Here is a 72,089-nt window from a genome sequence, read left to right on the forward strand (position 1 = left end):
GCCTGAACAAAACACAGTTATGAAAAACAACAAAAACGGCTGTTGTCATATAAAACTGAGACTAAAATAATCTACGTCTCAATAGCAAACACATGAAGGCTATTCCACGGAGAGGCATGTGTGCAATACATCACATGCATTTCTTCTATAGCAAGAAGACTGTTATGACTAATGGATAATGTATGCAGTCTTTTAAGGCCAAGAGATATGTATTGAGTCTATAAGGTAGATTTATAATTCTTTTTCAGAGCATATAACTAGATATATTTGAAAAATATATCCCAAAATATCTCTGGATTGCTAACTGGATGAGATGGAAAGGATGTTTCAATTCAGAGGATCTTTCTGTTATTTATTTTAAATCCATATCCTTAGCTAGAACTGTGGACGTTTTTTTTCAGTGAAGAAACCTTCAATACATTAATAGCATTTCATAAATCATCAGAGGAATGAAATAGTTCATCTTCTGGGAAATACAGATGTCTCCCACTAAGGAAAAAAAATCAACTGCCTGTAATTAAAAAAAATAATAATTCTCTGTGGAGATAAGAATGCGAAATAAATATATGACTTTAGGGCTGATGTATAAGTGAGCTGCTAAAGCATAGCCATGAACTTTGTTGAGGAGTCGCAAGTGTGCTTAAGTAATTTTTAAAGCTGAATTGTAGTACTTTGCCTATGGCATCCAAATGCTTCTGCATTTCATCCTACATTAATATTATCAGCATTTTTATTTGTGTTTGCCCATGAGTCCCTAGCAAGTTGGTGCTCCCTTATGCCGGGAGCTTTGCTGTTTTAGAGTAAGAAGCAGGTGTAAGTCTGAGTCTACGGCCTCCAGATTCCCTTTGGCAAAGGTGGGCATAAATAACCTTGAGCTTCGGAGCGGTTTCCTTGCAATTGCCTGTGTGCAAAGCATGAGTGTTTATAGGAGTAACTCCTATGTGGTGTATAGTAGCTCTAGAATCTGTATATAGTAACTCTAGAACTGAGGAGGGAAACGGGCATTCTTGAAAACCAAAAATTACATTCCAGGACAAGATACAGAAAAGCCAAAACTGACTTTAAAAATTTTGTTTTCTGAGCCCCATTCCTCGTTAATATACATAGTTAGGAAGCCTTTTTCATCATGGTGATTGTGAATGAGAGCAGCACAAGTTGTCAATAAAGGACTTTTTTTTTTTTTTTTTTTTTTTTTTTTTTTTTTTTAGTAGACTGAATGTAATTTCAAAGTTGTCAGCTTAACTGCATTCCCCTCTGCCACAAATACTTCAGAGTACATTGGCTTCTGATCGCTTCCCTCATCTAGAGGCAAACAAAGCTCCCTTTGCTGCCAGAGCCGTTTAAGGAAGTCTGTAGTGCGGCGGGGCAGTAATTACCGCACACTAATTGTATTTCTGAAAGCTTTAACCAGCAGGGATGGCAGCGGCCACACGGGTTTTGGTGTGTGCAGAAGGAAGGCGCTTGAGCCCCGAGCCGCGCCATGGCTTCCCTCGCGCGCCGTGGCTTCCCTCACCCCGTCACCGCGCTGGGCCGCGCCAAGCCTGTCCCACCGTGGGGCAGCTCCTGAGCATGGCGCCACGGGACGGACACGCTCGTGCTCCTTCCCATTCCCATGTTGGATGAACGGCCGCGGGGCCTGCTCTGCACTGCCGCCCAGCACGCGGCAACGCGCCATGGCCCCGCGCGGCAACGCGCCATGGCCCCGCGCGGCCTGCTCAGCCCTCTTGTCAGCGCGTTGGGGTTAGCGGCCTTGTTGTGCGCTGGTGCCTTGTCCAGTTTGGGCATAACCAATGCCGTTAATGAAATCCTTCCTAGCGTGTCTGAAATCGTCTGTGGGTCTTTTATCTGCAGATATATCTCAGGTTGCTGTATTTAATGGAATCCCAGAGATTTCAGAAAGGCTCAGGCTGCTTTTATTTTTCAGTTGTGTGTATGTGTTTTCTTTAAACTGCATTTGTGCTATCTTCTTCATTCAATGATTTTTTCAGCAATAAAATGTTGTGTTACCATAGCAATAATGAACTAAGAGCAGCAAAAAATATCTTGTTAAGTCCCTCTATAAGATTGTTATTCCTGTAGTTCTAGCATCACCGTCTTGCTCAGTGAATTTTCCTGGTTCTTTCTAGCTATTAAATGAATATGATATCATATGGTAATCATCTGTGGAAGCAAAAGGGTTGCTGTTATCCTTGTGGCATTGGGCCCACTATCTTCACAAGGAGAATATGCATCAGTAAGGTACACTTCACATGAGCAGGAACCCTGAGACTGAGTGTGAAAATGAAATAAAAACCTCATTCCCTGCTCCAGGCAAGATACAGATCTTGACCATTTTCTAATGCCACTAACTCAAGAATCAATCTGTTAAGACCAAATTAGTTATGCAAGTATTAACCTAGAGTAAAAGAAAGGAGTGTATTGGCAAAATGTTATAATCCCTGCATGCCAGCTGTCAGTATATTTTATACACATGAAATTCTTGCATATTAATTAAAATCCAAGAAAAATGAATGTTCCCATAGTCTGGCAAGTAGGAAACTCTGGACAAAATAATTCAAACATTCATCCATTAATATTAAATAACGAGTTTTGTCATGCTACAAGTAGAGTATGTGCGCATATGTCATGACTTCAAACAGTGATGAGATGGTGATTTCCTTGTGCTGCTATTCTACAAAATGTTATATGACTTGTTTTCATAAATCAATCCCTTGTCTTGTACTCTGAAGTTGAACTTGACATTTGAAACCTGCAGAGCAAAGATTGAATTGGAAGATGCTTGCAGGACTGTAAGATCCCATTCAATGAATGAGTATTCTCAAATTTGAAAAAAAATCCTTTTTAAATTTTTTTTCCTCCAAATTTAATTGAAATTGTCCATCAAATTCAAAGGTTATACAGGGGAAGAGAATAATAATTTAAGAGCAGTGGAGAGAGGGGCAGCCTGATCTTCCTTAGGAGCCCGAGGCTAAACTGCTCATCAGGGAGAATTTTGCCTGCGCCTTCGCAGCTCCTGATGCATCTCAAGAGCAGCAAAAAGATCGGCATTTCCTCTGCGGTCTTGCTGAGGCTTAGTCAGAGCTTCCCAGTAGCTTTCTAATGTCTGTGGAACTCTCCGAGAAGTGAGATTTGAGGCTGCCTGTTCTTTCTCTTTTCCCCTGCAAGCTGCTCGCCCTTTTCTATAACCAAAGAACTGTAAATATTCTTTTATTTAACATCTAGTCTAAAGGAAAATATGAACTCCCTCAGATCTCTTCTGAGCAGGAACTTTCCCGCAGTAGAGCTAATCTGAATTTAAATCCCATTCCTTTCTATCTTGGAGTGGTTTATGAAGGTCAGTCCCTCTTCGTATTTCTTCAGGTGCTGAATAACCCAACTGTGAAAGCAACGTTGTGGTTTCGTTCTTAACACAGGTCTCGGCTATTTTGATCTCTTTCTCTGGACAGCGTTAAGGATAAAAGATGTTGAGTTCTGTGACAAGCCTTGGCATGTATTACAAACCCATTCCATTTAATCTTCAGGTGTTTACTTTGGAAGGCAGATAGCCATCTATTCTTTTGAAGTTTCCCATATTTTGATATTCCCGTCTGTTTCATTTCTGTTTGTTGTTTTTTCTGTGTTCCATACATAAAAATCAATATTGAGAAGGCAGCAGCTTCTTGTGTTCCTCTCTGTGGATTTGCAAAGGTTTTAAAAATACAGCCGATTAAATAAAGTCTGAAGGCTATACTAAACACTTCCCAAACGCTCTGCTTTTTTTTTTCTTTAATATATGCAGTTACACTGCTGTTTAATACTTCCGAGAGAGAGAGAGATTTGTAGAATTTCTAAAAACTGTTTATTGTATTAACTTTTTTTAAAATGACCATTATAATGGTATATCTTTGCTTAAAAGAACTTCACTAAATTGCATATATCACAGTTCCTTGCACTGTGGCTATGTGCAAGGTGCTTTAAATCTCTGCTGCAGCACCATATTTTAAACAGTGGCTCATCTGAGAGTAGCCATATGGAAATAAATATTGAGTCCTGGGATAATATTTTAGTAGGAATTATGCAGCTACAGTGACATACCACGCTGCTAAAGCCCAGCAGCATCTTAGGAGTGAGCATTTATAATCCAGGGAAGATATCTTAATATCTTAGATACCAGAGTGTCTATCACATCAGTCGATTGTCAAATGCCTACATTCCAATCGCGTTATTCCACTGAGGAGTAATGATATCCCTTGCAAACACAAGCCAGCTTCCTGTTTGGCACAGGTGCACCATCATGATGGTAAATTTAGGCTTATCTTTAGCAGAGTTACTGAAAGAAGGCAATTTATTATTCATGTAATTACATCAAGAACATCTTTCCAATTCACATGCATTTTGTATAAAAAAGGAGATTTTTATATAAATGTTGAACATTATCATTAATTGCAACTCAGGTACTGTTGTATCTCCCTTTAATTCTTTTCTTTCTTGCAAACTGTTCGCATCAGTGTTAGAACTTTACAAAGGTTTCTATTGATAGTTTGCATTTAAATAAATTAATTAATTTAAAAATAAATAAATAAATTTAAATAAATTAATTTAAAAAAAAACAGAAAAATCAATGACTTGTACACTTTCTTTTCCTATATGATTTGTCACACACAAGAAAAGGCAAAAAATAAATGATTTTAATAAATAGCTAATAACACATCAATTTGGAATTGTCTTGTAAAATTAATTAAATTTTAGGTATTCTGTTATACCAATGAATCAGTAGTTATCTTTATACTAAAAGCTGATAAATAACGAAAGGAGTGAATTCATGGCATTTTCATTAATCTGGAGATGTATGTGTTCATTCTTTATGTTTAGAAGCAGGAAAAATGCATTGGAATATGGACATGTCTCCATTGCTTTCCTTGGCCCCGTCTCGTGAAGGTCTCCAGCCTTCCCTGTGCCTTATCGGGTATCTGAGTACCAGCTTGAGAACTTATGTGTTAATATATGTTTAAAGTGATCTAGTATTTGTTTTTGAATCTTATATTGATTAAATCTGCGGAGTTATTCCCTTTGCATGTACAGCATTGGCTATGAATTTTTCAAGAGGACCTTTATTCAACTGCTTTTACATAATATATAAAATATAATTTATTTACAAGAGAAGATAGGAGGTCCAGAATTATAACAGCAACAGACACTGAATAACTGTGGTGCTTCAGGGATCCTTCATTACCACTTTTTCTATTCACTTAATTTCAGGAGAAAAAAAAAAATTAATAACTTCATGCAGAAGATATTTGATTTTCTGCTACATGCATATCCCGTATGGGTAGAAAAGCTGCAGATTTCCCTCTGGAAAGACTTCCTGCCCGTGCGAGGAGCCGCGCTAGGAAAGTAGGTTGGAAGGAGGTTGCTAGGGAACGGCTCCTAGCAACGGCCGCTGATCCCGCGCTCCCTTCCGGCGGCACCGTCGGCTTCGTGCGCGTCACCTCTGCGAAATGGCATTTCTTATTTCGAGCTGTGCCCTTACGAAGGGAGAGGCGTTTCTGTCCCTGCAGTAACGTGCTTGGTGTTCGCTTTGGGCCGCCATCTCAACCTGCTCTTGCCGGCTGTTCTCACCTGCGCCCGGGCTCACCTGCTAGGAAGAGATATTGTGTCCAGTTCTGGGCCCCACAGGACAAGAGGGATGTGGAGCTGCTGGAGAGAGTCCAGCGCAGGGCTACGAGGATGATCAGGGGCCTGGAACATCTGCCCTATGAGGAGAGGCTGAGGGAGCTGGGCCTGTTCAGCTGGAGAAGAGAAGGCTGAGAGGGGACCTGAGCAGTGTCTAGAAGTACCTCAAGGGAGGCAGTGAGGAGGATGGGGCCGGCCTCTTTTCACTGGTGGCCACCGACAGAACTAGAGGTGATGGCCACAAACTGAAGCACCAAAAGTTCCACAGGAACTTAAGGAAAAATTTCTTCCCAGTGAGGGTGCCAGAGCCCTGGAACAGGCTGCCCAGAGAGGTTGTGGAGTCTCCTTCTCTAGAGATCTTCAAACCCGCTTGGACGCAGTCCTGTGCCACGTGCTCTAGGTGACCCTGCGTGTGCAGGGGTTGGACTAGATGATCTCTAGAGGTCCCTGCCAACCTACAGCATTCTATGATTCTGTGATTCTAAGATGCTCGTTACCTTGTGGCCTTGGGCAAGCAGTGCTTTAGTGCAGAGTGTTTGCTGAGCTGTTATTGGTAGCAGCAAAGGTGTTCAGAGAGCGTCTGCGGCAATGAAGTGTGCAACGGTGATCCCAAGGTCTTCCTAAAGCAGTAAAAAATAAAAAGGGAGGTTTTCCTGGCCATGCAGCCCTCCCTTCTTCTGACCATGCTTTCATTTCCCTCCTGGTCTTTCCTCCTCCTCATCTCAGATGCTGTCATTTGTAGCCATGTTGCCTCTCATTAATGCCCCCTCTGCCCCTTTTTTCCCCCCTCTTCCACTTGTCATCTTACTCCACGATCCTTCCTTTTTCCTTCCTTTTTATTTCACCAAAGTTTGCCTCCTCTCAACATTTTTTTTCCTGTTACTCTCTCATCCTTTCTGGTCCACACAGTCATATTTATCCCCCACCCGCAATGAACCATTGCAAAAGAAGGTTAATTGCCACACATGGCACTTTGTGATTCATGTCAGCAGTGCTGACTGCCTTCCAAGCACACGAGCTTGCTAAGCGAAAGCAGCAGAATGCTTTAAAAAATAAAATCCTTTTGATTTGCAGTGAGAGCCAATAGTACTCAGAACACCTGACCCACGTCCATGGGATCTCTCTATTAAAAATGTATGTGTGTATAAACAGACAGTAATATGTATGTGTTTACAGGTTGCACATGGTGCCAAATACGTGTATATGTTTTAATGAGTGTGTGTGCAAGGATGTCTTAGTTCTCTAAGTGCAGAGGTAAATACTGATTTAGGAGTAACATAAAACTTGGCACGAGTTTGCAGCTCGTGTTGTCTTTATGATGTCCCGGGTGAGTAGAGCAGCGGCAGCGACTCCGGCGCGTGCAGCGGGGCAGGGGAAAGTATCTACCCCTGTATTGGGGGTCATAGGTATACATGGGTATACACCTATGTAAATGTTGTCCAGGAGTGGCTTCTGAGACACTGCGATTTTAGAAGTTGGGGTTTCTTGGAGGAGAAATGAGTGAGGAAATGGGGAATCTGCAGATGGATGCTGATTTGTTAAAACAGTAGAAAATAGATGTAGAAATTACAATGCTTTCAGTCACACCAATGGAATATCGTGTATGCCAAATGAGCTGCTAATATCCTGTAGCATCCTGCCAGCAACCTGCCACTGCCTTATGTATTGGTTATGTACAGTCAATCAGGTTTAGAAACTAATATCTCTGTCTTGAGAGATATTAATGTTACTTCAGTTTTAATCAATAGTAGGGTAAAAGCTGGGCTCTTTTCAACATACTTTTTTTTTTTTTTTGCTTTGTTTCATTAACTTGGGAGCAATTTCTGGACTAGAGATTTTTGTGTGTATTACTTAATATTCTTGCAGAAATTTCTGCTTTGATGAGATCAAATTTGTGTCCTTTATAATGCAAGTGTAAGAGTGTCGCCATGGATGCAGGTTAGCTATGAGAAAGGGTTGTGTGGGAGGATATTTGAATGATGTGGTTGCAAGTAAAACAGCAGAGGAAAATATGGATAACAGATGAAATGTATGAGGCTCTTCCTGGCAGGCATAACATGTTGGACATTTCCATCACGTGGATTTTTTTCTTAAACTTTGTAATCTTCTAAAACTTTCTAACTTAGGATCAGGATTAATTTGTTAAAGAATTACGACTTCTACCATTTCCAGATTAGCGAGCAGGCAAAAATGGTGGAGTGAAAACAAGTATTAACTACTTGTGCATGCTTGTATAGCCTAAGGATTGGTATTAAGGAGTTACGTATATACTTACAAAGGTACATGTGTGGCAAAATAAGATTTCCTATTCTGTAAATCTCAGACATTAATGTGGATCTCTGGCTCCAAGTTTTGTATTTGTGCAAGCTCTGTATTATCATAGTCAAGCTATTTTTTCTATTTGTTAAAAAAAAAAAAAAGTACATAATTATGTGCAACTAAAAAAGTACTTATAATTTCAAAGCTGTAAAGAGGCATGCACTTTTTAAAAAAAAAATCCAAGTATTTTACATGTTTTTTTTATCTGCTAAGAAGCTTAAAAATACCAGTAGGCTTATAGGCATCCAAGCACCACAGCAATCTGAAAATGTGTGTCCCTTATGTGACGTTATGTGGGTGAAAGCAACGCTTGGCCTCAAGTGCAAGACTAGTAAATGGCATTGCATTGCACTGGAGTTGTTTCAGCCGGGTCATTCTCAAATGTTAATGCATGGAGGAAATCCGTGTGCGTGGTGAACCTCACCTTAACCTAAACCCAGGAGCTGAGCTTTTCTGAGGGAAGGTATCTACCCCTGGATTTGGGATCATGCCGTAGGCTGCTGTAGCCCCCTAAGTGAGTGTGCCCCTTTACGAATGGGTTGCCTTTTCATGCTATTTTTGTAACACATTGAAACAAGAATGTATCCACATTCAATCTGCTTTTTAAATTTTATTTTTAATCTTTCTCTCAACTTTCCCTTCTATGTCAGCACAGCTGATGCAAACCTCAACCACAAGGTCTACAAACCTGCCCTGAACGTGTGCCAGCTCAGTCAGATGCCAACCTGGAGCGCTCTTGCAGAATGGAGATTTTCCATGGAATCCCTTAACTGAGGTAAGCCGTGCCCAGAAAGAATTATGTATAATAACCTGGTAGGTTAAGAAAGAGGCATTGGCCCTTAAAGGGAACAACGATTTGTTGGAATAAGGAATAGTGTAGTTCGTTAAACCCAGATAAAGCCTCAAGAGGCTAAGAAAAATCAGCACTGTGTCAGAATTCTTGATTAATAAATAACTAAGCTCACATGCTGCTGGATATGGCTGTCTAGGTTGGTGTAATCGGTTCTCAGGGGTGTGAGCTGGTCTCCCATTGCAATGTCAAAGAAAATCCGCGTTGCAGGAATTAGTTTTGAATTCTTCCTTATGTCCACAGAGGCTTTACTGCACATCAGCCACCAACTTCGTGGTTTGTCAGAAGCTGCTAAAAGTGACATACGAGAAAAAGGGGCTATAGATCAGGATGGAAGTGAAACAGCTCTGTGGAATAAGGTCCCTGCATAGACTAAGCTTCAACTATGACATCCTGGTTATCCTCTGCTTCAGTAGCCATAAGTACTGCTCACATATTAGCATTCTCCTTTGATATATTCTCATGCAAGTGTTTGAGAAGAGGGGGGATGCAGGAAGGCAGGTGAGTAAATGGGGAATGCAGGATGAAGTTGAAATGATTTGTCCATTTTCCGCTACATTTATTTCCACATCTTGTTATTTTCTACAGTATCAGCATTCAGCTTATTTTTTTTTCCAGAATAAGTGTCTTGCCTTTCCCAGTCTCAAAGGTATACCATTTAGGGAGCTTGACAGAAAATTGACGGTCATAAATAATTGTTCTGTGAAAGCTAGATAGCATCTCCTAAGTGTCAAAGCACAGCAGACAACATATTTGATGCAACCTTAACGGATGCAGAAATGTGATTTACACGAACAAACTTTCATGATTTGAATTAAGGGTTGTTCTCAGTCCAAAATGCCAAATTAACTACAGCAAAAACAACTCTGATGGCTCCGGTACTCTAAGCAGGATTAAAGAAAATGTGTGTTAAAGCTGACAGTCATCATTGATCAAAACCTCAGGTTTTTTAGCCTTAAGGTAACTGAGTCAGATTTCATCAGCATAATCCTTTTCAGTATAAAACAGAAATTGAACTTATGCGGTGATGCAAGCTGGCTATGAAATTAGGAGGCCTTGAATCACAAAATATGAAAAGTTGGCAAACTCAATGGAAATGATGTTCAAAGTAGTTTACAGTAGGAATGAGAAAAGCAGATTGTGCTGCTTGGGAAGAATAAACAGCAGTTCTCTTTTTACAGCACTCATATTCCACACATTAAGAAACACTAGTGGGAAAAAGAAATATGTGCTAAAATAGGAATAAAAATAGCGAAGTTTGAAGTTTCTGAATGTTTAAAAAATACATATTATGAAAATTGTGTGTGTAAAAAAGATTCTTTTCTGTGGAAAAAAAAGAATAAGTAGGATATACAATCTTATGCCACTTTTGTCTTAGATCTTTTCCTGCAAAGATTACTAGCTACATGAAAAGTGTATTTTCATCCAGAAAAAAAATTTCACAAATAAACCTCTGTGTTTTGTCTGTTACTCTTTAGGTAAGTAAATAAATGAGAGTATGATTTCTTATCATACCCTAAGGGGATGCATGGAGGAGGCAGGGGACAGCTTGGACACGGTGACGAAGCGATGACCGTCATTGAACATTGTGGCTCCAGGTTCTGAACCCAGATGATCCGTGCATGCCTAGTATCCAATATCCCTATTGCCAGGCAAACTTACTCCCTGCTACCTATTTTGTAAAACAGTTTCTTGAAATAAACTGAGTAAATTTCCAGTACTGGAAATTTTGTGCTCATTTCTGGGCATTTCTGTCTAGAGAAAAATAGCAGCATGGAAGTAAGAGAACAGATCTCTCGAGCACATTTTTCCCTCTATAAATATATATATATATGCAATATTTATTTACATGCAAACACATGCAGACCCACCGAGGAAATTTAGGAGATGGCCCAGGAAAGAAACAAAACTGCAATAATAAGCAAATGTAGTTTGTATGAATAGGATTTGTACGGAATATGGCAATCTGCAAGTGAGATATGTAATCGTGACAGAGGAAAAGAGCTTGTGCCACCCATTTATGCTGATTCTAAAGAGTGGTATTAAGAACATCAAAATACATCTGAGAAGTGGAAAGGAGTGAAATGGAGGCCTATACAGCAGTGCGGTGATTTCTCAAAGGTGGTGACGGGAGCCCTATCACTGAAGCGACCGCACTGGAAAAAAAAAGGCGCTATACTTTGACAGAAGATAGACAGAAGTAGCATTATTCCCACTGGTTTCATTTCTGAGGAACAAAAACTATCAAGAAAATATGCATCTTCCTGGATGGTGCGAATACAACGCTTTCAGGGACAAACGTGTGGGAAGAGAATGTTACTGATTAGCATCCCTGTAGTTTTATTGATAGTCTTAGCTGATGAACATTTTATTTCTCTTAAGGAGTACAGTTTGTTTTTGCCAATCCGGCTATTGCTATTACCGGCTAGGTCTGTCCTGTTGTGGTTTGTTATATAATTGGTTAAATGTCATGATTGGCTGAATGTAATGATAATTATCTGGTGCTAATTTTAACTGTTTTAATGTCAAAACTGCCAGTGCAGATAGTTGGTCAATCCCCATTAATTCACTGCAGTATTGCTTGTTCTGTTTTCGCACCCTTGTGTCAGCTGGCCGTGTAGAAGTGCCAGAAGAGAAGGCGTTTCCCGTGTTGGTGGAAGGGGAGATTTACAGCAATAAGCTTCACTTGACCAGGCTGCCTCCTCGCTTCTCCCCAGGGATTGTGGGGAAATCCCAGGGATGGCTTTAGCCTTACTTTGGAAGGGAGGGGGGAATCTCGTTTTGCAGGAGAGGAAAAGGAGAGGACAGACTAAACGCTGGTATTTGTCGGCGTCCTTGGGTCCTGGTGGGAGCTGCAGGTTCCTTCCTGCTCCCGTTTGAGGATCCGTTTAGAGACAGTAAAGCCAAGGTGACACCAGTGACACTGGGGCCATGCAGGGCTTGGAGCAGGAGGGCTCTGTGCCCGGGAGCCCTGCGAGGCGACGGGAGCAGCACGATGAGGCGGGGATGGAGCGGGAAGCTCCTTTGGGAGCAGAGGGAACGTTAGTGGATAATGAATTATTGTCATTGTGGAACTGGTACCTATGGATATTCACACTGGTGTCTGGGAAGAGAGCTCCACTGCCACGGGTGTCAGAAGGGTCAACAAGTCTTGTATGCTTTGGCTGCCTGTATATAGATGTGTGCACGTGTGTGTGCTGCTCTATGTCCATTTTATTCACATTCTCGTTTTTTTAAAAAAGGAGTTATATTCCCTTTTTGATTCCCTGGTTTGTAGATTTTCTCAGAGAGTTTGCATGTGAAAGCCATTGAAAGAAGTTGCACTAGATTTTCTACATTTTAGGTGGACTTCAGATGAGTCTGTCTATTTTTTGAGAGGAGCCCTTCAGTCTTGTGTCCAGCCTTTCTTTGCTGCCGTCAGCCACCTGGCAAAGGGATTGCAAAGGGTTCAGCTGAAGTTGAAGCAGTACAAGCAATATACACAGGAGTTAATTAAGTTGGCCAGAGTACTTTTGGCTGCAGCTTCAGGATTTTTAGGGAAAGGCCTTTTTAATTTTTTCCAATTTACTTTCAATGATCTGAAAATAATTACCACTATCCCACTTCCTAAAAAAATATTTCATCAGAAAATTTCAAATTGACCTCTTTAAGTTACTACCAGATTATATATCTATGAAAAGAAAACAAGGGGATCTATTTTCAGATAGATTCCGATTGCTGTAATACCAAAAGTCTGTTAAAAGAGTTCATAATGGATCATTTTTAACGTCATATTCAGTTTTACTGGACTTTTAAAAATTATGAGAGTGTACTTTTAAAAATAATTAAAAGGCCCAATCACAGGGCCCACAGTTGCCCTGTGTTTCTGTGGAATATTAAGATACCCTATAGCAGATATTTAGAGGGTATAAAGTACAGCAATGTCACAAAAATATAGGTAAAAAATATTCAATTATCAAAAAAAAGATGAACCCTCTAGAGAAGGGTTCTTATCTCCCTTCATGGATCTGTCTGTTTCCTCTTGCCTGTTTGTTTTCAAACAGCAGGGTTATCCCTTTACATTGCTCATCCTTGTTAGCATTTTGGTTCTCAGCTCAAGAATTATTGGGGATTGGATGCTTATGTGAAGAAATGGCTCTTCTGAGAAACCCAGGGCAATTATTATGTTATGTTAAGTAGGATTAATTTTAAAATGGAAGGGACTGGAACTCAAGTGCACATATATACAGATGTCTCTACATGGGTTTCTTCCTTCAGGATATTCTAGTGCTCTGTTTCCCCCTCTCCCACCCTATAGAGTGTTCATCTTTCCCATAATTTCATATGTGAAAATAAGCACTGTTTGATTTGATTTGATTTTTCCTAAGAACTCAATCCAGCAAAACCATATAAATTAGTTTGGGAAATCTCTCAGTTTCTGTCATTGTGTTTAGGCTGATGAATTTGGTGGTCCGAAGTCTGGCCTTTCAGTGTTGTTCTGCTAGGACCTTGCTGCAGTAACTCTCTCTTCCTTGATGAATAACTGAAGGAATTCCCATCCTGTACGCGGTCTTTAAGGGAAAATGCTTAAGTTTGCAGTCAGATCTAATTAAATCTATGCAAAATGTGCTTGCTTGTTTTTCTGGTAAGAATGTACTTCTGACATTGTTCAGAAGATCCCCAGCCTGTTCCTGCTTCATATATCAATACTGAGTTTGAATATTCCCTTTCTAAATTTCCTTAAAATATAAAGCTTTGCATTGCCAATGGAGGTGCATGACTGATTGTGTTGGTTTTGGAAAAGATTTTATTGACAATACTACTAAGAATAACTTTTGCTCTCTTGAACGTTATCCTCTGCCTTTACCCTGTTTTTTAGCAGAAAAATGTTGTCATAGACTATTTTAAAAGGATAATAGAATCAAGAAGATAGAAAAAAAATAAAAATACTCGCAGATGAAAATACTAAATACAAAAGGATATCAATGTTGAATTCAGATAGTGGCAAATGGACTTGCCAAACCCTGCATTACCCTGGGCTCTCACACAACATTTTGGAATCCTGCTCACATGTTGCTAATGCCCAGACATACTACATTTACTGCTGTCCTCTTGTCTGCTAGGTGAGCTACTCTGTGAGAAAAATGGAAGTCTGGTTTTTAGGCATAATTCTTCTGGGCAGTGTTCATGTCAACTTGATTGTTATTTCATGCTTGCTTATGAATTGATTGCTTTTTCTGTAGTATCTTTCTAGGAGCTGATATCAGATGGTAAGCTCATAACTTCCTAGGTGAAAATTCCTTTTCATTCTATTTTTAATCTGGAAAAGACCGTAATTTGAAATATGGAGTCCACATTTCAAGTCTGTGATGTGCCTGAATCAGAAACAGACTTGTTAATTCCGTGAACCACCAATCATTATCTACCATATCCACCACCCTCATTATCTAGGTTTTTAGCTCGTCTTTGCTTTTGTCCTTACGTTTGTCTTTTGACAAATAGTTACATATATATATATATACACTTGTGTGTGTGTGTATATATATATATTTGTCTCACAGTGAGCATGCTTGCACAGAAAGGCTGTATTTTGAAGAATCACAATTTCCTGATGTTTCACCAAAAATTCCAGACAAGTTCTAACCTTTTCCCAGTCCCGCCCATTTTCTGCTGATTATAACTTGCCTAAAGTACTTCACAAGCATGTGGAAGAGGGCAGCCCGCCCTGGCAAGCGCAGACAGGTCTGATCAACCTCTGCTTGTGCGGGTCCCAGAGCGGCAGGGAAGTCCTGCGTGGAGAACCCATGTTGGCCAACAACGTCTAGGCTGCCTTGGTGCCCTCTGCAAGCCTGGTTGACCATCCCAGACCTTTAGCTGGGGACCTGCCGGTCTAGTTGGGGACTTTCCAGTGTGCTCCAGCACCCGAGTGTCCCCAGGCCCACGTGCTGGTTGTTTCTTGGCGGTGCCCCGGGACGCGGCGCGTCGCGGACGCTCACGTTGGCACAACCCCTCTGAGCGCTGGGGATGCAGCCAGCCAGCACCAGGCCTGCTGAAAGTCACCAAAGCCCTTTTCCTACCTTAATGAAAATAAATGTATTTGTTTTATTCCAAAGTCTCTTTTGATCTTACGAAAAGGAGTTATTTTCCTTTCCCTACTGCATTACTCTTCCTAGGAAAATGAGAGAATTTTTCTGTGTATTGATCTTTGAAGGAGACAAAGGTATTGCTTTTAAAAGCCAGTTCTGAAGTTCTGCTCTTGATATCCAAAAGAAAAGACCTGGTGGGATCCAGGGTTGCAGAAACAGCTGTAGCTAACCACAAGGATCAAAGTGGTCACAATGCTGTATATAACACACTTGTTTCAGTGCCTTGGAATCACTTACACAAACAATACAACATGGAAGTGTTTTAGAAAATAAACTGAAAATTTCCCTTTCCTCAGTTTCCAACTGCTTCATAAACTTCCTGCTCACTCTGTAGTATAATTTAATTTCCACTACATAAAACACAATAGTACCTAGATGCAATAGTCATATTCTATGTTTCTCCAGTATTGCCTGTTTGCAAAATGCACAATACTTTCATCTGCCAATGAAACGGTACCTTCACTAACTCTTTTTTTTTTTAGTGTCTATTCAGAATGGTCACTAAATTGCGGCACTCTTTTTAACTCTTTTATCTGCTTGATCTATGTATAGAACACTGAACTGTTTTCATTATTGGTAATTTTGTTTAAATTAATTCCACCTTGACTGATTTTAGCTTATAGGTAAAGAAGGGCCTGGTGCTCTACAAACCTGCTGTACAAAACTTTGCAGAAAACCCGTCCCCCAAAAGCCTCAGACTGTGCACAGAGCAGCCTGAGATGGAAACGTGCAGGTACCGGCCATGAATTCCAGACATCAGGCACCTTGGCTGGAGCTCACGTAACAGAAATCCCAGACAACTGCACAGCACTTCGCTGTGTTAATAAGAGGATAAAATTTCCTACTTCCCCCATATAAATTCATGACCAACTAATGTGAAAGCAATGAAACTAATAAGTGGCACGTAGAGTCACAGCATGAAGGCAGCCCCATTTCCTATGGATTGGTGGCTTGTGGTTGGTTGACCTTGGTGGTTATGAAAGTACAAAACGATGAAGGCTTTCCCTATTTATAAGCATTTATAAGTGCTGGCCTGCAAGTTCTCAGGTATCATAAAAGATGCAAACTCCTTCTGCAGCCTTTTCCTCAGCCAGGAACACATATGGTCTCAACCCTCAGTTTGCACATCTATTTCTGCAAAACTTATGGAAATATAATAATCTTCAAGATCAATGTTCTTTTGTTTAATTTCATTTGGGATCAGACATTGACTTCGGAAGGTTTCTTTTTAAAAAAACACACACTTGTATATATATTGAATGTGAGCAGGTAACTTTTGACTGCATTGCAAACTATGGTAGAATCACTGTATTTTTCATAAGTGTATTTAGGGAGAAGATAGAGTATATTTTCCATAATTCTAAATGTCTCCATCAGGAAAACTGTTGCCACTTAAAAAATCCTATTTTGAAAAGTTCAAACTAAATTTTGGGTTGTGCCTGAGGAAACAATGCCAAATTAACTCAGCTGCCTCGAAACTCCCAAGACACAGAAGTGGGATGATGGACAATGAAACAAGAGATTACAAGTTTATGGACTTGTGAAATTTACATTGATTTAAAAATTGCACTGAAGTTAGTGAAGACACTATCCCATAGGATCATAAGAAATGTACCACGTTTTTCTTTCAAGAAAAATAGACTTAGTATTTTATCATTTTTGTGACTTTCAATCTTACAATGGAAATCCAAGTGCCTTGGTTAATTTTCTGAAGATCAAAGCAGTACCTGTTTACTAAAAAGAATAAATAATTCTGGCTGTATTTATAACACTGACTTAGTATGGATATTGAAGAAAACTTGTTCTTTTTTTTCCTTTTTTCCTTTTTTTTCTTTTTTATCTGAGATAATTTATATGCACCACAGAAACATATTATGGTTGTAATACATAGTTTACTAGAGGTTTAGTACCAGTAAAATATTATTCTTGGCAGGAGCCAGTTTCAATGAAACTCGAACCAGAGTTTACACAAGTTCCTTAAGAAATTCGTGCATTCAGCCATGGAAGACTAGAAATTAGACCCGCGCTCGGGTTTAGCGAGGGGTTTGCTGAGGAGGACGGGGTTGGCAGCGTGGCCAGGCAAATGATCCCACGGAATCATCCTTGTGCTCGTACCGTTGTAACGTGTGCTTGTAATGACGGCGGATCCGCACACGTGCACGTGTCGACTTACACGTGTGCGTACGCACAGCGGAACGGCAGCTTTGAAACTGAGCCCTAGCAGGGAGAGGTTGTGTTTTAAGCTGTAAGGTAAAAACTCTAGGTAAAGCTTCTGCATTTCTGAAGGAAATAATTGTTTTGATGGCTGAAACCAATTGAGATGCTTTCAATACATCTACCTGGCTCCCGTAGTCTAAAACAGAGTAATGGTAGCTCCTCAAGGGAGGAAGGGGATACATGCTCTGGCTGCCAGCATCTATAGAGAAGAACGGGTATTTAAGGAAAGAAAGCAGTGTTCATGATTGTGTAGGGTTTTTTTTTTCTTTATTTTTAACATTGTCTACTGTGTCCAATTTAATTTCTGACATCCTAACCGTTTTCATTTGATATCAAGACTCAGTGGGGCTATATTGAAAGGCTTACAATCTACTCATTATTAGAATTCAAGAGTAAAAGGGATGTATTAAAGAAATATTCATAATCAGGAACCAGTGAGTGCCAGATTTGAAAGCCATATCTGTCCTAACTTCATCTGCTAGCAATGAGGATTATTATATCTTGTGATTTTTATGAACAGTAAAAAAATGCTGAGGGGAAATTAATTTGCTATGCCTTCTAAAATAGGGTACTTTTAATAAGTTGCATAGGTCTGCACATTCTCTGATGCAGCCACAAACACTATCAGTAACTTTGGTTTCCTACTCAGACAAACCTGCTTGAATTTTGAGAAGGCATTATTGGAATATTAAAAAATATTTGCTGTGAGCATATAACTAGACTTTTTGATAATCAAACATACTGTTCTCTGTCAGTCTATGACAAAGTACAGAAGAACCCTTTGACATTCTTCAAATATTTCCAGATAAAAGTTACAAGACCTATAAAATATAGATCTCTTAAAATCACATAATCACAGAGCAGTTGAGTTTGGAAGGGACCTCTGGTGATGGTGAAGCCCAAGTCCCCCCCACATCTGTACATTGTAGCCTTATGGTTGTGATTCGGCTGTGACAAGGTACATCCAGCTCTGGTTCTGGTTCTCCTGCCTGGTTCTGCTGTTGTGCTGTTTTGCTTTGTCTGTATGGGGCTGTCAGAAGTACAATACATCCTCCGAGCTTGCTCAAGTTCCTGCTACATTCACCCGACCTTCTACTCAACATGCAGGTTATTAGTGTGAATAGTATTTTCTCAAACACCTTACATTGTCTAAGATTGTTTTACTTAGATTGTCAAGCCCTCTAAACACAGTTAAAATGCCTTGAATTTCCTAAAAGTATATGTGGAAAGACTTGAATAAGCAAGAAATAATAGGGATAGATAAGCCTGCATATCTTGAACATTGACAATGCATTTAATTTGTCAAAAAATAGCATCCAGTTTATATTGAGAAACTATTATGAAACACCTACCCAAGTCGAGTGCTAGAGAGGTAATTACACTGTTAGGTAAAGTCTCAAAATTAGTATAGTTCAGATGCATCTCTTTTAATACAATCCTTTGTTGTGAATAGGTATTTCATTAATCAACGTCTGATATTCAGCCTGGATAAGAACTTGCAAAGTAGAGTTCTCATATCAACTATATCTTGCAGTGTGCTCATGTTTGAAAACATGGAGTTTTTCTACTGCTAAATAGACCCTATGATTATGTATCTATTTTCCATGATAATTTTTGTTTCAGTCATTTTGTCTACTCTTAAATGAATTACTTTGGCCAGACAGCGGTGTTTTCCATGAGTCTTAATTTAGCAAACCTTGAATATTCCATGCTTTGTGGAATAAAGCCTTTTAGATACTTTCCATCTTATTGGAAAATTGCAAAATATATTTGGAATCAAGTGGTACACCTTGCAAATATTTTGAGTATAAACAAAATACCCTTTGGAATTATCCCTTCTCGAATATCTGATTGTTTTCTAAATTTAAAAAAAAAAAAGTTCAGAAACAGTTATTTAAAAATCAGAATCAGTTTTTTTTTCACGTTCATCTAACTTTAGTTGTTCGTCAGATTCAACCCAAAGTAAGTCGTGGTTCCCAACTGCCTCTATTTTTTTCCTATCCATAGTGAGTGTGGAAGATTGTTAGCTCTCATTGACATATTTAGAAATTATCTTGGAGCCTGCTAATTAGAGGATGAAGAATTTCCATCCATTAATTTAATGAAAAAAAATGGAATGAGTGGTAATGTTAGACAATACTTTTATTTTGAAGGAATGTGAAAGGTTTGATAGAGTTCAATTATTGTGGCTTGTCAAGTCTAATCAAATGAACTACTATCAAAAAGAGAAGACACATAATTGCAAAATCTAAATTATATTAGTAATGCTAAAAATACATTCAAATGAAAAAGAATGCTCCGTATCTCTAATTAAGAAATGAAGTGGTTATATTTGAGGAGCAAATTCCCAGCACATTTGAAAAATGTTGTAAAATTAGATTAAGAACAATTGATACCAGATCCAACAATGAGATTCAAAATTATGTTGGGTTTTAGTAGCATATCTGACAATGCCGTATGATTTATAATTGTATTATTCTTGTCAGATATTGTTAACAGGAGGGGCTTTGCACAAAAGACACTAATGATGGTTGGAGGACTGTAATTCACAACCAGTTTAATTCAGCCAGACTCTCCCTCCAAGGGCTGGTCTTCTGCTCTGGCAGCTATGTAGGATTTCAGCTCACTAATTCAACTAAAATGAAGAAATTTCATGGGACGCTCAGCCCAGATGTGAAAGAAAGCACCATCCGCCTTTTCATCTGCAGCATTAAGTTGGGTGAAGCCAGCAGTGTCATCATACCCTAACAATTTTATTTAGGAGCTCAGAAATTCTCAGGAAAATTCCAGCAAATAACAGAACATCAGGTTTATAAACAATATAGTCTTTGCAGAGTGAAGGTGGGTTTCAAATTCTTCAGAGACAGGATATTTATACACATATGACAATCAATGGAAACCCTGGCAACTGATGAATAGTAGAAGTGTTCCAAATATTTTATTTTGAAATTTCAACATAAATTGTCAAGATGCCAAATGAAAATCAAAATCCACAATGAAAACAACTTCTAATCGGTTCTTTTCAAGAAGAAACATTAATAACATTAAAATACTTTGGGGACTCAATGTAATTGCTAGTGGAAGTACATTTTAGCTTAGAGATTCGAAAAAAAATGGAGTTTGAATTTATCTTTGTCCTATTTGCCCAGTTACCAGAGCTTGTGAAAACAGAGAAACTTCAACGACTCTGACTTGGGGCTGAAGGATTAAGGTCTAGAGACTGGAGAAATACTTGCATGGAAGCACCATATGTACTTGTTTGTTCTTATGCTCTTCCATGGACTTCCACTTCTCTTCACCATCAGAAAGAGAGTATTGAGCTGTTGTGCTCGTACAAGTATTTTCTGACTATTTTGGGAACCAAGAGTTGTTTCCTATTACACTGTTTAAGACTAAAAGTTCATTAGTGGAGGAACTTTCCATGTTTTCAGAATAGAATAGTGGAGCACTGGCCTTTGTTAACTCTTGGGTGATTCCCTGTGCCTATAAGAGAAATGTGATTAATAATATATATTGTAAGATTTCCCACCTCCAAAGTAAAACTGGAGAGATTTAATTGATCAATTTAGGAGGATAAGAAAGAACTTTGATAAAGCAATGGGAGTGAATTAGAGTGAAAGCATGCAGACTGAACTGTGTTCAAATGAGTATTTGAACATTTGGAAGTTTACTGACTCTCAAATAAACTAGGATATTTGGGGGTCCACAGTATATGTAATCCATCTATATATGTGTTTTAACAGTTATTTTAGTAAGACCAGATCTCACAATCAAGTTATGATGTGTTGGTTTCCTCTATCTAATCAGGTCTTCAAATAATGTTTTTTTTTGTTTTGCTTTGGTTTTATTTTTTATTTTCTAAATAGCTTGTAAATAAATATTACTAAGTCAGCTGAGATGCTTCCTTCAGTAGCTTAGTTGTGAATTTGGCCTTAAGTCTGAAAATGTTTCCATAACTATATTCTATACGGAGTAGTCTTTATGGATGAAAAATCTGTGAAGAGGTAATAAGCAGAATAAGCAAAAAGGCACTTGTTCAGGAAAACTTCTGAGCAGTTAGGAGGACATGCCAACAAAGTGTTTCCACATATTCACACTGTTCACATGCATCAGCCACTGGTTAGAAATAGCACACAGAATATACGGGCGTTTGGTGTGACTCAGAGCAACTGTTCTTATACTCTTAGGTAGCACTGCGTGCTCCATAAGAAATTTCCACACTTTCCGCTGGTGATTTCATCAACAAAAGCAAGGTTTTGGATGACATGGATCCTTGAAATTTCTGATGTATTATTACATTATTTAAATAATTCAGTATTACTGGCATGAGATAAAATGAGTTATCTTATAGATCTGTAGAGAGGTGATTTTAATGTTTCTCGTAATGAAGTAGAAATGAATCACCATTTTACTTCTTCATCTTGACCATACTAGATTATAGTGTGTTCTTTTAGTGCCCTAATTCTTCATCAACCCATATTCTCACATTAAAAATTATCCCTTTAAAGGAAATATCTAAGGTGCAGGCTGGCCCGAGCTGTCAGGTCACAGCACCGTGCAGGGCTGGGGCTGGAGGATTTCACAGACACCTGAACTCTCGGGTGCCTGAAGGAAAACGGGAGGATGCTGCTCTCATCCTGCAGTACCAGTGGAGGTTAGTAACACTGTAATACATCACATCAAATATTACCTGTTTTAAAAACGCAGTGTAAATCTGCCTCAATGGAGACTGAATTTACACAGAGGTCTAGCACCAGCATACAGAAATCAAGTGTAATATTTCAAACCAAAAGTGTGATTTTGTTACCCAGGTTTGCTTTAGTCCTTGCCTAATTAAATCAATGTCATCAGCTGACTAATCATTTTTGCTGTGGGTGGTTAATACCACAGTTCATGTGCAAGTTGTGGACAAAACAAATGCACCTAAAAACAGTACCTGGCTTTTAGAGAACACGCATCCCAAAGTATGTTAGGATTATTAATGGAATCATATTCCTGAAGTTTGCCTGACAGAGTGAGTAAATGAATCTTAATTGAAAAGTGTAGTACTCAATCTTTCAGCAGGTATTGATCAGCTAAATCAAGGCCTGCAGGATGATGGAGTGGTGCCCTTTTCAGGGACAGGTTTATGGATAAGATTATGTGATATATGGGAAAGATGCATCACACCAGAAAGTTGAGAAGAGGCGTGTTTATATAACGTGATGCGGAGGAAGGGTTTGTAACGTGGCAGTGAGGGAGCGCTGGGCAGCGCGTTGCATCGGGCAGATGAACAGCGTGTGGAGGGATGAGTTTCCATTAAAGAGGGAGGTCAGGTATTGCTATGTTGTTTCTAAAGGGACCGTTTCTTTATAATACTACAGATTCTGACTTTTGGAGAGATAAGGCAATAAATGTCAGGAGATTGTTGGTATTTATGAAGAAAAGAATGGCATGCTCACGTTGCTAATCACAAAGCTCTGTTCCCAGCCTGTCCTGTGATTTCACAACATCAGCAGCTCAAGGAGCTCACTGGTGTCATTTCTTATTGCTTTCCAATGTCTTTGTTGTACTTTGGTGACCATCTGGCAAAGAGGAGTTTTAATATTTGCTATGTTCATAGCCTTACCACAGTAGGAGAGAAACATATGTTCAAGTAGCTTGTCCAGTTTTTCTTCAGGCTGAATGGGTATAAATTAAGAACAACTCTACTGGTATTTGTTAGATATTCCTGATTTACACTGAGTTAAATGAGAACAAGATTTGGCACATTGCTTTTTAATATTTTGTTATTGTAATATTCATGCTGAACAAAAAGTATTTATGTATGTTGCAGAACTTATAGATGGATTTAAAAAAAAAAGAGAATTTGAAGTTCCATAAGGGAAAGGATGATTTCCCCCAAAATATTTGCTTTCTGGAAAACTTTGTTTCAGACTGCAGTCCTGAATGCTAGAGAAAATGCACAAAATTTATTTTTCCCCACAGTCTGATAGTACCAAAACCTACTTTTGCTCTTCTCTTTGAGGCCAGAAGCTTGTGTTCCAGCATTCCTTGAAACACAACACAGGGAAAAACATCCTGCTCCAAAGAACTGTAGGCAGCGCCAGCGTTTCACGCAAGCAGAGTTAGCTGTTGGCAGGGGATCGAGCCCAGGCATGGCCCAGCCCTTGGAAGTGACAAGGATCCCTCAGCACACTAAGAACATGGGGCTTTTCCCACCCGGCATTCCTGCCAGGCTTTGCATGCCCTGGACAAGCACGGTATCCTCCGAAGCAAAACAGTCTAGAGACATCAGTTCAAAGTCCTGCCTCCAGTGATAGGTGAGGCCAAATCCCCAGTGGAGGCCGCGTTTCACCAAGTTCATCCAAGCGCCCAAGACGGGTCTTGATGTTTTCAGGACCCCACTATGTGAAGGGCAGCTCTAAAAGTTCCTTTGACAACAGTTTCCCATCCACTGGCACGAGCTGGTAGTGGGTTATGGAACTAACGTGAGCAGCTGGCACCAACCAGGGCTGCAGCCCAGAATAGGGCTGTGAGCATGTGTAAGAGCATCATTCTACATCTCCTAGCCCCAGCTTTCATAAAACACTCCTCGGATTATCCAGAGGATCTGGACAGTTTCTTTTAAAAACCACTTAAGCGTTTTAAAAGAACTTCTCCAATATGCTATGTGTTAGATAAAGAATTCTCAAAAGTGTGGGATGATATAAAGTTTTTATTATTTATATTACTCACTGCTGGCAAAACCACCAGTGAGCCATGGTCATCCTAGACGCTTGCCGAGGAATTCTTCCTGCTCCGATGCACCAGTGGGGCCAGGAGGTCCCCAGTGCAGCCCATGCTGTATGCAGCTCCTATGTTCAACAGACCAGCACATAGCTCTAGCCTGTGGCATGTAGCTCTAGCTCATTATATCTGTTGATTTCTGGGCCCTGTGTGGGTCGGGATGTATATGAAATATACGATATGTTTTGAAACATACTGGCATGTCACGGTGAAGAAGATGCTTTTGCTCGTATGGAATAAAGATGAGAATTTGATTTGAGTCCAATCAGCAAGTAAATAAGACAGGCTTAGCAATTTTTGAGTGTACAAACAAAGGAAAAAAATAAGATACGTAATTTGAATGCCCTATTGGTATGCTTATGTATCAGTCATAACCCTGCATCAAAGCCTCAACACACGCATGGTGCTTTCAAAAATACCCGTTTTTATTAGAGTAGTTAGTGGCTTGAGTGTTTTTACCTTTTGTCTTTAGTGACTCACTGCAGTGCTGCACAGTCATCCTCCCCAGTACATGTGGATGTTCTCATTTGAGTCAGGGTGTGTTTTTTTCCACACAATCTCATGCAGGATTGATCATGCAGGATTGATTCCTTCTGAGTCTTCCAGTTTTCTCCCAAGCAGCATAGCTGCTAAGGGTGAAATGAGTTGACATTTCATTCAAAATTCATTCATCTGAAGGGAAAATAAAAAGTGAAATGTATTATATTAGCCTATTGTTTAGCCATTAGGCCATGCTATTATTCCTGTGATAAATGCTCATCTATTAATTTCTGTGAATTATATTGCTTGTGATTTTCTCTTGGTCTTGCCCCTTTGTTGCATTTTCTCACCTTTATAGTCCTTCCTATTTCACATGCAGAAATTGTTCTAATTGGGGGATTCTGTAATGATGACAATGACAGTATTTTGCTTTCTATAGGTGGTTCATCCAGTACACTTGATTTCACAGAAGTGCAATGTGTGTCTGAAATGCAGACACTTCTGGAAACAAGGACAGAAAGTCAATATAATGATAAAAAATGCTAGACAGAGGCAAAGGGCAAACAGTTATTGTTACTGAAGAAGCCACTGGCTTGTTGATGTTCATGCAAACCATATACCATGCAGTTTCTTTTTGCCTCCTTTACCTTTTCCATTTCATTTCCTTTTCCCTTCTTCTCCTTCCCTTTCCTTTTTTTGGAAGATCTGTTCACAGCTGCGTTCATGACATCCAGTTTATTCGCTTTGACTGGTGAATATTTGAAGTGCCTGAATCAGCCATAACATTTGAGCCTGTGGTGCCAGACAGTCTAAGCAGCTGCATTAAGATATCTCTTTGGTTTTTCTTTTTCCCTTTTTTTTTTTTTTAACTCAGTGTCTCCTTTATTTCCACTTAGAATTTCCTTTCTTTTGTGCCAGGATGTTTGGCAGCCTCTGGGATGATTTTTATGGGTAAAGTGGTTGTGTATTTACTTAGATGAATTTGCCACCTTTCGTTAAATTCCAGTGAAATGATTGATCTGCCTGGTGTTATTTCCCCTTTGGTTTCTCCGGTGAGTCTCAGAACGAGGACTGGCAGGCTGATTCGTATGTTGTGGTGAAAGTTTTCTCAAGTCTGCTAGTATTGGGTGTTTGTTTTGCTCTTGTTATAAAAACGGTTTTGTTCTATGAAGAGAATGGCAGAAGAACTCAGATCAGGATAGCCAAAAAGAACTTTACAAGCTCTATAATTGCACGGTGTAGAGAAGTCAAACAAAAGTTACCATATGATTAAATCTTATTATATGTTTATAACATTTATAGATAACTCAGTTTTCGGATTGTATCCATTCAGTATAAACTCAAACACCTAGTGAGTAGAAGTTAACCAGATGGGCCTTAGCAGTTTGGGGCTTAATTCACATAACTTGGAACCTCAGCTGTGTGTGCAACTGCATTTGAATGAATCACATTATTCTTAGAGTCATAGGAGAGAGGGGGGCACTTTTAGGGTGTGAGTTATCTCACCTATTTTAGATATCTGCTTTCAGCATCTTTGGGAGGAGAAAAGCCATGGTGCACATTGCTGAGCGTGAGCTCGCTGCAGCCTCGCAGAACAGCCGGGTCTCTGCAGATCATAGGGGCAATTCCCTCTCGTGCAGGTTTTGGTGGATGAAGGACCTCTGCAGAGCACCAGAGAGATGGAGAAATGAAGAGCAATTAGATACACATCTGACTGCCCAAGGGGAGAAAGAGAACACTTCAAAATTGAGTATCTTCTCCCTAGAACCCTTTAACACAGCGTTTTGCTAGTACTGTGTAGCATTTATTTGGGGTACCAAACAATTTTTATTACTACTATGCTTTCATTATTCTAATAGGAACTGGCATCCTGGTTGAAGACACTTCTAGTAATTCTTCATGGTGGAGCAACTCTAGGTAGAGTTACAAATAAGTTTTTGCCGTGGAGTTTATATCATCCTTAGCAAATCAGACATGTGAGACAACTGCTGAAATAATAGAATTCAGTGGTTCAGTTCACAACCATTTCACAAAACTCCTCTCTTACTTTGAGTACGTTGCTTAAAGAACTTAGCTGTTGGAGACAAACTTTCACATGAAAACGAAATGGAAGGGCTAGTGGACTGTCTGGGAGAAATATTTCCCAGTCTCTCAGAGAGAAACTACTGAGTTTTGTAGAGATAATTGCTAATTTGAGCAGGGGACTAAACCTCTCTCGTCCAGATCGTCATTCAATGCCATGGTCATGGGACTAAAGAGTCTCTTTTTTCATGTTTTGGGGTGTGTTTGTGCCTGTCTTTGTGCCTGTCTCCTCCCTCATCACCAAATGGTTGTTTCAGCTTGGGGACAGCAGGGACAGTAAAGGATGTACGAGTGACCAAAACCTGAATTGCTGAGTGAAATAGGAAGTGAAGTCTGTCCAGAATTTAGTTTCGTACCAAACTGTTTCCATGAATGTCTCGCTTGTGAACATGCTTTCAGAGCAAAACAGAGGACACATGAGTAGAAAAATTTCATCTGGGTGTTAGATTTATCTCAACATGAGAAAAGTTGCAAATATCCAATAATATGTAAGTCAAATGCAGCTTTAGGGAAGTATCTGGGATCACAGGGGCAGCTTAGTGATGACTTTCCTGATTTCCAGTTCTCCAAAACCTTCACTAACATCAGTGCAATTTTGCCTAGTCAGAGGGGTTAGTCTTTTAATTGCCATCCTGACAGGTACTTTAGTGCTGCATTATTGATAGACATTTTTTAAAATCACATTTGATGACATCTGGAGTTATCTTATATTGAAATCAGCTATTTGTATTATTTTCTCCAAATTAAATCATACAGATTCATAAAATGTATTAATTTTTAAGGGAAAATAATGTGATAGATATATTACCAGAAGAGACTGGAAGGTACTGAAGGGACCAGAACGGTGAAGTAATACTGATTTTATTGGGAAATGAAACAAGGAAAAGGGATAAATTAATTGAAGTTCAAATCTAGAAGATTGATATATTATATTATCAATAATTGCTTTTAAAAGGCTACAACTTCCTAGGAAGAGGAAACATTAATTTTACTTAGGTGAGCCTAACTACACTGACAGCAATTAGGCAAATAATGGACAGGATATACTGTGTCTTCACAACATTTTTTTGTTATTGAGAACTGGCAATGCGAGAATATTTGACATACAAGAACATTTTACTTCAGTATGTATAAGGCTGAGGCAATGCTTATATGCAAAGATGTGTAAATAGGTGTGTGTATGTGCACATACACATCACACGTGTATATGTGTAAGGTCTAGGCATTTTGTAAGAGCTGAGGTACGATTTCAAAATATGCAAAATAATACTTTTCGCAACTTTAGTTAGGTCAAGGAGACTTTTTAGGATGGCCTCAGTCTACGAAAATTCAGCAGGCTATATATATGTATTTTTAAATACTGAGCTATTTCTATTACTGGGATTTATTTTGTCTTTGTTCTTCCCTTATGCATGGAGAAATATGATTTGTTATTCCATGTACAAAACACCTTACTGTGCAAACTAATCAATCAGTGTTACATGAGTTCTTTTAATGAGCACATATGCATTCCAGTCATATTGTGATGGTGACACCTCTGCCTGTAATCCAGGTTCTCTTTCTTGGATTTTTTTCCTTTAATCTTTGAATCTCTTGGTTTTCTGAAGCTATAGCAAAGTTGTGGCAAAGTTTTTGTCTTCAAAGAAGCCTATTTGGTTTTGATGTTTAGTGCACTCAGAAATGGATGAGGCAAAGCTTCAAAGTTTTAGAACGAGCAGCTTTATTCTCAAAGCGCAAGCTCTGAGGGACAATACTCTGGGAGAGAAGTGACATGTTTCCCCTTTTCTTTTGTAGCCAAAGGATGCTAAATTATTTTATGTTTTTGATTTTTTTAAGGACTTTATAGTGAAAAATAGCCCTGGTTGAGGACAGCTTAAGGCTGACATAGCTGCGTGCAGTGTTTTTCCACTTTACAGCACAAGTAAATAAGTTTATAAGGTTTCTCAGCCCCTGGATGGAGTGCCAAATCCCAGACAAGGTTTTTCTGCGGTCTGCACATGCCAGGAAGGCAGTGGATAACAGACTGATGGCAAACTGTCATGCCAGGGGAAAACAGTGGCCTGCCACAACAGTCCCCGAAGGAGATAGGAAAGCTCTAGTGCAGGAAGCTGCTGCCAACAAGCAGGAGATCAAGTAAACGGGCACGGCTGCCAAGCAACTGTTTGAGTGACGTTTTTGTGGTTGTGAGCCTGTTTTCCTGATTCTTCCCTCCCCAGCTGAATAATAACGTGCCGATGCTAATTCCTCCAGTGAAGCACCCAGAGCTGCTTTCTGTCAGTGTGGCCATGATCCTTATACAGGAGTCCTGGAGAATTACGTAAGGGTGCCCAGTTACTCAAGGTAGACTCACAGGTATAAAACATCAACGTCCCAAGGGAAGAGAAAGGTTCATCTTCCCCCCCCCCAGTATAATTCTTACATAGAGAGCTACATATATCCGCATGATCATTTTTTACAAAGATCTGGTCACAGTCTAGATTTCAAAAACTCATATTTCAGGTATGTCTACAGTGCCACCAAACCAGTGCTTGATCTTGCTGCTGAAGTGGGGCGAGTTGAGAGGAATGACACACGTGTCATTGAGAGAAATGACACACGAGTGTTGCAGATACGGCCCACGTCACCGCGTTAAAGGTAGTTGGAAAGACCCAGACCCCTCAACATTCAATATGGTAGTCATTTTAATTTTCTTTTTACCTAGTTTGGGATACTGTTTTACAGTTGTGTATAATACTACGAAAATGTGTGAGTTTCAGTTCTCCCCAGCTGAAGAGAGTCAATATGTAATACAGCTAGGTTTTATATAGGAAAAGAAAAGCTGTGAAAACTGAGACAAAGATTTTGGTCAAATAGCAGCTTTTCCAGGACTTGGTTTTGCATGTAATATAAGTTCCTAAATTAAAAAATGATTAAAAATGCACTTTGGAATTGCTCCTTATCCATTGGGTTGGCCAGGACACAGCGGCAGGGACGCAGCGCGCTGCCCGGGAGCCCGCAGGTCCCGTGCTGTGCAAGGAGAGCCCGTGTGTGCTGAGCAGGGTATTAGGGCATGGATCACAAGGCTGCGGGAGGAGAGGCTTTAGTATTCCCAATAGGATAGGGAGCGTGTGAAAAGGAGCTCCGACCCGTACAAGGGAGCACGGTGCGGGGCTCGGGGGCTCTGCAAGCGCTCGGCGCGACGCCCGGAGCCGGCAGCGTGCGAGCCAGCGCGCTCACTAATGATACTGACTTCCACCATCACAGACCAGCTCATTGCCCATGTGTTCAGCGCAGCTGCAGGCTTCATTTATTTACTTATATTTGGTGGCAGTGGCGGTGGTGGCAGCAACAGTCTGTGTTTTTCCTAGGCAGTAAGGGGGAAAGGGGAGTCAGTGTTGGAGAGACCTCTCAGGGTTTGCAATAGGGATGTTGTAGGGAAGGAAAGGCAAGTGTAAGTCATACTGGGCAGAGAGCAGTGTTGTGTTTGGGTGGGTGTGATGCCCGAGCACTGGCAATGCTGCAAATAGCAATGGAGCTGGGCTGGGACGCAGGGATCTCACCCCCTGGCCAGCGAAAACCTGTGCGTGCTGTTTGAGTTCATGAAACCCGGTTCTCCTGATCTGAATCCTGCTGCCAGTTTAAATATCTGACAGGGAGGGATACAAAGGACCATCTCTTTACTACATGTGGCTTGTTTTAACACTTAACAATTCTTCTGTTGCATTCTAAGCTATTTTTTCAATTTATGATTATATAATGGCATAATTAGATAATTAGGGAAAGGTTTTCTCCGTTTGTCATACAGAGTAGTCTAAAACGTCCCGTTCCCCTGCACGGGCTGTGTTAGCCCCATTCACTCCAATAGTATCCTTGGTGTCCTTCTTTCTGTGCAGTCCAAGTGACCTCTTCTTTGCTGACCATGCACTAAGTGCGTGGCAGGGTGGGCAGCAGACTGACTTTTGTGCTATTGCAACACTCTCACTGGAGAAAACACAGCTTTTATGCCACTCTCAAACATTAGTAAAGAAAACCCCTTGCTTGGAAGGGGCATTGCTCTTCACTGAACTCTCCTGGTACAGCCTGAAGAATGAGAATTTATTTTACTGAGCTTCCTGGATGAAATCTCATAGCACTAATGAAACTGATCCTAGAATCGTATTAGGCCCCTCTTTCTTTTTGCGTGGACAGTTTAGAAGCAATGAAGTAACAGGGGAAGTTGGGGCAAAAAAAAAATCTTGGGCTTAAATCTCTCCCAAGAAAATCACATTCTTCTATTTTCTTCCCATTTATACTGTAAATCATATGCTGCACAGAGGGTTTAGTTATTTCATAAGCCTTTTTGTTATATGTAGTAAATCCTTACCAACAGCAAAACCAAAGATGAAGAATGCCCTTCCTAGTCTGCGAACCTGAAATCTGTGTAAAGTCTGCTTGTTAGATTAGACGTTTCGCATCTGGAAAATACATAATTTGTGACTCAGTATATCTGACCAAAATCACTTCAGAACCTTTCCTGAAGACCCCATCATGGTTTTCTTTAGCCTTTTCAAAAAAGTAAGATTCCTTTTAAAGGCTTTTTAGAGTGATTCAGAAGGGAACAATCATATTTACGAGCATCACATTCCATAGGGAACGCTGCATCCTGGTTCCCGCCTGTGTGCGTGCCGTGGCGAGCTGATGGAATGTGAGTAGTGAGGCACCTGCTTGGCATTCCCACCTAAAGCCTTTGTTTGCAGAGCTCCTCTCTGTTTTGCTGCCAAGCGGCGTTCCAGCCCGCTGGAATGAGCCCTGCTTCCCGTTTGGGTCTCCTTGGTGCCGTGGGGATCTGACCCGGTCCAGGTGACCTGAGGGCCCTGCGGTGCTGCTCTTCTTGCAGACGTTTGCTGAGGAGCCACCTCGGGCCACCACGTGTCCCCTGCATCTTCTGCTGGTCCTCCAGAAGGTGGTTCAGGTATACCCGACCTGGGGACCTCAGCAGAGGCTGCGGATTTGGGCCTGTTATCGCTTCACGGAGGAAATGATGTTAAAGAACATGTTGAACTCATACTTACCTGCTTTGGGCTTGTTATTTTAATAGTGATCTGGGGTGCATGTTGTATTTCAAATAGTTGTTGAGACTTCTTGGTGTTGTTTTACTTTAGGAAGCATGAAACTTCCAAAGGAAAGTAATCTGACAACAGAGAGAAAAACAGTGGGTGGGTGAACCACTGCCCTGAGGCTTTTTTGCCTTGTTAACAAAAACTATGAGAAAATTATAGTAGTATGTGCATGGATATATCTATGTGTATATTAATGCGCCCCCACGGGTGTAGACATACGTTGCTCTACTGCATATAGAAATACTGATTTTTTCCTCAAATGGGCAAGCATGGATAATACTTACACTATTTAGTGGAAGGAACAAAAAGAATAGTAAAGTTCCCTGAAAACTGCAATAATAAGCATGTCATAGGGGATATTTGGCAGCTTATAAGAACTCTCTGAAATGACAGTCCTGGGTCAGGTGCTGTATGTGTAGATCTGGCCTTCAAAATTGTCAAGCTGTCTGAAGTGCTGCAGCAGCTTGTAAGAAGCAACCAGTCGCATGCTTTCTTCGTAAGCTTTCAAAGGAATTCCAGCAGCATGAATTAACCTGTCCCAGCAGTGGTAGATGTTCTTACAGGTCTGGCCTCGCAGTATTTTTTCCTCTGTAGCATTAGGACACGGGGTATTGTCAATCTCTGGGGGCTTAGTGGCTGGAAATGGATCGTTGCGAAAAATAAATGCCAGAGCCGACAAATCAGGACACAGAAATAACATCAACTCTCTTATGATTCTGCTTTATAAAACGGTTGTGTAACACCAAAGATAGAAACCATTTCACTGGATTTCCCTGAATTTCTTGAATGTTGCTGTATACAGGCATGTTAATCCTTGATCTGAACCACGATGATTTCTGTGCAGAACTGGGATGCTACAGGCCCTCAGAGCCAAACTTTTAGGAAGAAGCTAGTGTCACCAGCAGATATACTGGTGGCACATTCACTGCAAGAAGATTCCTGTCACCCCTGGAAATATCTTTAGGCCTTTAAGATTTTGAGGAAAATACAGAGGTGCAGGATAGAAGAACTGACTATAAGGAAATATAGTAACGTTCAATGGAGTGTTCAAAGAAGTTTAAGTATTTTGCAAGTAGTGAGGTCCTGGCTGTAAGACTCATCACTGTCCTATCATCTTGTTTGTCAGATTTAAGCATGCGTGTTCAAAGTAAATCCAGCTTGTTGTTCAGAATTTTTCAAGCAGGGTATTTTTTAAGGATAAGTAATTCAGAGTTCAGACTTGCAAACCAGTCACCAAGCACAATGGCAGTTGCAGATATGGAGAATTGTTTGTCATACACAGTTTTAAAGGATAAAGAGAAGCAAGTTTGATATAACAAACTAAAATGTACATTTTCCAATATACCATCTATAGCCTGCAAGAGATGGAAAAAATTCAGTAAAGAATTAGAAAAAATATATTTTCTGGATTTTAAATCAAGTCTAGTTATGGGTGGGATATACCGACATTCTGCATATGGTGTCCTAGGAAGATAAATGAAAATTCAATAAGACCATGAAATATAAGTTACACTGCTCTAGTCATTGGTTTGTCCTATGTGAAGTGCTTTAGTTTCCACAGAGCCTATGCATTCTTTCCTGAAGGGTAAATAATATTATGCAGCAAATATGAGCAGCAAATTATACTGCAATTAGAAGTTTGGGTCTGTGACAGGAAGTAAATAATTAAAAGGATTCTTTGAGAAGGAAGGGCGGACTGAACATTTTAGCGGAACTTTAGACATTTTTGTTAGTGGTTTTATAGAAGGAAAGTCAGCCCTTGATAACTAGACCTTTTTCTTCTACACTAAAAGCAACTGACAATTGAAACTTCTAAGAGAATGAGGCTGAGAAATCAAAAATCGAAAGGAAGACCGTAAGGAACATTTGAGGAAACACCTGAATTTTCTTGTGGATATTCAATGATGCCAAAGATGTAGGTTTCTTATTATGCCAGGATGGTTTGGCACTGCTGGGCCTGGTTTCCAGGCTCCTCTAGGAATTCCCTGTTGCCTCCACGCCGTCCTCACATTTGTACGTGGTGTATTCCGCCTAACTCGATTCGGATCTGTGATGTTCTTTGAGAATGGCATTACAAATAGTGTAACTTAAGCTATGTGTGACTTTACCAGATTAATTTCAAACTATGGAGATGTAGAAAAAAAAGACTAGAACTGTTGTTAGGTCTGTAGAAATTACAAGAGCGATAAGTGCAAAGTAGTATAACTAGCTGTTGAAGAGAGCTCGAGATGCTTTGTAGATGAGTACGTTAACAAATCCAATATGAAACTTGGGATAAAAATGCAGGCCACAGGAGGTACTGTGCTTACTGTGTTATGGAAGAGGCATCACTTTCAGTGGTCCTTGGCACTTCACCAGAGAGCATGGGCTCACTCACGTGGTGCTCCTGGATCACCTTTAATGAGGTAGAGAAGCAAGTTATTCTGAATGCAGATTACTGGGAGATCCTTCTGTAGAGGGATCAGTATTGAAGCCAGTGGCTCTGGCTCTTATCCCAGGTTGTCACCCTTGCCCTTCTCTTCCCTGAACTCTGCAAGGCCAAGACTAAACACCACAGAGAAACTCTTCCTTTCCTGTGAGCCCAGGAGGCAGGAGCAGTGGTTTCATCCCGTGGCTCCCATTGCGTGGCAAGAGAGCTAAAATTATATGCAGAATAACAAAAAGAGACCGAAGGCTTTAAAACTATTTGGCACTTTTGTAGACTTTGCAATCCAAAAATTGGTTTTCATGAGTCTCAAAAGTTCTATATTGGACAATATGTCTTAAATAACCTGAGAAATATGTGCAGGTATAGGGCATTCAGGCTAGTGACATCTGGACTAAGTATCAGGGGGAAGACATATCTTTAAGTCAATGACCCTTCTACACTCGCTGCAGGTAGAAATCCCATTAAATTGGCATTTTTTCCACATACTGCTTTGGTGAATTGTAGCTCATCCAGGAACTTGGAGGAATCAGGAAGAGATACAGATTAGCTTTATATCACAGCTTACTTGGTTCTTTTACTCGCTAATAAAACTAACCTGGTACCGTTTCTGTAAAAACCAAGCTACGTCTTCATTTTAGACTTTAATACAGAAATATCTCAACTAGTTATAAGGTATTAGTGTGTGTTTTAGAAGAGTGTGCCTATGCAGTGCGAATGCAGTTATAAACATATTTGGCTCTAAAAGCAGAACTCACTAACTGACTTTCATTGTTGAAACCACTGGAAAGCATCACGTTTTTCCTCTTAGTCACGACAAGAAAAAGAAGCACTGCTTGAAGCAATTGTGGGAGCAACGCACATTGCACATGAAGGACAAAATACTTCAACAGATATGTTGGCATTAGGATAAAAACTGGAAAAAAGATTCTGTCTCTCAGTGAATTTTCCTTTTCTCTGATCTTCTGCTCCCCTTGCTTTTTGAACCTGCCTGTCTTGAGCTGCTCCGAGTTATGACGGTATCTCTTGAAGGAGCGTTCAGTCACAGCTGGTGTCGCAGACTGAGCTCTTCTGGCCTTTTTGCTGTCCGAAGTGGTCAGTTTAACGTACTCAGCAAGCAGAAGGGTGTATTTGTTATCATGCATCAGAGATGCTGCGTTAGTCTCCAGGGTGGTTTCCAGCTTCCTCCCTGGGATCCTCCACGTGGTGCTGCCCAAGGATGCGGCAGTCAACAGGCCTGGGGCAACTGAGACCAAAGGAAGTTCCCTTTTTCGTCTGTGTGTGTTTCATTCTTTTTTTCATTTCTGGGAATTCTCTGGGAGATAAACTTTTTTCCTTAGGGGCCATTTTCATCATATACTGCAAAGTCATATTTATGCCGATATTTTTTTTCTCTTGAGGGGAGCAGGGAATAAAAAATCCAGAGAGCCACCAACTATGATCTTTTCTGTAATACTGCTAAGAGGCAAGCCAAGAGGCAACCCTACACAAATGGGTATCATCTTTGGGTAAATACATTGATTAATTCCTATTCAAAAATAATTTCACTAGTTACACTTGATTCTCCCGTCTCAGCAAAAATCTCTGCAATCTGAGCTATATGTGGTGGTGAAGGAAGGAGAGAGGCAGCTGTTGCAGTGAGCAGAGGAACAGAGGTCCGGGGATCTTAATGCTTGCTGAGAAACAGTCTGGCAGAAAATAAGGGATTTTATGTGTTTATTTTCACCTAGGAAATGTCAGTTTGTGATTTTGGAGCAATGCGTAGTTGATAATAATTCCCACAGCGAGGTGAGTGGATGTGTGTATCAGGGAGGATGCCGCGCGGCGCTGCCGCTTTCCGGAGGAGCCGGAGGGGCAGCTCTTCCCGGGGCTCTGCAGCTCCTCCAGGCCAGGAGGAGCCCTAAAGTCCTAAAGTCAACACCACAGAGAATTCCTCCTGCTTCCATCCCACGGGGAGCGTGAGCAAGGCCTTTTCACATGCAAATCTTCAATGTGTAGCTTGTGCAGAGGGAATAAAGATGGGAAAGTGAATAAATCTGTTTTAAGCTGCAGGCACTTTCAAATTTATTGTGTTACTGGCACCTTTTTTAAGGCTTTTTTTTTTTTTTTTTTACTTCTGCAAAGTTTTACCTTGTGTAAACTCTGCTATGTGAAAACAAGTCTTAACGTTTGGAAGTGCTTTTTCTTTTTTGTAGGTGGGAAGCAGTTGGCTGTGTTTTGGAAGCAGTACACACCAGACCAGCTGAGGAAGGGAAGGGGTCTCTAGAGATCGTCTGGAGCAACCGGCTGCTCATGCACGTTGCCCACGTGCTTGCCATGACCTGGGGTTTGGATGTCTCCGGGGACGGAGACTCCACAGTCTCTTCGGTCACAATGAGGCTTTTGCTTCTTTCTCCCATGGAAGGGGATGTAGAAAGTTTCCTCCTCCCCACAAATGAACAAATGCAATTCCTGACCTGTGCAGTTTTCTCAGTTGTCAAAGGCAGCCTAGCAGTGCAGGATGTAGCGCGCAGGGAGAATTTCCCCGTAATAAGGAACTATTCTCCACCTGGTCATGTGGCAGTTGCTTGTCCATGTTTCCTTCTCTTATGTCCTCATAACCTAACACAGGATTGCACATGAGTCACGTCAGATTTTTTATTATTATTATTTTTATTCTTTGGTAAACTGGCAGTAGTGTCTTACTTTGCAGCTTGTCATCTTTATAGATTTTCATTAAAGACATTCTTAATTTTCCGGCATAAAGTAAAATCATGCTTCTATTAAAGGAATCTGAACATTTACTGTATTCTGCATTCAGACTGCTGTATTTTCTCCAAGAATAAAAAATAACATTCTGTCAGCCTCTAGCATGACTAGAGGTCTGACTACTTTTAGGACAAAGATATCTGAAATTTCTCTGGTGAGATGGTCCATCTAGACCAACAGTCTTTTTTTTTTTTCTTTTTTCTTTTACTTCTTAAGTAAAAGTCACAGAGTGTATGAAGGTACCTGATGTAAGTTCACCTGACAGAGATCCTTTTAGAATCAGTTTATTTGACCAAAGAAGAAGCAAAAATTACTGCAAGACAGGCCCTTAGCAATTAACTCCTTTTACTTCAGGAGAACTGGGGTTTTTTGAAGGGTGAGACATTCACATTCAGAATATGTGATAGGAGCTTTGCAAAACTAAGTGCAAAATACAAAGATATTTGTTTTATCAGCTGGAAAAACTGTAGCTTTTCATATTCCAGGGCTCTTCCTTGTCAGTTCACCTTTTCTAGAAGCCCACAATAGGCAACTTTTTCTTTCTATCCTTATTGCACTGCAACTTTATGAAACAAATCCATAATCCAAACTTTCTGTACCAGCTGGAATTCCACTGAGACCTTCATCACAGTCATCCTCATTTTTTAACTATGGCAGCATTCACCATAAGCCCATTTGCTCTAAAGCCTTTGATAGATAATCTGCAATATAGATTGTCCTGCTTGTCTTCAAGTATGTCGCTGTTGTGTGCTAAGCTGTTAATTACCATGCACGTTCCTCTAACACTTCTGGAGTGGTTGCTTCTGTGGAAGGGCCTGTGAAACACTGAGCACCTTAGCTGCAAAGAGCTACAGCCACCTAGAATTTGGGATAGGAACTACATTCAGTGGTTATTTAGTATAATGTTTAATATCTGATTCTTATTGATTGCCATATGCCTTGGTGTTTTAAGGTCATCTTCTGCCTGAAAGGTTTACAGTGTGTGTTCCAGGAAAAAAAACTACCAGCCGGGTGAAGGAAGATCACTGCTGCAGTTTGTGAGCGAACACTGCAAATGTTGCCTCTCTGATCCTGCAGTCTGGGACTGGCAGGGAGTTCTTCAGAGCAAATCAGCTGTCAGGTATCCATATTACCAAGGGCATCACGGATAACAGGGAAATGCTAACTATTGGGGTTACTGCTGGGAATGTTTCCCATGCTCCTTTGTGATATGGAGAGATCTTTCGAGTGACGGTACCAGCCTGGTGGTTCTTTGCTAGAAAATGTCACCTTGCTGGCTCTGCTGCTCACAGATTATTGCCAATTTTGAGTTCCTTTTGGCAGAAAGGATATGAAAAACCTTTGTGGAGGTAACCAGGTATATGTATGCCAAAACTACTTTGAGATTTTCATCCTAATATTCTTTTTTCTTTTCGGACAGTTGCTTTTATTAAAAAAAAAAATAGATTATAAAGGCCCATACTGTAAATCCTTCCCTTCTGCCTGTTCCATTTAATCTCCCATCTCTTGTAACGAACTTTTTCCTTCCCACACACTTTTCCCTATACACCCACCCATGAAATGTTGTTTCCCGTGTTTGGGAAGCAAACCGTGAAGTGATCGATGGTGTTCCCTCTGCAAACAGCCAGTTACCCAAACGCTGCCCAGAGGCAGGTAGAGGAGGTCTCTGTTGTGTCTTGTCCTTTAGTGTCACAAGGAGGGGCCATCTGTGGATGGGGCGCTGGATGGAGACCCCAGTCCCCCTTTGCATCCCGGTGTCAGGGCTGCCCCATGCGCGGGGACCGGCGGTTCACACGGGGTTCCACCGGTGCGAGCGCAGCAGCACTGGCAGCCGCTTCCATGACCTCGATGGTGCCACTTTGGCCTCCCAAGGAGCTGGGAAAGGAGCTGGGCTCTCAAAGCTGCTTCCATCCTTGTTACCAAGTCGGTCGTGACTTTGCTGACCGTGTGTTTCCCGTAAAGCCCTGGCTGCCGTGAGTGCTGTGGACAGGTTGCATGGCAGCCCCGCGAGCTGGACTGGAACCCCCCACGCGCAGTAGCTGCCCTGGCTGCACGTGCTCACATTTACGGTGTTCACGCTGCGGCACTCGAGGGAAAACCCTGCAGGGATGAACGGGCGGCGCTGCGGAGCGTACGGTGTGAAAACGAGCCGAAAATGAACCCGGGAAACGTCGAGGGATGTGCAGGACAACGAGAGCCTGTGTTCTGTGGGACAGTCGGGGGGAGGAGGAGAAATGCAAGCGTGTCAAAACAAATAGACGAAGAATGTTCCTTCCTTCTGTATTTATTTTTTTGTAACAGAAACCAAGATTGAGACTTCAAAGTAAACTAATCAGTACAGAACGACACTGTCTTGTGGCCAGCGTTTTACTATGCCATTCTGTTAAACTTACTATGTGTTTCTTTGTATTTGCCAATAACAAACTACTAGGATTTTAATTCTGTGGGGCTCTTTGTCCATTTTACTGTCTTTCTGTTGATGGCCTTAAACTCAAATCTGGACGGTGACCATTTGCACATAAAAAACACTTTAATGAAAGAAAAAAAGTTGGCATTCTGCTTCTTTTTTTTGACAAATTGTACTTCTTGTTTTGTTTTGTTTCCTTCTTTTAACCCTACTTAAATCCAAGGCAAAATTTACGGGTTTCAGTTGCCATGGGACTGTGTGAGTGTTAGCAGTTTCCACCACCTCAAGCATAGGTATGATTTTAAGGAAACTATGTGATATTTTATGTGGAAGGAGAAACCTTTTTGAGCAGACTTGCATGGGATGGATAAGAAAAAAGCATACGCCTGAAACATTTGTCCTCTGCACCTGCATAAAGGTGAGACTGCAAGGCTTTTGTAAAGAAAAGCTGATGAGTAAAACTTTTGACTGCAGTAAGCACATAATAAATCTAAATCTGAACTCTGCAGCGTGAGCCACTGCAGAGCAGGTGAATCTGAAAGCCACAACTTTGGAATCTGCAGAAGGACTTTGCAGGCCATTCTCCAGTTCTGCATATTCACTTAATTGTTTGCAATTTATTTTAACATTTAGATCATGGAGCACTTAAGTAACTTACACTGTAGTTCAAGGGTTAGATTTGTAGTGAAGATGTATAGATCCTTGTGAGATAAATATCTGAAGTTCTGTTTGAACTCTCATTAGAAAGAAAACGTGGGAATGAGAGAAGAATCTGGCTATATGTTTAGTCATTAGTAGCTGTAACAGAATCATTCTATAGATGAAGAGGAACAATCTTCTTGGTAGCCAGGAAGATTACAACCAGATGATATGAATTGTGATGATACTCTTCTCTAGGTTTGTTCTGCAGTGTCGCTCTCACATTTTCCTTGACAGATCTTCCACGGAGTAACTGCCTTCTGATTCTTATTTTCTATAAGCTTAAACAACCTGTTTTAATTTTTAAAAAAATCCTAACTTCTTTGTATCTCGATATACTTGATCTGAACTCATCATGTTAACTAAAATCACTTAGACAACTATTATAAAGTTAAGTAGACCATCTGAGGATATAATTTTTTTATTATTTTTGAAATAAGCATATTTGAATTTCATTTAGGAGAAATAAATCCGAAGAAGTTCCAAAGGACACAGAAAAAAGAGACATGTGCAAGTAAGATGGTCCTGTGCTATTAGAGTAAAATTTTTGAAGTTTTGTGCAATATGTATGTATGTTTATGTGGAGGAAGAGTCTGCAATATCCTGTAACTTTGCATTGGAAAGGGGAAGAAAGAGTGAATGATAGCAAGAAAAAAAAAGTGATTCTGCTCCAGGCCTCACCGTGTTCACCGGGCCTCACCAGGCCTCCCCTCGCTGACCAGGCCTCACCATGTTCACCAGGCCTCACCATGTTCACCAGGCCTTACTGTGCTCACCGGGCCTTACCGCTCTCACGGGGCCTCACCTCGCTCACCGGGTTTTTTTCACCCAGACTGATTGAATATAAATCCACGCTTCCTTCTAGAGTGCGTCATTTTGGGGAAATGGAAAGTTGTTTTGCCCCCAGGCACTTGCCTTGGTGCCTCCTGACACTCCCACTGTGGACTTCGGTCTCAGGGAGGCTCTAATGTGGCTGCAAAACAATTTTGGTTTTAGCATAAATTGCTTTCTGGCTAAACCCTGATCCAAGGTAAGCAGTCACCTTGCTGCAGCCTTTTCTGGGATTTTCCAGAGGCTCAGGACAGATGTGCCCTTTTGAACTACTTTGAAGCTATTGATTTTTCCCTTCTTTCCCCCCCACCAAGGTCCAATCCAAACACAGGGTTACACATATTGACCAGCAACAACTTTTTTATTGCTATGCACTTTATATTATACCACTGTCTGTGTCCCTCTGCAAACCATTTACCTGTAGTAATGTTTTTCACAAATATACATAATGAAATATGGATTGATTTGGCTGTACCTTTACCTGTACTATATTTCTCTTTCTTGCCATGCCAATGACTTCTGTGTTTTACCTCGACCTGTACACGCAGTCTGTGTTCAAATGCAGGCCCTTCCTCAGTCACTGAAGCCCCCCAGGCCCCCTTAATGCTTTCTTCCACGTGGCTGTCAAATACACGAGATTTGGGGACTTCTGCGTCTCTTCCCACCTAAATTATGGACAAGTCTGCAGAGGAAATGCTTTTAGTTCAGGCTCCATCTATGCACAATAACTATTCATGCTGCATATCCCATCTCCCTGGTCCTTTTCTCAGCAGATACAAAAGGTCTCCCTTCTTTGAGATTAGTTCATGGGGTAGAGGGGCCACATAACATGTGCTAACATAAGATAGCACCAAAATCAGTAACTGCCAACGGATACTATTTAGAATGTTTTGTAGATTTTGTACTTAGCCTGTAGGTGACTATATAACAAAGATGAAATATAATTTATTCTATGACTGAAGCACACTGTTCTGTTGGTCCTAATTCTCCCTATTGCCTCTGTGGACTCACACACCCGTGGTTAACTGTGCAGCCTGGCTGCATGGCGTGTGCTGCATCTTGTGTATCTGTTTGCCAGAATTCCTTTTGATCATATCTGCGTTTAGGTTATAGCTGGCTTTCATGACATCTATTTGGAATTGATCCATTAATGTTCTGAATGTTGTTGTCTAATCTGTTTTGTTACCAGAAGAGGTTGTACTATATACACAAATATTAATGTGTCTCTCTTGTAATCCACTTTCAGTTTAGAGGGCAGGCTGCTTCAGTTTTATTTCATTCATCCTTAATAACTTCAAGGGCTATTGCAAAATCACGAGCGTAGTACTTCCAGGAGAAGATGAATCTGGACTTGGGGCTTTTTTGAGTCTACTCAGATAGTGAAGTACTTTTTTTATTATTATTTCTCTTTGATAATGGATTTTACAAAAAGCAGCTTGGATACTGAGAAGATACTGAATTCTTTACCCTCTTGCACAAACTGTGGAGGATTTATTTCCCCTAAAGTGTCTTGTTCCATAAGCAGATGAGCTACGAGTTTATCACAGACTCATTCCCAGGATGTAGCATAAATCTCAGTAAAGCAGTGCTTCCTTTTAGGTAATATCAATATTCAGAAGAATATTTAGAACAATTGTTCTCCATGGCAAATGTTTGTTTCTAGCCTATCTGGTGGTCTTGCTCACTGCATGTGTCTTTCTCTTATCCCTTCCCTTAAGAAACTGAAAGAATAGTTTTGATGTCACAGGACCAGATACTTATATTACTTATATTAATATTTTCACATTCAATTACTTTTTTTCCTCCATGTCCAGGTGTGGTTTTGACTGTGATTAGCTTGTGGACGTGGCCAGGCCTCTCATGTATAACTCATTTTACTGGATGGTGACATTTTATTTTTAGACTATGAATTCCTCTGGCCCCGTCTCTGTGCTGCCTGAGGACAGCATGGTCAAGATGCGTGGCAGCTTTCTAGGATACAAATAAACAAATAATGCATTTGACGTCTCTTGTGTCCTAGTAGTTGGCCCGTATGTTGATGAAGGCACTGAAGCATCGTAGCTCTAGATTTGCTAGCATAAAGCTTGCTTTGTGAGGAGTTTATTAAAACTTATCAACCAAGTGGATATTGTGGAAGAGGTTTTATCATAACCTTTTGAAGTGGTGACTGGCAAAAAAAAAAATTTAAGTCCACTTAGTTGTTAGCAGGACACTGTTGAACTGAAATACTTCCTAGTATAGGCATAAACTGCAATAACTGTGGGAAGTGGATTTTCCCCTCAGTTATCCATACCTCTTTCTAAGGCAAGATTCACTTGCTGTTAAAATATACTTAGCATCTGTTCTTGAACTTTGAAGCTATCCAATGAAAGTGGCATGGTTGCATAACAAGATATTTTTTACACTGATATCAGTATCTCTTTCTTGTTTTTACCATGTCAGATAGAAATGCTGACACCCACATATAGCATGTCATAATTGATGTAAAGGGTTTTTTAACATAAACCACAATATTCTTTAAATGAAGCTCAATTCTATTCTTGTCAGATCTGCAATGAGAAATGTGAACTGATATGTTTCTCAAGTTGTAATAAAGTCATTGAAAATAACATCAACGTGTAGAAAAAGAAATGTTAGACCATCTAGTTAGTTAATACAGCATAAGATAAAAGCTACCCGGTAATCAAAAAGTTTTTTATATGAAACCAAAGCACACTACAAATCCTCTTGTGTGAGTCTGAACTTACCCAACCTGGAAGCCAGCAAAGCTGTATGAGTTCTTCTTACCAAAAATACAGTTTGCATTCAGAGTGTTTATCACCCAATGGGAGGTGGTCTTCATTATGGACTGGTTTTCAGTGGTTTTAACATAGCCAAAGGTGTCCTAACATAACAGCCTTTCTTTTATTCAATAGTTTTCATAGCTAAAGTGAAACATAAAAGACAGATTTTCCACATGCTCCTTAGTGTAACATTGTGATTTACTTATGTAGTTGTTTCATTGATCTGAGCTGAAGTTACACAAAGATGATGCAGAGCTATGAACTGAGAACAATTCCAATGGCGACACTTGAGTTGCTATAAAAATGGATGTAGAAGAAAGAAAGAAAAAAAAAAGGTTGATACCTTAAAAGACATCATTATGAGGCTGAACAGATCTGAATGGGAAAAAATTTGAATGAAATATTTCTCTAAAACTCTTGGGTGTTGGCAGATTGACATGGAGAAGCAGCTTTCCTTAATGTGTTGTGGTAATGCAGAGGACTATCTAACCCTGAGCAAAAAGTTGTTGAATTCAAAGATCAAGTCACAAGGGAAACTTGGTACCTCTGAAGGTTCTGATCAAGTGTCAAACTGATTTTCAGTCAGTAACAGAAACATTTCTCTGAAAATTTGAACTTTGGGAGATAAAAAAAAGGACTGCCTGAAGAGCAGTGAGGAGGTGCTATGTTTATTGCAAAGGTCTGAGATGCTTTTTTCATGCCATGCAAATTAGTTTACCTGTTCATCATGATATCTTTAATCTGTAATTTTGGGACGTGGGCTGGATTTTAATTAAAGGATTGGGGGAATATAAAAGATTTACCCCACTGGAATGTTCCCAAATTGATGGAACCATCTGTTGAATTACTGAACACTTTGTGATAAAATGAGATTCATTCAAAGATAATTGGTCTCTGCCAAATCCCTGGGGTTGAAATGACTATAATGAGCTATATTGTGCTTTTAAAGATGTTTCTCTATATTTTGTAACATCTTGTATTTTAAAACCCCTGAACAATAGGCAGCCCTTGACACAGTATCATTGCTTCTCCACTTGTCTGCCATACATGAAACTGTAATCATGTAAGAATTTATTTGAAGTATCTTAACTGCATAATTTAATCATAAGCTAAGAATATGCGAAAGTCATGCTCATTGCATATTTACGTCATAGCTTATTTACCTGCTTAAAATGGTATGTCCTTAAATAACACCTGTTTTTTTTTTAATTTACTTTGAAAGTTCTTCAAGGCTATAGTCTTCCTAGCCCATAGTCTCTCTTAATTAGTGAGTTACAGTCTATTACATTACAGTCTATTTTCTTAGTCTGAAAGGCCTTAAGACCTAATTTTAGAAGTGAAAGTAAAGTTAATTGCATTTTTCCCTGAAGGGCTGTAAATTCCCGTGTAGCAGTGCAGTCTCCCATTTCCAGGAAGACAACTTCAGTAAAGTCAAATGTAAAAGATTCATGACATGTAATGGTAAAGATGTGATATTTGTCATATTTGCCTTAGTCTGCCATCAAAACTACCTGGGAGAAAAAAATCCAGGGTGGGATTTTGGTGGCCCTTTTTGTTTTTCCAGATCTTCGCTTGCCTCCAAGGGTGTTATCTGCTGGACATTTTTTCTTTTCCTAGAGACCTTTGGACTTCTTTGTTCTTTTGATGCATCGGGAATAGAAACCAGAATAATCACTGTGGCTCCTACAGATTTAGTGCCTTCCATGTCTGCTTAGAAAAGAAGATTCAGTAGTTTTATCAACCTGAAATGTCAGTTTGGAAATAAGATTGCATTTTTCATTAGGATTCTCAGTTCAGGCCACCTCAGACCTGTTGTTTGCACTAAGTCGTCCATCACCTATCGGTCATGCTCAGCCACATTAAAGCCCCTGTGAGATACGACAGCACACGGGTTGGTATCATTTAGTCTAATGCCCCATGGTCTTTGAGTCCCAACATTCAAATTTCACAGAAAATTGCAAATCCCTCAAATCTTGTTTTAAGAAAATCATTTTCCCATCAAAGAAAGTGTTATTAAAAAGAACTCGAAAGTTGGCCAAATTTTTGTCGCTTAAGTCCACTTTATTGCCATCATTTTACTGCTATTATTTAAAAGTCTTTCTTACCAGGAGGAAATATTTTTTTTCATTGAAAAGGGAAGAAGGGAGTCCTACAACTATTCACATTTCCTCTCTCAAAGCTTATTTATGGGGAATAAAACTATTTCTATCCACAGTAACATAAAACTTCCTAGTTTCTGAACAGATCTAACAATTTCTTGTATTTTGTTTCCCATTTAGGACCCTTGTCTTGGCTTTAATAAAGAGTTTAGTAAATAGAGCACCATGTTAAACCTGGCAATTTTCCAGGGTTTGGGTTTTTTGGGTAGTACTGATATTTATGGTAGAGTGAATGAACAGATAAGAGTCCTGGCAATGAGAGAGGCCCCTTCTGCATAGAGGATTATTATTAAGTGACTGTTGCTCCGTGCCGGGGTTGGCCAGAACATTTCTGAACATGTTCTACGTGTACTTGGAAACGGCTAGTGAGAATTTGGAACAAGAGTGAAGCTAGAATTTCTCTTTTCTTAATAAACACAGCCTTGGAATAGAGCTGGTATATGTCATTAGAGAAAATACGTCAGAACTGTGCGATGGTCTTTTTCTATAGCGAAAAGGTAGATTTAAGGCTTCAAAGATGAGGCTTTTAGCAGGCCCAGGTATGCATTTTCATATTACTGCCACTTGATTCAAGTGATAGGTATGCACAGGCTTAAACAAGGAAGGGCCTTACTTCATCAGGGAAAGTATTTGTGGAGGCAGCCTCTTTTATTCAGTTAAGAATCAGCTTTTCTGTTTGTAACCACCTAACATGCCCTGTCAGTGTCCTCGGGTACCTCTATCTGCGGGTGTTCAGCGTGTTTTTGCTTTTGAAAATGCGACTGGTGGGCCCTTTTGAAAATGCAAGCAGGGCCAGCACGAGCCTGGCCATGGTTTAGTCCCTTGGAACAACCCCAGTGATTTCTGCCAGGAGCAGCAGCAAGGGACAAGCCGGGTAGGTGACGTCCTTGTCTCCTGGCTCTTGTAACGCCTCGTGTTCCAGGAGAGGTGGCCGTGGGGATGGCCTGGACAACCACGCTGTGGGTCGGAGGAGAGGAGACGGGCCTGCTGCGGGGGGCTGCTCAAATATCACCATTCTGGGTTACTAATGTGCCACCTTTGGAGCAATTCCAACAGGAAGGGGACTGAGTGTTTGTGAGACGCACGTCGGAGTGTGTGTCTGTGAGGACTACCGCCTTCTTCTGTGCCAAGTTGCTGAGCAGCCCTCGTGGTTCCCAGCTCATCCATTTGGGGGATTTTCTATATAAATTGAGTTAATCTCTCCCGTATGTTTTATGGGCAGCTCCACTACCTGTCTGAGAAGCAGGCTGAGCAGTTTTTTGTACTCAAGACACCGGAGAACGGGATGTTGCCATGTGGAGTGTTGCGTTAGGGCTGTTGGCTCTAAAAGGCCCGAAACGGGGCCAAGGCCTCACAGAGGTGAAACACCTCGACTTAGCCTGTGTCTCACAACAAAACTGACTCAGAGTCCAGCAGATTGCAGCCGGTTGTTTGAACAGGCTCACCCTATACCTTTATATTTAATTATCCTCAGCTTTGCTTCTCTCTTTGGTTCTCAGAACACAGACCAGCTGTAACAGCTGAAAGGTTTTGCCGCCGCTAGCTCGTTTGGGTTATATCTTGTATTTACCAAACTGAACATCTGCTTGTTAGAGTTTTCTGTCCTCCTCTAAGTAGTGTTTCTAACCTATGTGCAAATGGCACAGCACAGGGACCATCTTTCTCCCCTTGTGAAAGACACACATAGTTTTGAACTGGTTTTCCTGACTTGTTTACTCATGACTACACGTGATTCCCACCACCCGCACCCCATATTATCCTCGTGGTAACCCCGATGATGGTGTTTGTAAAAGACCTAGCAGCAATAGCAGCTATTTATGAAGTCATCTGAGCTGCTGGTGGAAGGACGACAAATGCATGCACTGAAGGAAACCTCCATTTACGCAGTCCCCATGGTCGACAGGACATGGTTTCCTGTGTTACTAATACTTCTTGACTCTCGTAATTTTCCATTTGACTTGTTCTGCTAATTTGTTGGAGTCTCTCTCCAAGGTTTTTACAGCTTGTTTTCCAGAGCACCAGCAGCACAAGTGGCTCTACAAAGAGCTACTGTTCTGAGGAATTATTCTCCCCAGAAGATACAAAATGTGTTTCACCTTCAGCACGACCAGGGCGGCCTGGTTTTGTGGATTGCTATTTTTGCTCTGCACACTTGCAATATCGCCTTTCTTCTCTGTGCTGTCCTCAAGTATAAACACGGTGACTGGAAAGTCAAAACAAGTATCGTTCCAGAAGGTTATACAATTACCCAGCAAGAAAATAAATATGGGCCACTTCTTATTTGAAGCATAATAAATGGGATACTTAGGAAAATATTCCTTCTTCCTGATTTTTTTTTTAGGGGAAGAGAAAAGAAGTTCTTTAATTCGGTTCTTCCTTCCCATTAAAAGTGAAGAGAAATTTTCTTGAACGAAGTGGTGTCAAATGGGACTGCACATATGTTAGTAGCCTTGTCTTTTAACGCCTGGACTGAATTTTGGTTTAGTTTTTAGAATGTACTACTAAAGTGATGGGTGTTTGTTTATTTGTTCATTTTCATCTTGTTATTTCTCCCAGAGGAACCAAGGGGATAAGAAAAAAGTTGCTTCTACTACATATTTTTTTCTCATCCAAATTCAAAATGACTGTGAAGGGAGGATAAAGAAAGAGAGTTTTGTTTGGTAGCTCTTGTTTTAAATGGTATACTTTTGAGTTCCTTTTTTTTTTTTTTCTTTTAATTGCTATGCAATTTTAAATCAACATTGGCTTCTTTCTCTGAAATAAATCATAGTGTCTTTGAATTTAATAATTCAAAAAAGCTATATAGCCCTTCTTTTATAATTGGATTTGTAAAGGGAAACTTCTTTAAAGAATTTCTTTATAGTACAATAACAACCACAGAATTCCACCCAATAGTACAGCTTTGACAAAAATGACCACTGAAGTAATTAATAGCTACAAAAAGTACTTAGTGTCCTGAGTTCTACTCAGTAAGTATAGGGTCTTCATTTCTAGTTTATGTGTAGGAACGGATGATATAGGGGAATGATATAACAGGATGGTAGAATGAAGCGATACACAAATTAATACTCTTCTCACCCCAACAAGTGAATTGAGGCTTTCAAATTGCAGAGTCTGGCACAGAGGGAAGGTGCTTCTGGACACTCGAACATGCATCTCATAACGGGCTGCTCCCGTTTGTATGGAGCGCGGAGAGGCAATCCAGCCAAGAGCTGATACGATCCTGCACCGTGAGCTCTCCTTTGGTGGTCACACTGTACTAGTTTGTCTTTTTCCTTTAAAATAATTGCTGTTGTTGTTTTTCTTTTTTAATCAATTATTATAGGTGTAATGTGGTCAGCTCTGCATTGAATAAAAGACCTTACCTTGGTGGACAAAATATTCATATGAAGGCAGATCTCCTTCGAACACTGTGGGAAGGAATGGAGAATGGGGTTTTATGCCTCTTGAAATTATAAATGAGCAGGTCCTGTTAATAAAGATATTATAAAGGGTGGGCGATAGTGGGTGCACAGACCAGAACAGGGGTTCCAGGCAAATGCAAGTACATGAGAAAAGACAAATGAATGTACGAGGAGAGGATGAGGAAATGATGGAAACCAAAAGGGTTTCTAAATTCATAACTAGTCAGTGGATACCGAGCTGAGCTGTGAGCTCTCACAAGACACTGCTCTCACACCTCTGGAGTAGGATCTCTCACCCCTGTATGAGAATACTCTGCGTTCTGGCATCTCCCTTCCTTTCCACAGAAACAGGCAAGAGGTGGAAACAACCATTGAAAGCAAAATCCTTCTACAGAGCAGCCAGAGGGGAGGCTTCAAAACAGAGTGCATGAATGAGCACACGAGCACTGGATGCCAAGACCAGCTATTGCTGCCAAGCTCGGGAATGTGAATACCATGCCAAAATGGAAGGAATCTTCAAGAAGGAATAAGAAATTTCTCTGTTGTCAGAACTTCATAGGAGTTCATTTAGCTGCTTCATAAAGTCATACCAGGATAGTTCATTGCAAGACTCCCTTATATAATGAACAAACTGTTCAGACTAATCAGGGAAGATAAATGGTCAGCTGAAAACAAGCATTTAATTAAAGACACTCTAAAGAGCAACCAACTGAATGTCAATAAGCAGCTTAGCCGGGATGTTTGTCACTTACTGACTGGTTGTGATACTGCCCCTCGCTATCTGGAAGCTCCGGATGAGCCAGGAGTGTGGCAGGGAATTGGCTGCCTTGACGTCTGCGTTCGCCCGCTGCGGGTGCGTGCTGCCTTGTGCTTTCACAGCTTTGCTTTTAGAGCATGGCAGTCTGGTCCGGGGTTTTGTTTAGCGTTTTGCATGTATATGGGCCTGCGTGACGCTCGTTTTCTTCTCTAAAATACATACCTGCCTTTTGAAACTTGCAGAAGTCCTAATATTACTGCAGATAAAGAAGGGCCATTCAGAAATGCTGTCACAGAGGTTGTTCTGGATTCCCTATGGGATTGCTCATCTTCATTTCAGGGTGTCTGCCGTCAAGCAGATTGCAGTTAACTCTAATATGGTACAAATACATACATTCAGAGCCATCTAATATGGTAGTGCTTGTGCAATGGTGTTATGCATGTGTGCTAGTACAGTAGTGTATATCACCCTGTGTAATTTAGCCTTTCAGTCCCTTTGTCTGCTTTGCACCCACCTGTTTTCCCATGCCTGAGCCCAGGACATTTAAACTACAACTTGGCTTAGGGCAGATGAGGAGTGCGAGGGGGCAGCTGGAGCGGGCGCAAACCCCAGCAGCAGTTTGGCAACTCGTATCGATTTTTACAGCTGGTCACGAGCTGGAATTCTTCCTCAGTGAAGAAGAGACGAGTGAGCGGAAGAGCAAGGGAGAAGCAGTGAAAACGTGTCTGCTGCAGCAACACGACGGCGTCCAGCGAGGAGCGGGTCGAAGGCGCGCGCGGCCCGGCGGGAGGGCTCCCTGTGCCCGTGTTCCAGCGCAGAGCTCGGCGTCGTGGGCTCTTCACAGGGCTGCGGGTTCACCCTTCCCTGCGCCATGGCTCCACGGCAGCACCAGGGTTGGCTCTGCGCATGCACCAGCACCTGGGTTTGCCTCTCGGCAATACGCAGCGTTAAACTCCGTTCAGCGGGAGGTCGCTCTTGCCATTGCTCTGCTGATGTGTTCAGGTTTCAGCCCGCTGTCGGATCAGCCTCAGATTCTTGCGTGCTCGCTTGGCCAGTGAGTCCCCGTGTGTAACTTGCTGACCAGTGACGCATTGTTGTCACCCTTTCCAGCCCGGTGTAGTTTGTTGTGCTTGTCTCGTGGGTGCTGTTGGTGTGCAGGAGTAAAGCTCTTTCCTATATTCTCTGCTAACGTGTATGCAAGCAAAGTACCTGGATAGCTGCATTATGCTCATGGACGAGCATCTTTGCTGTCCCAGCCGTTATCTTTCTAGGCAGGGTTGTTAAGCTGCAGTTGAGATGGGAAAGTCGTAGATTGGTTTGCAGTGTTCAGAGTCATCATGGCCACGGAGGCAGCAGCCGCGGCCGTGGCCCGCAGGCCCCATGATGGTGATGGTGCAAAGTCACCAAGGAAAGGAGCATCGCCACAGCCTCACGCACCGCTGTCCGGCAAGGCTACATGGGAGGCTTCGCTCACCTGGCCTTGCTGCTGGAGAAACGGGTGTTCCGCAACAGGCGAAAAGGGCAGTGCTCTTGTGTGGTGGCCTCAGCTACTGCTAGAGCCTCAGGATGTCACCAGGAATTCTGACTGTGACGTGGGAAACGAAACAGGACAAAAACTCACAGGAAAGGGTCCCTTTCCCTTTAGCTTGCCAAGACATCAAAGGGTATCAGCACTGCAGCTCTGTTGAGCTGCGCTTCCTTCTTTCCCTAAATTTTAAATAAAGTCCTAAATCTCACTAATGCTCAGCTATCAATTGATATTCAATGATTTATTTAAAAACAGTTGCTGATTTATTTTGCTCAGTGCGGTTTTAAGCATGGGGGTGTCCAAGGTTCTAGTTTGGATTTCTTCATCCTAAAATACATTTTAGTCCTGTAATCTTTAAAAATAAAAAAAAAGACGAATTTGTCGCGGGAGGGTCCCGCTCGCGCGGGAACGGAACGGAGCGGAACGGAGCGGAACGGAACGGATCGGAACGGAGCGGAGCGGAACGGAACGGAACGGATCGGAACGGATCGGAACGGAGCGGAGCGGCGGAGCCGCCGCGTGGGCCGGACACGGGGAGCGCGACCCGCGGGGGGAGCGGGGCCGGCTGCGCCGCGACGCGGCCGCCAGGGGGCGCGCGAGGAGCGGCGGCGGCTCCGGTGCTGCCCCCTGTCCCCGTCCCGGCCGCGCCGCGCTCCGGCCCCTCGTGTCGCTCCTGTCCCCATCCCGGCCGCGTTGCTCTCCGTCCCCTCCTGCTCCTCCTGTCTCCATCCCGGCCCTGTCGCTCTCCGTCCCCTCCTGCTCCTCCTGTCTCCATCCCGGCCCTGTCGCTCTCCGTCCCCTCCTGCTCCTCCTGTCTCCATCCTGGCCCTGTCGCTCTCCGTCCTCCCCTCCTGCTCCTCCTATCTCCATCCCGGCCCTGTTGCTCTCCATCCCCTCCTGCTCCTCCTATCTCCATCCCGGCCCTGTTGCTCTCCATCCCCTCCTGCTCCTCCTGTCTCCATCCCGGCCCTGTCGCTCTCTGTCTCCAGCTCCAGGATGCCCTGGGATGCAGCCTGCGGCGCTGCAGGAGTTCAACGTGGCCCGTTAACATTTTCTGTACGTGCAGCTGGGGACACCTCTGCGTCTACACGTCGCATTTGCCTGGCATTACGTGCAGCCTTTAGCAGACGTTAGAGCCTGTGCTCAGCGATTCCTTCCTGAACACGTTAAGTGCTCCGTCATTTTACAGCCGACGCTGGGTGAGGAGAGGGAGGCAGGACACCCTCTAGGCCACACCAGGTCCTGGCTTCCCCGTGATTCTTCCCAGCCCACATCCACACCGAGCAAACCCCTGCATGGGCCCATAGCACCACGCAGGGCACAGCGTTCATGCTGAGGAAGGTTTGTGGAATTCAGGGTTTCCTCTATCCTGCTGGTCCTTTTCCAAATAATTTTTAGGGATCTAGGTGGTAGATTGAGCAAATAGGTGCACCAGTTATTTTCAAGAGAGGAATAGTAGCATGGAAATGCATGTGAAGAAAAGGAGATGAAAGGTTTAATGAAGGGGAGCAAGGCACATGGTATATGAGGCAATGAGGACAGATTTAGGCAAGGCAGAGATTTATGGAGCCTTAGAAGTGAAGATGTGAAGCTCAAACTCAAAAACAGAAGGGCAGCAGAAGAAAGGTGAGATACAAGCAGGAGTAGCTGTAAAAGTATCAGAGGGCACATTCAGTCTATTGAAGAGAGGGGAAAAAAGGACATTTTTGTCCCATATGTGATGCTTATCTTCAGTATATTTGTTCCTTCAAGTGAAAAAATGCCACTGAATAGAAAATATCAATGTCAGTCCAATAAATTAATCTGGAGACCTGCACAGAATGCTACTAAATTACTGAGAAATTATTTAATAAAAGTGGTTAGTGGCTGGCAGTGAGGTTTCATGGGTAGCATATGCCAGCATGTAAGTTAGCCCTGGAATTTTGTTCCATGTTGCTAGTGTTTATTTTTTTAATAAACAAAAGTCCTGTCTTATGTAATGTTGTTAGTTCCCATTTATTCTGATTGCCATCCAACCCTTCACAAAGATTTCTTGTGTTTAAATTAAGGAAAAATGATTAATGGTGTTGTTTTCAGATGGGACACAAAGACCAGGCAGTTGCAGGTTGATCTACCTGGTCAGAACCTATTGAGCAGCAGATTTGCTTGGACTCCCTGCTAAGCCAGGAGTAAGTTTTATGGTGTGTTTATGTGATGCAGTATTATTTGGGGACTTACTCATAACTTGCTTTTTTTTCTTTTTCCTTGACTGTATGGGAACTCTATTATGAACACTGCATTTACAACTGAACTGATTTAAAGCCTCTCCTAAGGCAGTTGGACAGCTCGTGGTTACCTGGTAAGTGAAATGCAAGGTTTGTTTTGACTGGATCAGATACAAGAAGACTTAACGTTGTTGTTCCTCTACAGTTGCATTTCTAGTAGTGTTAAAACATGGAAACTTGCTGCTTTTGTGCTAATAGTTGTTTTAAAGGGTTTCACATCTGTTGCCAGCGAGTTTTCTAGTGAAGGCACTTCCATGAAGAAGGTAGCACTACTGTCAGTCAGGCGTTTTAGAGAGTTGAGCAGCTTTTACAGAGAAAATGAGTCTGTTTTCAAACACGTTTCAGACCGAAAGTTGTGTTCCTATTGTTTTGTATACGGTGTGCCATTATCCTCTTTATTGTGTTATCCGAGTATCTACCAGTATTAGTTTAAGCAAGAAGACTAATACTTGTTATACGCTGCTTTTCTCCCCAGGGAGAGACTGGTATAAAACATGCAAAAGGGTTTACGTAGACATGTTCCTGTGCACACGTTTGTTAGAGAAAGCAAGGCCGAAGAAGCAAGGGAGTCCAAATCAGGAGAGCCCTTCCTTGGGTAGTTGTTGACACGAGGAGGTGCTGAGATCTTCAGGCTCGAACCTGCCTCCGGGCAGCCTGGGTGATCTTCTGCGCCACGTGGGAAAAAAATGTCAGGGAATTGGCATACTTTTGTTGTTGATGTTTTTTAGGGATACCATTAGTGAGACTGAAAGATAATGCAATCAGCCCTGTTGATAACATGTACAAAATAGCAAAGAAATTCTTAAGAAAATTAAGGAATTCCTAAAATGTCCTTCTCTTTCAGATTTCTTGGAGGCTGTAAGCTAGCGGGCACGCAGGATTGCTCTTGTTGTGGGGCAGGTGAGGATCCAGGCTCATCGTAGGGAAGCTCCTAACCACTGAAGAAGAGTGACCTGCAGGAAACACACGCTGTGTCCATGCAGTGGCTGGATGTGGGCACTGCAAGGAGGATTTCAGAGGGAAAAAGGAAACCACGGTGTTCCTTTTGGGTCCTTACCATTTTGGCGTGTTCTCCTGGGTGCTAGCCACCCACTTAGGAGCACAAGTGATCTCATCTGTCAGTCAGCCTCGTGTTGCCCCAGGCTCTCATGGCACGCAGTTGATCCGGAGCTCTCGGCATGTCCTTGGAGCGTGCTGAAAAGCTCAGCTTTCTTCTCATGCATCTCCCGTTTTCCTCCCTTACCAAATATCCTTAGTGAGTACACTTGATCCTATTGACACAGGTGACTGATCTGGTCAAATATGATTTGGATCTATGGTACGAACCATCTATGAGATCAAGCCTGAATTTGTGTAAATATGTTACTAATGTGTCTTCTTCATCCTGTACCAAAGGTACAGCTCTTGCTTTTGTTTTTACTTTTGTAGCTTTTGTCATAAGTTATGTTTAACAGTTCTGGTGTGTGTGAGAGATCTAACTGTGCTATTGGATTCTTAAGGCAGAAAAATGGTATGCTGCATGCAGCTAGCAATTACCACGAGGCCCAGAAGGTCTATTGGAAAAAGGTCTAGTGGATAACCAGGGAAATTCCTGCAGCTGCTGCAGAGTTTGCCTTTTAATGTTAGCCTGGGTATACATTCAAACACAGTCCTTCTAGCTACCGAGTCGGAAAGGGAAAAATACCATGAGTTTATGTATGTTAGCTTGGAGGGGTATTGGGGTTTCTTTTCTCTTTGCAAAGGAAAAATACTTCTGAGCATCTAATGAACTTACATATACTGAAATCTAATTTATCGTCCTGAGCTGGGTACCAGCAAGTGGAGTTTGCTGCTGCTCTGCCCTACCCTTTCAACCTGGAGCACGTCTAGGACAGGGAGAGAGAAATCTCATAATTCTGCTTGAAGAGGGAATTCTCCAGAAATGTCTCTGTGCCCCCGTGTAGGCAGACATGAGCTGCTCCCGTTACCGAATGAGCCCCTGCAGCACAGGGCTATTCGGCGTACAAGATAGGTGCATTTAGTAATAATTAATATCGTGCAAATATCCACAATCTCTAACTGAGATATGAAAATCTCTTTCCTTCGGCTTACATATTAATTCACACGGTCTCAGTTCACCCCAGCTCTCTCGAAGGCTGTTACTTCTATCTCCAGCAAACATCCAGAATCAATATGCACTGTAATGTTGTCAGATGTGCCCTCCCAACGCAGAAATTTAATGGGGACCTGATATGATTATGGCAATAATGAGAGTTCCGCATACCTGAGAGTTGTGCAGCTAATGTCTTTTATGATTTATTTTGCCCTAATGCCCCCGAGTGCTATGCAATATTTGTGGGAGTTACTGAGCGACTGCACAAGACTGAATGAACAACTCCAGTTACATGTAACTCCCCTTTTGGAAGTGATACGTACTCCGGAGCTGAAAGCTTCATTAAGGGAAGCACAAATATCCTCTGACAGAAGAGTTAATTACCTCGCAGCACCGAAATTACTAGTGGTACTTGGTACTTGTGTGCCTTTTTTTTTTTTTTTTCTGGAGAGAGAGAATTTCAGATTCTTTCTTATTTTGTAACATCACCTCATTTCTATAATTTTGTTGCAATAGCTGTTCTACTTCATTACCCTTGTAAGCTCAGAGTCTCAGATGAACTGTTTCACTGCCTGGCTTTTCTCAGCATCCTGCAAATGTCCTAATAGTTCTCTGGGCTGTGACAGGCTCTGCACCATCGCGGGTCATCCATAATTCCTTAGAGACAAGACCAGGAACATTTCTTTAAATTGCATTCTATCTACCTGCAAAGAAACACCACGTCTGTATAACAAGTGCTTCGCCCCTAGAATTCTACAAAGTCTTTGCAGAGAAACTCCCAAATCAATGTTTTGGGAGAATGAGGGAGCAGGTGTGGAGTAATTTAAAATATCTGGGGGTGGGAAGGAGTAGATGCAGGGCGGTAACACACTTGCTACTGCCTCTCACTAGAAAACCATGAACTTTTCCAGCAACATGATGTGTGCTTTGACTTCCTTGATGTGGCTTCTGGTAAAACAGAAAAGAAGCCCTCACAATTGTCTGATATGATGCAATCTTTGGGACATTCCAAATAAACCAAGAAATTATTAAATTATTATTATTATTATTATTATTATTATTATTATTATTATTATTATTCAAGAGACTTAATAGATATTTCTGTGAATGAAATGTGTGTATTGGAATAAAAACTTGTTTGATTTAGATGGATCTAAAACCATAAATATGCTATTCCGTGCAGGTTTGATGATTGTTCCTATAAGCACGTGTGACTTCTAGGGCTGGCTAAAGAAACCTATAACAAACAGCTTCAAATGCAGGCATCTGGAGCTCCCAGTGATTTACTGCTGCTCAGAGTAAAATGCAGCTTTCTAAAATACTTCATTTCAGTTCAGGAAACCGCTTGGAACGCCCAGTTGGACTGCAGCTCCTGCCAACCTGTGACAGATGGGATGGCTCTTGCTCTTGGAAGCCACGACAGCAGCTGGCAGCTAAAACGAGTGGCGCTGACACCTGTGCAGAGACAGGTAAAAACATTTATTGCTCATTCGTATTCATACACAGATACCATACTGTGCAGAAAAATCAAAGCAGCAGAAGCTCCAGAGGCTGGATCCCTCTCGTAGTACAGCTGTGTCCTTCTACAAGCCAGTCTTCCTGCTTTGGTTGGTCGTATTCTGACAAGGCAAACACCACTGCCCTTGGAGGCAGTTTCATAACCAATGGATTCATTGCAGGCAATGTTTTCTCCTTACTTTGTTCCTTTTATTAACCCTAGATGACTCTTGCAATCTCTTGGGAATGTGATCCCTAACCCGGATCGCTTCCCTCCCCTCAGTGCTCTGGAGATACCTTACAACTCCTCCCAGCAAAACCCTTCAGGAATTAACCTCTCCGTGCAGGGCTGAACAAAGTCTGTTATTCATCTGCTATATCTGCCCTAACTACTTTGAATGTCTTTGCTTCTTGCTGTCTATTAGTAACTGTTTTTATATATATATAAATATCTTCTATAATAAATATCTTTGGTATTTTCATAAGTCAATGCAGTGAGTCCTTTTATGAGGTCTACTTTAACAGAGTGTGATTCCATATCAGTAAGAGATATTTTAATTTTTCCTTAATAGTGCAGTAAATGGAGCATCACATATAAGGATCAGCTCAAACTGATATGAATGAGCTGGCTGTATTTAGGAAAGATCCTTCAAAGGAAAATCCTGGTGTAGTTTGACAAAAAATGCTATAAGGAAGAACATTAAGCTATAAGGAAGAACATTAAGCTATAAGGAAGAACATTAAGAGCATAATTTACTTTCCAATTAGGAAATATTTACTAGTTACATGGGCCAAAATATTTGCAGAAACATGTCGAAACTCTCACTCTTTTTCTAACTTGTCTTAAAATTGTATCTCAGTATTATCTTATTTATGACTTCTCTCCTTTAGCAGTATATTTTCAGTTCAGTTAAATCCAAAGTTATTCTGTCCTTTCTCACAGTGGGTGGGATGGTGTTGCTTCTGGTAGAATATAGCAAAAAAAAAAAAAAAAGAGAGAATTAAATGCTTGAATATTAACTAGTAATTCAACACTAACATAAAATATAAATATTGTTATTTTTTTCCTGCCTCGTTGCTCTCGTATTGAGAAGAAGAAGTTCTGTGAGTATAAATAGAGCAGCTTGATAAGAAGGGAAGAACTGTGGCCACCCGAGTGCCTGCTGTGTGATAAACTCCCATTGCTTCCTGCCAGCTTCCGAGTGCGTGAAGTTTCCCTCCTCCTTGGAAACATGGATAAGCTTCCTCGTGCTCAACTGCTTGCTCAGTGTTTCACTGAGTGAAAATGAGTTCCTCACGAGGCGTTTTGTACAGCAGCCGTTGTTCCAAAAAGCCCCTCTTAGCCTGTCGTCCCAGGCAGGACCAGCTGGGCTGAGACCAGGCACAAGTCACTTCTGTGGGGTTTGCACCCCGTGGGGGCCGCGTTCACTGACGCTCACGGGCAAGCGACGTCGTGGCTGCTGCCTTCACCACTTGCTTTGGAAACCTGCCCTTCAGCTTGCTCTGTGTCCTCAGCATTATATGGGACACTTCCTCTTCGAAAGCGACAGGATGAATGTTTCAGTTTTAATGCTATAGCACTTCTGACTCTCCTGCTTATCAGCAGCTTGTTCTACCTCACATGAGAAGGGAAGGAAAAACCCAGCTTTGAACACACGTTTGCAGTCTTATCATGTTAAATAAATCCTGTTGTGAAGGGTATTTATTAATTGCCATCATTGTTGATGACACTAGAAACATGAACTAGTGCTCGGTCAAAGCTGACAGAAGAGTCAGAGGAGTTCATCAGTGCCTTGTGTTATGCTGAATATATGTTTCTGTAATCATACAAAAAAAATCCTTGATCTTTAAGAAAAATCCACTATAGACATCAAGCATGTGTAGAGTCTTGATATCCTGCGCACCCTGAATTAATGGTAACTGTCAGAATATTCCAAATATGTATTTTAAAGGACAAAATGGACATCCTTACTGAACTTCTGAAAATGTAACTGAGTAATGGTGTACCTGAATCTCTTGCTGTTCCTACAGTGCAGGGTGTTTTTCCACAGGAAAACACCTGGACAGAACTCTGCAGCTGCAAACCGAGGAAGTGCCACCTACCCTCCACCTGCTCTGTGGATTCAATACATGCTGGTTTGTTACACTCGTCTCTGCTGTGCTGAGAGCAGGATATTGGTTTATTATACTAATATAATACCAACTATTACAGCACTCTTGCATTCCTTCCCTTCCTCCTGGAAGCCCCCAGCAGGAATTGGAGCCTCCGTGTGCTGTGGTGGCACAGGGCAGAGGGAGGGCAATGCCCATGGGAGGCAGAAGAGCAGGCGCTGCCCTAACAGCAACCAGAGCAATGTGCTTTCCTTGAAGAACACTTGTCAAAGGTTCATGCTCCCTAGTGAATCTTTGGTAAATTTGTACGCCATCTATTTTTGCTTTTCATTTTTCTCTATTGACAATGTTTTTTTTTTACTTATTTACATTCAAGAAATTACCCAGCCTGGTATTTATGCAGCCTCAGGCTCTGCTCTGGGGGATATGAATGCAGAGCTATTGAACTTTATAGATTCAGCCGAATCAAAGGAGCTCTTACTGTGCCAAACTTGGCAAATACAATTTTGTATGACATATTTTATATATATATATATACGCATATTTCTGTCATTCTTTCTTCTTCCCATGATTCATGATTATCTGATTGTTTTATCAAGGATTAGTAAACTGTGGATCTGGAAAGCATTGAATGCTGCCTACTGTTTAGCTTTCAAAAGATTTCTTCTCAGGAAAACACCTTAGCATTTCTCCACAGCCTGTAAAACCTACATAAAATCATAAATTTTCTTTGGCTGTCTTTTATTTTAACTGAAGGAAAGTAAAATAAAGACATGCTTAAAAAAAGTGGCCTGATGGGTCTTAATGCAGAAAGCAGACTCTACATAGCTACTTGCTGTGGATCAGCTGGAATAGACGACTTCATTATTGCTAAGCTATTGTCTACCTGCATTCCTTTTTGAGAAATTCTGTGTTCTTCCAGATGGGATATTGCATATTCATAGTTCTGTTTTCAAAAAGTGGAGCCGATTCCGGCTGAATTCTTGCCATGAAAAAAAAATCACAACTGGTTCCCTACTCAGTCTCTCAGTTATTTAGTAGCATTTTTCTTTTTTAACTCTTACATGGGTAAACTGCCAAGAACATAGACACTGCACATGCCGATTCTGTTTGTGTGAGTTGCATTATATTTACAATTTTCACCTTCCAGGCATGGCTGGGGCCAGGTCCTGCAGGTGACTGATGGTATGATCTGTTAGTATATGACAACAATGCTGTATTTTTGTGTTAGAAAATCAGCTGGTTTTGAGTATTCGTAGCTATAAACATAACTCAGCTGTATGAACTAGAGGATAATCACTTCAGACCTATCGTGAAAGCAGCCACCTTAAAGGATGCAAACCAGAACCAACAACCAGTGGATTTCAACTGTAACTGGAAATGAGTGTATCAAGGTGAGGACAAGTTATTTTGCCCAGAATGTGTGTTCAGGACCGTGGCATCTCCACGGAGACACTGTGACTGTCTCTAAACTGCCCACCTGTTCAGAAAGCGGTTGAGAATGTCTGATTCACCGAGCGTGTGAAAGAACGTTCATATTATTAAAGCATGTATTAATCACATCTCAGAGTAACAATGCTCAGGCTTTTTTGTTTTTTACTGTAAGTATTGCTCTCAGGACTATCCTCTGCAATGAGACTGTAAAAACAAGAGAACACACAGTAAGCAATTTCAGTTAAACAGCTGGGAATTAAAAATATTGCGTAGTCACTCCCGTGGGATGACCCCACACTGCTCATCGGATTACAGCAGTATCCAGCAAAACTGCTTTTCTTATTCGAACACCTCTTCAGGCTCAGTATGCAGCTACAAGTTTCAGCAAAAAACTTAGTTTAAATGCATGAGACCACTGAGGGGGGCTGGGGGAAGTCTGTATGTGTTTGTCTTGAAATGAAGGTAAATATGTAAACACCTAATTTCTGTGTTTTTCTATTATTATACCTACAGGAAGTAGCTCTTGTATAGGCAGGGAAAAACAACCAAAAAAAAAAAAAAAACCAAGACAAACTTTTGTTTTTAGTGTGTCTTACATGGAAGAGAATCATTAGCAATAAACGGGATTCCTGGTGGGAGCAGCGGGTCTTGGTGGTTGTGCCGAGCTGCGAGTCGCAAGGAGAACACGGAGGGGTGGCCCTAGCGGGGCAGCCCCTGCTCTTCCAGCCGCCCCAAGCCCGGGTGGTTTGGGACAGGGAACGTGTGGGAAGACAGCGGGAGGAGCAGCAGCAACCGAGAGGCCCCACGGCCTCTTCTCCACCCAGGGCTTCTCTCCCTGCTCTTTCCTCTAGCAGTCTTCCCAGGTGATCCTTATGTCCTCATCTCTCTGCCTTTACCACCACCTTCCCAGGCCCTGCTTGTTAATGGCTGGCCTCAGAAAATCTTTGTATCCATCAAGCCATCAGCATTATTGTGTTCATCCCTGGCCAGCCTTCCCTCCTATTCCTACAGCGAGGAGGGATGCTGCGCCCGCGCTGCTCATCCGCAGCCCCACGAGCAAGGCGAGCGCAGGCGCCCGTTTGCCGGGGAGGCTGCAGGAGGAAGCTTCTAGGAAGGCTGGAAAAGGCCTCGGCACGACTCAACCCGAGCACCTCCACTGAAAAGCTCCCCAACGTCCTGGAGGGAAGGGAAAAACATCTACAGAAAAAGCTCTTTAAGTCTGAAATCTCAAATTCCAGTTGTGTAGAAAGAGGTGAGCAGCCCCGACTTTATGTATAAGTGTTCTGATCTTCTGCTGTATGTTCTCTCTCATATTAATGACTTTATACAAAGTGACAATTTGAGACTCCGCAGTTCAGTCCTACAATAGCAGGATTGTGCCAACGTGCTTTGACGATAGTTGGATACTTGCAAGTCCCCGGTGGAGCCCCTGCTCCGTGTTTACCTTGGGTTAACAGCCCCGTGCTGGGAAAAGAGGCAGCTCTGCGGGTAGTGTAAATACGTTCTGCACCGCCGTGCCCCTGTGCTGTTAAATGACGATCGTGTCCCATAGGAGCAGTACGCGAGAAACTCACCTGATAGTGCTGAACCTGCATCCTGAACGTGGTGGAGCACGTTTTACTGGCGCCCTGAAGAACTGCTCTGTGCGGCTTTATGGGGATGCAGGCTTTTGCTGTCTAAGCAGCCTGCAGGACCAAGGCCATGCCATCGACTATAAATCTTTGTGAATATGTCTTTCAGACATCAGTATGAAGAAATGCTAAATAAAGATGTGTGCATGGGCTGGGGAGGAGGGTTAAATTAAGGGTTTTACAACTTCATTCTTATATAAAAGGATATTGTCTACAGTTACATAAGAACATAGTGCCAGAGGGAGTCTTAAGGCCGTGCATATGGTGGAAGAGGTATCATTTCCCTTCGCATATTCCCAGAGCTCTCCTGTTTCCAAGTCTCCATGCATAGCAGCATTCATTAAGCCAGCTTGTATGTCACCTATAACAAAACTAAAGGAGTCAAAAGATTTTTGGTTCGGTGTTTTTTTTCTCTTTTTTAAGTTGTTAAATCCACTTTTTGCAGTGACCCGTAGCTATGGAAAGCTGCAATGTGGGAAGGCTCTGGCCGGGCAGGTTGCCTCGGTACCACGGCAGCCCGCGCGCCCCGGTCCCTTCGCAGCCCTTCTCCAGCAGCCCAGGCTGGTGTCGAGGGTGTCCCCTGGTCACGGGCTGCTAGGAACAGTTAATCTGCACCTCTGTAACCAGGTGGCATCTTGGAAGGGCAGTGATGTTTTTCCTGAGCTGTGATGCCTATATGGCAGAATTGGATCTCATCTTCTCAGAAGATGCCAAGCACCTACTTCTATCACATAAGGCTTGACTTCTATTTAAGGAATAATATTTGGGGCAGAGAAAACTGTACGTGCAGTCTGATAAAGATTAAGTGGTAATATTTTTTGAAGGTTCCTGATTGGCATGTTAAACTGTATTCAGGGTGTACTTGAATTCTTTTGGAAAATGTTAATGTGCCTTGTCACTGGAATAAGAAACATCTATGTGGTTCTTTCCCTCTCTGGAAGTTTTGAATTATCCATGTTACTCTACTCTGGTTTTCCATTGATATCACCTGGTTATGGAAATAACTGCCAAAAGGTAAACTCTGGGAGTGGATGAATGTTGAAAGGTTGAACACATGTAAACGTGAATTCCCCAGGAAGGGGTTGGCAAAGGAAAATTCCAGCCTAGTCCTCACTTGCAATTAAGGCACTTGTCTGTTGAAGCCAGTGGGACTGTTACGTGTTCTTGATTGCTAGATTTGACATGCATCACCAGCATGAGTGGAAGTAAGGGTTTGGCTAAGATCTCACTATATGTCAAGATACCAGAATTCAGTCAGTATTTGTGGCATGGCCTTTAGTATGTTGGGTTTGGCACTGCTGTCGCTAGATCGCCTGTTTTTCACTAGCAAGACAGTCCTGCAAAACCCTTCCTTCTAAAACACTAAAGCTTTGAGGGAATTCAACCGGAGCAGGTTTGCCACTTCTGTCTGGTTATAACTGAGTTTCTTTTTGACTGCACTCAATACAAGAGCTGCTTGCTCCCGCTGCTCTGCCAGTCGTAGGAATGCTGCCTTTCCTAATCCTTTGTCACTGACTGACACTTTGGAGCTAACCTCAGCACCTTTTCTATTCCTAGGGCTCTACTAGCAAACATTTTTCATGGTGCTGGTCTCCTGACAACATCTGCTAAGTCTGTCAGCACCACAGTAGTATTTTAATCTTTGTAGTCTTAACAGTTCTGTCTCTCCCTGTTTTTATTTTATGGTCCTTATCTACATGTACTTCTCATTACTCCTCTTCTGGAGAAGCGCAATCAATCAGACCCTCGGAAGATGCACTAGAATTACTTTTTAGACACAGGAACTTGAAGAAGTGAAAGGACATTGTAGTTCTGTGCAGTACAGGTTGATTGAAGACACTTTTACAGGCAGGTAGTGAAATTGGAGGAAATTCCCAGAAGGATTATACCAGGAAGGAGATCTGGAAACAGCCGAGGAAAGAGCTGAAAGCAGAAGGTGGGTCTGGTCCTCCTGGATTAGAACAAGAAGTGCAAGAACAGGAGCATGGGCTCCAGGTAATAAGGAGAGTTTGTTGCCGGTCTGCCAGGTAATTCTGGGTCTTGTTGTTTCCTTCATGTGATGAAACTGCTCCAATCAACTCAATAAATGGTTGGGATTTTTTCATTTCACTTCCCAGAAAAATGAAATTGTATTGGGAACAGTTCTAAAGTTATTAAAATAGCTTCCAAATGGGAACACTGGTTAGATTTTTGTTTCGAAGGGGGTAAAGGCAAGAAGAGACCCTTGTAGCTCTCTGCTACAAGCACTTATTAAAACTAAAAATAGGCCTAGATAGACCCTGAAACTGAGGAGAAAGGCAGCAAGTTTGAAAGGCTGCAGATCCCTTTTCTCCACCTGTCATGTAGACCAAGTTTCTTGGTACTAAGGAGTCCCTGTATTCAGAGGAATGTTTTTAGAGGGGAATATAAGGCAAGGAGGAACACGCCTCTTGGAGAACCAGGCTGAGCGGTGAAGGAAGGAAAGCTGCTGTCTTTGTTCTGCTTTGGAAAGGTCACCAACCTTGTAAGCTACTGTGCAAAACCTTGCAGGACTATGGTAGAAATATGTTGTGCCTCATCTCACTAAAGACTAAGAACTTCTTTAACCCCTGAAAAAATGACCAACTATATCAGCTCATTTGCTCTCCTTTCCTTACAGACCTGAGAAGTGTATTCCAAAACACCATGTATCAATCTGCTTAGCAGCAACTGAAAACAGTAGGAGGAAGAAAGGGATTTTTTTCATATGTTCCTAAAGCAATTTTCAATTAATGAAAATGGTGGTTTTTGAGAACACCTTCTCAATTGCCTAAATCCTCCAGTTAAACAGCCTCTTAACTTTGCAGAATGCTTCATGTGCCTAATGCAAGGACACTTCTCTGTGGCATGAAGGAACCAGTCTGCTTGCACAGGGTCATCTGCACCTTGTCAAGTTAGCAAGCAGCAGATGCTGTAATGGAGGGGAAAAAAGGGGAATTCAGGTTACATAGGGGTGAGAAATACAGCCTGCAAAGGTGCTAATTGTTGCTAATTATTGAGCTGCCCCGTAGGCCAATTGTTTGAGGGATGCGGTTTAGGGTTTAGCCACTGCTGCATTACCTCTGAAGAGTAAGAAATGTGTCAACTGGATTAAAGAGTGTGCTGAATTGTATCCTTGGATTTGCCTGTCACATGTTCTAAAGTGAATGTGCAGGACATAGAAGAACTAAATTTTCTCTATGTATCTTTATAATGTACTTTAAGATTCTGATTTTTATCAACAAAAACAATCAAAGCAGCATTCAAGATCCTGAGCACAAGCAAGGAAAATACATTTGCCAGGCATTGCAAAATGTATTGGATGAAGGTGATAATGCACGCTGCTGTACTGCGCAGAACTGCAAAAATGCACATGGATGCTTCAAAAACCCAAACAGAGCAAATATTACTAATATTAAAAGATTCAAATTAGGATTTAAACTGGTTGGTAGCAACACTACTACATAAATAGCTCTAGAACATTAACTGGAATATCTTAAGGACCAAATCGGAGAGAAAAAAAGTTTTAAAAAGCTTGTTTGTTTTAGGCCTTGTATCAGAACAGGGACAGAGAAACTCAGTTTTTTCAAGTCTGACTCAACATCTTGATTTGGAAAATCTGATTCATTCAAATTCCGAGTAAAGCAAAGTTACCTCATATAGCATCCCAGTGTCTATTCTTGTCAACTTAGTAATGTAACATACTGGCACCAGTGTATGTAATTGAGGATGAGAATATGTAAGAGGTTTAATGTGAGGTATACTCTGTTTCTGCATCTTGATTGCATATAACAGACCATTCCCAACAAGCTGTCCAATTATATCTGCTGGAAAGAAAGGTGGTAGGAGGGAATGTCAAAATCCATGTTTAGCTTTACAACTCTGCAACCTGTAGATATCTAAGACCTTTATTAGCAGTGGTCAGTTCTTGAATAACTGTTAAATCTAAGCTCAAAAATCTCTGAAGTCATTTGCTTATGTCCTCAGGCTTTTCTTTACGGAACCCTAGCAACTTACCCAGTCCCACCTGGGACCAGGTCTTACTGTATTAGCTACAACATTAACCACTTCCACTGAGAATGGATATAGCAAGGAGTTGGGTGTCTTTTTTTAGAGTTTTGTTCTTTTCCATTCTGTAGTGTTCCCTCTAAATCCGGAGAAGATCAGAAGAACTTGCCTGACAGATGCTTGGCCAAAAGAAGAGGAATTTGTTGGTGCCTGACATCTGTTAATCAAAGAGGATAAATAGATAATGAAGAGCCCTGGAAGGTAGGGGACTGCTGAAGCTTGTTACCGAATAGGAAACAACAAGCAGTGCAACACAAGCCGTAGCACTGAGGGAAAAGCCTTATGAGCTCATTTCAGAACCCTGTATCTTGAGCCAGTTGCAGGAATAAGAATAAATTTATGTAAAGCACAAAACTTTCAGAAAACTTCTGCATTTGCTTTTAGTTATCTTAGCTTTACCTGAAATCTACTTGATGTTTTTCAGTCATGGTGACCAAATGCTTACAAGCACTAAGTCACAAAGCCCATTACTGGTCTGTAGAGAAACAGTTGTACGAGAAATATGTAATTAACACAGGTCTTGAATAGTCTTTTATGGTGTTCTTTATATAGGAAAGATTTTCAGATAAAAGACTCTCTAATGAAAATGCTAGAGACTATACTAGTTTTATCTATTTAAAAATGGAGAGAAAGCAAACAACAGAACAGCCTGTTGCTACACAACATCATGCAACTAAGTTCAGAGCTGGCAAAAATAGTTAACACAAAAGATGCAACCGCATGTGGGATGTTAGGCCTGTCCTGGACCACCTTAGCTGGCTCTCATAAAGCAACATTTAACAGTGGAATCGATTATTTAATGCACATTTTTGGCAACACTTGCGCAGTAACTGGTCATGAAAATTCCCTTTGCTCATGAGCTTTGTGCTAGTTGATACACTTGTGTCTCATACTTCAATATCCCCCATGCTTTTGGACATACTGAATGTACCAAAATAATGATGACAAATCAGAGTGTTCAACCATTACGTTCTCTTTATGATCCCTTTTTGTCACTTTTTTAAAGTGACCCAGGTAAGGGAAATAGTAAGTGTGTGAAAAGGCAGTGTCAAAATCATAACTACAACTGCTAGTTGTTTCTACTTAAACAACAGGAGGGCATGGGTTAATGGCAGGATTACAAGGTACCTGTGGGGAAAGTTGCTCAGCCAATATTAAATGCATCAAAGATTTTAAGGTACAGAAAGATATGAAGATGTTCAGCAGCTTTTTATTTATTTATTGGTTTATTTTCATTTAAGAAGGGTGATAGATAGGATATTTATCTGGATGATTAATATCTATATGCATGGAAAGGCGAAAGAAAGGGAGATTGTAATACTGCTTTTAATCGTAAACTATAACAGACCAGACTCCCAGGCCCTTTGTACTGTGTGTTTGGCACAAAACACAGCTAACCAAGCATCTATCAGAGCATAATTTCGGTATTATTAATGTCAATAAGGATGCCTGAGAGCAGCGCAAAACTCAATTTGCTAGTACTGCTCGTAGCTTCCAGAACACAGTGTTGCTACCAGTGAAGCACTTACTTAGACACACACACCTGGAACCAGGGCAGGTTCCTAGGAGCACGTTTGGAAGGTGGTTAGTGTGGAAATGCAGTGGTTTCCTGTCCTCACCTTTCCTTCCCGCCTGCCTTAAGGGCTTTGCCAAAGCTACTAAGAACAGTAACATCGCGGGGCAGGGAGCCCTTGGCCAGCTCAGCAAAACGTTTGACATGGTGTGTGCTCTGCAGTCGACTGAAGCTGACTTTAGCATCCAAATCAAGCTCGTGCTTGCACAGCTCTGCTGGTCGTCCCCCCCAAGGCTAACCTGCTTATGTGTGAATGATATAACAAGCAGACGAGAAAAGGAGCCTATGTAGCTGTAGCGGTAGCTGGAATATTGCTGCAGGTTGGTACTAATTGCCCCCTGCACAGGGGCATCCTGCAGTGCGAGTGCCTGCACGGGACACGTGTTCCTGCTGCCGTGGGGCAGGGGTGGTTGTTTATACGTGTCTTTCCTCCATAGTAACAGCGCCTCAGAGACACCGTAAATATTTGCACGGCAGCCCTGCAGAAGCCATTACAAGGGGCTAGGTTAGCTCTGCCTCCGCGTGCTCGGCATCCTGGAATATCTCAGTGCAGCCATGGAGAGGGATGCGCTGCTGGACCTCGCAGGCCACAGGCTCATCTCAGGAACAGTCATCCTGTCAGCTTGCTAGCGGGTGCTGACCGGCTTTCATTGACCGCACGATCCGGGACGCAAACAGAGAGAGGCCTGGGGGCATTAGAGAAACCTTTGCCAATAGCAGGAAATTTGACTGTCACTGGTGTTTGGGTCACTGATCTGCTCAGCATAGAATTGCCCCAAATCCTTTCCAGGAGATGCTCTTAATCATCGTGCCAAAGATGCCACGTGCAGAAAAAAGTGTGGATGAAGCTGCAAGGAGCTAGGAATACACGGGTAGGTATGGTGTTAGTACTTGAGAGTGTTTTTAGCAGCAAAAGAGATAAAAAAAAAAAACAGCTAACACAGCTAAAAAGAGATAAACTTTATGAAACTGGATGGTGTGTGTCACCAAATCACTAGCTTTGTATCTAGGGAAGAATGAGGATGTTTCCATGGCAATGATGAGGCTCGTCCACTTCTCCTTGTGTGGAAAGGGCATTTCTGAGACTGCATGCTGGTCTGCCCTATCAGTGCTTCTCAGTTCATTCACAAAAGAAGTTCTTTTAAAACAAATCAGATCAGAGATGAGAGACTTGTGACGTAATACAAAACCTAAGCAACTTAGAGACATGTGCTAATGATTACTGTTTGTATTTTATACAAGGTTCAGCAAGGTTTATGATGAGGTGTAATGCACTGCAGGCCACTGCTTCATGTGAGTAAAAAGTGAAGTTCAACACAATGGTGCTCTCAGCGGGGCAACTCTGGGAATATAACTTTATATTTGTAGTTTTGTTTATAGTGTTCTGTAAAGTGGTGTGTATGATCACTGCAACCTTAAAAAGATCATTTGATTTTTCTGAAATGTAGGAGCCACTTATTTTCTCCAGATAGTCTAAAAAGTGTTGAATGGCCTGTGTAAGCACTCTTGATTATAGACACACAAAGGTTATCCCCTCCAGCTTCTGATTTACAACTGCTGCAACAATGATAAATGCTCCTAGAGCCAGCTCTTGATTTAGCTTTCCAATGAAAAAGTAAGGTTGCTCTGAAAAAGCAGTAACAAAAGACAAGCTCTGTAAGCAGAGCAGGCGGATGATCAAAGGATGCACCTAGCCAAAAACACTGACACATTCTGAATGGGAGCCGGCCTTATTTACTGCTCGTCCTGGGCTCGCCACACCTCCGTAATGCTGCTGTCCTCAACTCCGAGGAGTCTGCTCTGATGACATGAAGAATGCCTTTAAATTAGAGTATTGCCTCTGGTTTTAAATTTACATCTCATTGTAAATAATAAGCTGCTGTTTGGGTCAGATGCTCCCACATGAGCCCACAGAAATTTCAGAGACAGAAATGAAATGTGAAAACGGGACGAGATGACACAGGTTTCCCTGATGGATGCAGGTAAGGCTGTTTGGAGAGTTCCATCTCTTCCCTTATCCACATTTTCTCAGGTAATTAGCCGTACAGTAAGGACTGCAGAACAACAAGCATATATCTATTTTACTGCCATAATAGGGAGCATTAACACTTGACTAGAGCTGGCAGTGGAGGTAAATGTGTGTTCAGATTGCAGCGTGTGAGCAGACAGGGAGATGCTCTTTGGACACGGGCAGCTGCCTTCAGCAAGGGAAGGCACGAGGTGATGCAGCAGCAGCAGCAGCAGCAGCAGTTTTGAACTGCCGCAGCTAAATCTGCCAAAGCTTGTCCGCCTGAGACACAGGCCTCACAAAAACTACATTTCTGCCTGCCTGGCTGCTTTTCCTATACCAGTATCAGTACTAAGAAAGTCATTTCATACCTTTTTTCCCTCTAAGTGTACAGCTAAAAATAGCAGAATTTTGTTTAGTCCTTCCCATCTAATAGAAACTAAATTCTCCTTCTAGCTCTAATAGTATCGTTTGTATGCATACAACATTTTGCTTAAAATCTTGTGTGGATGATACACCCAAGATACACAGTATTGTGCAAAGCGGGAGAAAAACTTCCAGTACAAAGATTTAGGCACTTAAAATCTTTGAGCTTCTTCCTGACTGAAATAAACAGAAGTTCTACAGTCATCTGCTAAAGATGCAGGACTAGACTCTAAATCATCCTACAAAGCATTAAGCCCTATTAAAGAAATGTACTTTCACAAAAGAGCTGAAGAAAAAGCTGCCAGTCTAACTTATTCCATACAACCAAGAGGGTGATTAAATGTTCCAAATATGCAGAAGTCAAATGTCCCATTTCTGCTTTAAATCTTTTCCTTTTATAGGCGGAGGGTTATACTCCCTGCTTTGAAAACCTGTGCTGTTTAGGAACAAGATTTTATTTGCACTTTTAAAAACTTGCAACTAATCTTGGATGAACAGTCGAAATTAACCTTTGGCAGAGCAGTTGTAATTTCTAAGCCAACACACAACTGCATTTTGCATTACTTCAGGAATATTGGGTACTTTGAGGGGTTAAGAATGAAATATTTTCCATGATTCATATCTCTCTTAGCTTGAAAAGTCAACAATTCAATTCCAATGTAGCCAAAGGAGGTTTTCGATCCAAAATGTCTCACTGCTTGCAATTAATTTGGGTTCTTGCAGTTAGGGCTTTGTATCACAATGCATTAATGCATGAAAGCAGCTGCATAGTGAGTAATGCCACATGTTTCAACTAAAAATAATTTGTGTATGTTGTTGCTTCACAAACATTGTACATTTTGGTCACTCGAGATAATCTCCCTGTTGGAACAGCAGCGAGGCAGATGGCAGAGCCACATGCATGTTGGTAGAGCCGTGCTGGGGAGCACGTGTGTGCCTGTTGCACCACCTAACCATTTCCAGCCTTCCCTGTGCCAGCAACTCCTATTATTTACACCCATAAAAAAGTAGAACTAAACTTATTATCCTAAGTATACATAGGCAAAATTGAAACAAGGATTTTGGAACTTGGACAACTGACCTGATGCTTTAGAAAGGAAAGAAAGGCCATGCTAGCATAGGATCAATTCTGTCTTGCAGGCCTATCTATGGAGAGGAAAGAAAGATCTGAAAAACAGCATGTCTTCAACTTGCTGAGTTCCAGGTCCCTCTTCCACTTACAGGTGACTGTTTCAAAGCTTCTGAAGGGTCTCTGCCCTTCAAGAGCCTACACAAAAATTAATTCTGATCCATTTCCTGCCTGCATGCCTACAGCAGCTTGTCTGTGGATGACTCCTCCATCCCAAATTGAAGTAGGCTTTGAGTCTCAGAAACACTTTCTTCCAACGTTGTACCGTAATGCAAACTATGCAGGCTAAGAGTCAGAGATGTCTAAGCTATGTACGTGTTCCTTACTTGAAACTAGTTCTGTGCCTGTATCAGGAGATGTACATTATACCATGTACATGATAAGGTCCCCAGTGCTGCAGCTCACTAGATGGTGGGTCTGAATGTGCACTGGAAACCTTAGATCTGCATTTCTAACACATAAGTAGCTGGGAAGTAGTTTAGGAAGCCGCCTCCAAGTAGGCTCTCTGTGTCGCCCTTCCTCTTTCCACTGCCCAGGCTGCACTTC

Source organism: Tinamus guttatus, unplaced genomic scaffold (assembly GCF_059628265.1).
Source record: "Tinamus guttatus ecotype Peru unplaced genomic scaffold, ASM5962826v1 Tinamus_guttatus_pri_ptg000301l, whole genome shotgun sequence".
Lineage (NCBI taxonomy): Eukaryota > Metazoa > Chordata > Aves > Tinamiformes > Tinamidae > Tinamus > Tinamus guttatus.